At 39.1% G+C, this 72089-nt stretch overlaps 1 protein-coding gene and 1 non-coding gene across 2 annotated transcripts; one reads left to right on the top strand and one right to left on the bottom strand.

Annotated features, from left to right (window-relative positions):
* Positions 1–29257: 29257 nt before the first annotated feature.
* On the bottom strand, positions 29258–29363 carry LOC129488908 (U6 spliceosomal RNA). Its single transcript, XR_008659754.1, has one exon. It is a non-coding gene; the product is annotated as a U6 spliceosomal RNA (small nuclear RNA).
* A 6604-nt stretch (positions 29364–35967) lies between these two features.
* FRZB (frizzled related protein) lies at positions 35968–69705 on the top strand. The gene is made up of 6 exons (XM_055289936.2): positions 35968–37074; positions 44532–44579; positions 60809–60874; positions 64739–64943; positions 65642–65705; positions 68704–69705. Exons 1-6 carry the CDS (start codon positions 36597–36599, stop codon positions 68818–68820), a joined length of 978 nt encoding a protein of 325 aa, XP_055145911.1. The 5' UTR covers positions 35968–36596; the 3' UTR covers positions 68821–69705.
* Positions 69706–72089: the final 2384 nt, after the last annotated feature.

The raw sequence follows: 72089 nt of genomic DNA, 5'->3' as shown, positions 1-72089 counted from the left end.
TTATTTTTTTATTTTTTTTTTATTAATTTTTTTTGCATACAAAAACAATAAACATTTTCTAAAAATACATACAAACAAAAAGATGCGTATCAAACATATTAGGAAGGTTGCACATGGGAAGTCGGGGAATAGAAATGGGGGTGGGAGTTAAATGAGAGAGGGACTTTATATGGATCAGTGATAATAACTCAATCCTCTATTTGACAAAGAAGAGGGAGAAGGAAGAGGAAGAAAAAGAAAGTGGGATAAAGGATCAGAAAGGGAGGAAAATAGAAAAAAATAGAGTATGACTCCAGGGTAGACCTGTTTTGTTGTCACTGAGTTGGTTGGTTGGTTTGTCTGTTGTATTCTTCATGTTTCGCCAAGTTGGCCAGACTGGTCTCGAACTCCTAGCCCGAAGTGATCAACCCGCCTCGCCCCCCAGAGTGCCGGGACCACAGGCGTGAGCCACCACGTCCAGCCCCCACATTGCTTCTGGCCTCCGTGGTAGACCTCCCAGACGGAGCGGCCAGGCAGAGGCGCTCCTCACTTCTACCCAGACACGGGGCGGCCGGGCAGAGGCGCTCCTCACTTCCCAGACGGGGCGGCCAGGCAGAGACGCTCCTCACTTCCCAGACGATGGGTGGCCGGGCAGAGGCGCTCCTCACTTCCCAGACGGGGCGGCTGGGCAGAGGCGCTCCTCACTTCCCAGACGATGGGTGGCCGGGCAGAGGCGCTCCTCACTTCCCAGACGATGGGTGGCCGGGCAGAGGCGCTCCTCACTTCCCAGACGATGGGTGGCCGGGCAGAGGCGCTCCTCACTTCCCAGACGATGGGTGGCCGGGCAGAGGCGCTCCTCAATTCCCAGACGGTGGGTGGTCGGGCAGAGGCGCTCCTCACTTCCCAGACGGTGGGTGGCCGGGCAGAGGCGCTCCTCACCTCCCAGACGGGGCGGCCGGGCAGAGGCGCTCCTCACCTCCCAGACGGGGCGGCCGGGCAGAGGCGCTCCTCACTTCTTCACGGACGGGGCGGCCGGGCAGAGGCGCTCCTCACTTCTTCCCGGACGGGGCGGCCGGGCAGAGGCGCTCCTCACTTCTTCCCGGACGGGGCGGCCGGGCAGAGGCGCTCCTCACTTCTTCCCGGACGGGGCGGCCGGGCAGAGGCGCTCCTCACTTCTTCCCGGACGGGGCGGCCGGGCAGAGGCGCTCCTCACTTCTTCCCGGACGGGGCGGCCGGGCAGAGGCGCTCCTCACTTCTTCCCGGACGGGGCGGCCGGGCAGAGGCGCTCCTCACTTCTTCCCGGACGGGGCGCCCGGGCAGAGGCGCTCCTCACTTCCTCCCGGACGGGGCGGCCGGGCAGAGGCGCTCCTCACCTCCCAGACGATGGGTGGCCGGGCAGAGGCGCTCCTCACTTCCCAGACGATGGGTGGCCGGGCAGAGGCGCTCCTCACCTCCCAGACGGGGCGGCCGGGCAGAGGCGCTCCCCACTTCCCAGACGGGGTGGCCGGGCAGAGGCACTCCTCACTTCCCAGACGATGGGTGGCCGGGCAGAGGCGCTCCTCACTTCCCAGACGATGGGTGGCCGGGCAGAGGCGCTCCTCACTTCCCAGACGATGGGTGGCCGGGCAGAGGCGCTCCTCACTTCCTAGACGATGGGTGGCCGGGCAGAGGCGCTCCTCACCTCCCAGACGGGGCGGCCGGGCAGAGGCGCTCCCCACTTCCCAGACGGGGTGGCCGGGCAGAGGCGCTCCTCACTTCCCAGACGATGGGTGGCCGGGCAGAGGCGCTCCTCACTTCCCAGACGATGGGTGGCCGGGCAGAGGCGCTCCTCACTTCCCAGACGATAGGTGGCCGGGCAGAGACGCTCCCCACCTCCCAGATGGGGCGGCGGCTGGGCAGGGGCTGCAATCCCAGCACCCTGGTAGGCCAAGGCAGGCGGCTGGGGGGCGGAGGCTGCCGCGAGGCCAGACCACGCCACCGCACTCCAGCCTGGGCAACACCGAGCACTGGGTGAGCGAGACTCCGTCTGCAACCCCAGTACCTCGGGAGGCTGAGGCGGGCAGAGCACTCGGCGTCAGGAGCTGGCGACCAGCGTGGCCAAGATGGCGAACGCGTGCCTGCAGCGAAAGGAGAAAAGGCAGGCAGCGGTGTCGCGCGCCGGCAGTCCCAGGCAGTCCGCGGCGCGGGCAGCAGCAAGCCGAGTAGATTGCAGCCTGGGCCACAGAGGGAAAGAAAAAGAAAGGAAGGAAGGAAGGAAGGAAGGAAGGAAGGAAGGAAGGAAGGAAGGAAGCAAGCAAGCAAGCAAGCAAGCTAGCTAGCTCCAGGCAGCTTTTTAAATCTGAACAGCTCAAAGTGCCACACAGACATCCACTTAACAATGTTTTCTATATTAGGCAGGAGAGTGAAAAGGGTTGTTAGGCTTGGTGTATTGTAAAATACTAAATATTTGGCTGAAGTAAGAAACTAAGATTGGGTTGAGCAAAGACCAAGAATTGATTCCTGGTCAGCTGACTTTCCAGTTATTTTTATTTTAGCTATATTGCCAAAATTTCATTTAACTATATAATAAGATAACGGTCATTTTGGTTAACGGTGGCCTGGTTAATTTTGTCACGCTGTTCAGAAATTTCTTCAGTTCAGGGTTTCTAACAAATTCTAATCTACTAGAGTTCAGTGCTGCCCGGGCAATTTCCTGTCACCAGGAGAAAATAAGTTTTAAAAGAGACCTGTAAAAAGAAACTGAAATAAATTCCTCGATATCAAAATCTCCTTTGAAACGGAATTGGTGAGTAAAACATAAATTAATTTGTAAAATATAGATGAAATTTTCTGATAATACTCATTGACTTCAAGGAATTGTACTGTTTGCAAAAGCATTCTGGTAAACACAAAACATTGGAAAAAATAGCCTAAAGTTTCTGCCAAGTCTACAATATTCCAGAATTTACTCATCCCCAATTTTTGCTATATTATCATGTAATAATGTGGCATAATAAAATTACGTATTTGATATTTGACCCTGGTTCCTGACACAGAGCTCCTAAGTCACTTGGAAGTTCCTGGATGATGGGGAGCATCTTTTGTTCTAATGAGGCAAGACTTGACTTGGTGGACTTCTGCATATTTACCAGAAACACCAAGCCAAGATTAGACTCGGAACTTTCAGCCCCGGGCCTCTGGGGAAGGAAGAGGGACTCCAGATTGAGTTAATAATCAACCATGCCTACATAAGGAAGTCTTCATAAAAGTCCCTAGGCCAGGTATGGTGGCTCACGCCTATAATCCCAGCACTTTGGGAGGCCAAGGCGGGCGGATCACTTGAGGTCAGGAGTTCGAGACCAGCCTGGCCAACATGGTGAAACCCTATCTCTACTAAAAATACAAAAATTAGCCGGGTATGATGGCGGGTGCCTGTAATCCCAGCTACGCAGGAGGCTAAGGCAGAAGAATGACTTGAATCCAGGAGGCAGAAGTTGCAGTGAGCTGAGATCACACCACTGCACTCCAGCCTGGGTGACAGAGTGAGATGCTGTCTCAAAAAAAGAAAGAAAGAAAGACAACATTTATATACTCCTTAGCACTCAAAAACCAACCTTCACCATCTGCAAAACCTGTGGCTTCGACAACTTCTCTCCTATTCTCACACCTGTTCTGATTTTCTTGATGTTGTCTGACTACTAAAATATCCTTGTATTTTACCTTCCTTGAAAGGAAAAACAAAATGACAGGTATTTCTAAATCTAATAAGCTGTAACCTATCAGTATTTGTTGAAGACCAGCATTTCTACCATGTAGTAAGGACAGCTCCACCCCTGCCGCCTAAATCCTATGTTGGCAGAGCTCATCAGCTCGGTTGTTTATACTAGAGCTAAGAAAGACTGATTCACTTAGAACTTGTTAGAAAAAAAGTAGATTGAGGGGACAAATTATTAGGTGGTGTTAGTAAGACAGAAGTAGAGTAATAAACAGTACTGAGGAGGAAAGTCAAGGAGAGAAGGTGGAAGGGAAGAAAGGAAGGAAGGAGAAAAGAAGATAGGGAAAAGGGAAGAAGGGAGAGAGGTGTGCTGTGTGAGAGACTCTAGGGTGGGAAGAGATCCTTGCCAGGACAAATAGTAATAACAATAGCTAATACTTACTGGGCTTTACTATGTGCCAGGCACTGTTCTAAGCGTTTACATGTATTAACATATTTAATCTTCGCAACAACCTCATGGGGTCTAGTTGCTTTATCACTGTCATTTTATAGGGAAGAAAACTGAGACTGAGAAAGGATAAGACACTTGCTCAAGTCACACACGGAGCTGGTAGCCTTCTCTAATGATGGGGAAGGGAAATGGAACCAATTTAGTGAGCCCCAGCCTCAGGAAAAAAAAATGGAGGTCTAAAATCCTAGCAGGCATCTGCTTCCATTCCAAAAGGAGTCAGAAGCTCACCCCTGGGAGTGTGACTTTGAGCAGTTTGCCAACTTTGTTACCTCCCATGTTGTCTATCCTCATCATTCTTCTCAATTTCCCTGTAAAAATTCTCTTTACCACATTTTAAGTGAAAAGAGCTTGGGTGATTATTTCTGGGGATAGTGAAGTGAATAGAAGTTGGGACCAAGAAATAGGTCAGGGGTGATGGCTGTGTCCCTAGGGTCCCACGGAGCACAGGTTTGGGTGTACATGGAAGTCTTGCAGATAAGCAGATAATTCCGGGAAATGCAGACTATTTAAATTGTGGAACAGACCCTAGTCATTACTGAAGGAGGGTGTGGAACATTCTTTTCTGAAGATGTTCAGGCTTTGGAAGCTCCTAGGCTACATTTCCTAGATTTGTGTTTTTATGTTATCACTAAGAAGAAGGTGTGATTTCCTGTCTTGTGGCCACAGCACCTACAGGTCTCTGCCCACCCCTGCCGCCACTCCCAACCTGGGTAGTTTGGCCTAACAGAAGCAGCTGCTTCCCCTAGACTTGCTTCTGAAGTGTTGCCAAGACTGGGTTTAATGAAAGATAATATAATTTTTCTATGATTTTTATGGATAAGCATTAGTTGTGCAAAGCTATTGTCCTGAAAACTGACAGAAAATAATTACAAAGATCAAAACCCTGCATTTTCTCCTGAAAATTATGGGTGAATTAGAGTGAGATAATTATCAAATAAGTCTGGTATATGTAATTAACTTGATGTAAATGTATATCTTGGTCTGCCCAGGGCTATAAAAACATAATGATCTTTCATTATATTTTTACTAGTCTTATGATGGTTTGAACACAGTGTTGCTTCAAGGCAAGACAAAATAATATGTAAGATTACAGCCAGTTTGATATTCTATTTCCATTTATAGTTAATTAAATAATTATAACATAATTATGTAATATTATAATGTTAATTATATATTGCTGTGTATCTCAAGTCTAAGTCAGTTGGACCTGAGTTCTGCAAGCCGATATTTATGAGCCACCTTCACCACGGCTCACTTTTCTAGGGATCTATTTAATAAGTTCACTTGACAAAAATGTAACAATCAAATGTGTATGACAACCTATATAAAAGAGAAGTATAAAAATATATATCACAAAATTTGCCCTTCAGAAATTTTACTATTACTATAATAAGAATAAAGGCAATAATAAAAATCTCATTTTAATGGACAAGCTTGAAAAGTTGAAGGAGTAAACATAAATGAAATTAATGGAAACTTTTTAGACTATTATGTGATAAAATACTAAGTAAGTCAAACAGACAATAAGTTCAGTAAAGAAATTCAGGAATTGAGTTGACTTATCCCTGAAATTTTATTATTAAAATTACTTGTTTGACATTGTTAAGCCTAGAACTTACCTAAGGTTTGTACCATTTTCATCTTACCATTTATCTTATTTTACCCTCAAAACAGCCTTTTGATATAGAATGAGAAAGGACTATTATGTCTGTTTTACAGATGAGAACACCGAGGGTCAGAGAAGTTCAATGGTTTACCCAAGGTCAAGATGCTATATATTTGGTGGAGTTTTGAGTAACTTCTAATGTTGCTGTTCCTTTATGTTACAGTGAGTGAAGACTGTATTATGACTTAATTAAGACTCTATTATGACCTAATTAATGAATGACTCAGCCATTCATTAATTAATTCTTGCAACATATATTTTTTGAATGCCTATAAGGTGCCTGGGTCTTTCATAGGCACAAGAACAAAATGGATATATCACTGTCTTCATTTGAATTTACATTCTAGGGGAAGAAAGTAGACAACAAAATAAATACACGAATTATGTAGAAGGTGATGAGAGTTATGGAGAAAAATAAATCAGTGGAAGAGGAGGGATAAAGAGGGCCAAGGGATTGGGCGTTTACCTTTTCAAATAGGGTAGTCAGGGTAGGTTCCATTGAGAAGTTAACATCTAAGTGAAAACATTAAAGAGGTATAGGGATGAGTCACATGGACATCTGGAGAAAGAGTACTGCAGACTGAGGGATCAGCAAGGGAAAAATCAATGACTCAGGAGCATTCTCATTCCCAATGTGTTCAAAACACAGCCAGAAACATATGTGCTAAGGTGGAATGAATGAGGGGACGGGTAGTGGGGGCGAAGTCAGAGAACAGAGGGAAGAGGTAGATCATGTAGAGTCTTACGGGCCACTGTAGAATTTGATGTTTGCTTTAAGTGAAAGTAAAGGACATTGAAGGAGTCACATTGATCTAATTTATGTTTTTAAAGTATCAATTTGACTTCTGTGTTGAGATTAGTCTGTAAGGAGCTGAAAATGGAAGCAGGGAGACTAGTTAGAAGGCTACTGCAATAATCTAGACTTGAACCACTGGGCTAACATGGAGTAATGAGAGATGGAGAGATGGCCAGATGGCCAGAATTTTACATATTTTGAAGGTGGAGTTAAAAGGAAGAATGACTCCAAGGATTTCAGCCTGAACAACTGAAAGGAAGGAAGTACCATAACTGAGATTGGAAAGATTGTTAGTGGGCCAGTTTTTAAATTTTTCATTATTTTGTTTTGGGGTGGAAGTGCTGGTGAAAGATCAGGAGCACAGTTTAGGGCATGTTAAATTTAAGATGTTTATTAGATATCCAAGTGGAAATGTGGAGTAGAGTTCAGGGGCAAGATCTGGGCTAGAGACATAAATCTGGACGTTAACAGTTTTTAGATAGAATATAAAGCTGTGAGATTGGATGAAGTCACCAAGGGAGTGAGTATAGAGAAAAGAAGCGTATCAAAGACTGAACTCTGAGGCTTTCCAACATTAAGAAATTATGGAGATGAGGATTTTGAGGGTCATCTTCTAGGGTATCCAAATGGTCTGCCATCACCACCACCACCATCATCATCACCTCCATGACCACATGACTGTTATGTGATGTTGGTTATGTGAACTGAATTTGTTGTAATTGTGTTTTACAGAGAAAATTTACACTTGACCTCCTTCATATCTATGAGAGTGGTGAATTTTCTGGGTGGAGAAATTACTTAGCTGACTCTTCCGCATAACAGGGAGGCTACCTCTTGTTCTACAACTATCACATATTGTTTCAGAAAGTCTTTGAATTAACATGCCTCAAATAAAAAAGATACAGAAGGCAGTTCCAGAGGAAAAGAATATATTCTCACTTCGATTGCAAATACAAATAAGCTACTATGAGAACAAAACACTGCAAAGAATAGTGGGACATAAAGAGTTAGGGTATGGCCCTCAACCTTGAAGCACCAGAAATTAATATATGCATACACATTAAGGGTTAATATGATTAAGTAACATAGCTGTGATAAGTGCAATTACTGCAGGCTTCCAGGGTTGGGGAAGAGTTCATGAAGATCATGCTTATATATCAGCTTGGCCAGAGCAGACAGTGTGTGTTGTTAAAAGAAAATCTTTAGACAAATTAAATTTAGCAGAGTTTTTTTGAGCAATGATTCATGAATTGGACAGCATTCAGAACCAGGACTGAACCATGAGGCCCTTCAACATTAAGAAATCCTGGGCCGGGCACAGTGGCTCACACCTGTAATGCCAGCACTCTGGGAGGCCGAGGCAGGAGGATCACCTGAGATGGGGAGTTTGAGACCAGCCTGACCAACATGGAGAAACTCCGTTTCTACTAAAAATACAAAATTAGCTGGGCGTGGTGGTGCATGCCTGTAATCCCACCTACTTGGGAAGCTGAGGCAGGAGAATTGCTTGAACCCGGGAGACGGAGGTTGCGGTGAGCCGAGATCATTCCACTGCATTCCAGCCTGGGCAACAAGAGCAAAACTTCGTCCCCCCCCAAAAAAAAAATTAGAAATCATGGAGATGAGGATTTCCAGGAGATTCAGAGAGCTCTATCCAGCAATGTGGAACAACATGGCAGGCAATATTTATAGATAGAAAAAGGAAATAATGTACAGAAACAGCTTGATTGGTTACAGCTTGGCATTTGCCTTATTTGGGCATGGACTGATTAGTTGGCAGCCTGTAATTGGCTGAAGTTTGGCTACTATGATTTGCTGAGATTCAGCTACTTGCTACTCAAGTGTTAGCCTGCATTTTGTTTATGTGCTGTTAGGCTGCAGTTTGCTACAGAGAAACAAAGTAAGGAGGCAGAAACAAAGTAAAGAGGTGGCCTTGGCCAAATTTAGTTTAATTTAGCAGCATTGAGAAACAGCTGTGTGTTGGCTTGGAGAGAAGAATAGAATGGGTTCTATGGAAGGGGCATAGAATGGGTTCTATGGAAGAGCAGAAGGACCCTTGGTGTGGTGGTGGTGGCTGGGGAGCATGGATTAAACAGGGAGAGAATGTTAGGGGTCTGAGGATCCTGAGGCAACTCTCTACAGGGCTTTGATTAAAACTTCAAAAAATAAGTTTCAGCCCCAGCCCACTTCTTATGCCTCTTTGAAGAAGCATGAGTTTGGGGAAGGCTGGACACCAAGACTCTGGGTACCTCCTCATGCTGGAGATTGAGTCTGAGCAGCCCCTCTGACCTTCTGGGTCCTCTCTGAAGTGCTATGAAGGGCACAGATGGTGACTTCCAAGGGCTGCTTTATTTCTTCCCTTTACCTTGGATTTGACCTCACTAGGAAAATGTGTTGTGAAATTTAAACAAGCATTAGTTTGTATCTCAAAATATTCTGAAAGAACGAAAGTTGCTAAACTAAAAAAAAAAAAAAAGGCACATGTTCTATTTTTTCATTCACTCACTAATTCTCATTCACTCATTCTTAACAATCTACGCTTATTGAACATCCATGGTATTTAAGGTACCATACTGAAGAAACAAGATAAATGGAGTTCAGTCTCTCCTTTCTCTGAAGGTCCCTGACTTGGTGCTCACATCATGTTATGTTATGGTTGGAACACTTCCTGGTATTGCAGGATTCCTTCAGTGCCACTTCACCAGCCAGAAATCTCTGCAGCTGCTGTGACCTCTGCTCAGGGCCTCACTCGGCGCCTGGGGCTCACTCTACCCACTCGGCCTGCAGGCTGTGCTCAGCTTGTGCCCCTGCCCAGATCCCGCATCCAAACAGGGACTCTGCCTACAGCCCTCAGCTGGACTAGGTGTGCCATGGGTGGCTTTCACATTGGGTGCAAAAGTCTAGATGCAGGGAATGTGGTGGCACCTGAAAACTCAGAGATGCCAGCAACCACAGAGCCCCAGTGGGTGTCACACCTCTCGCTCAGGGAGTCCTGAGATCTGAGCCCCCAAGAAATGTGGATTTTGCAGTTTGGCAAGCCAGCCAGGAGGGAATGGCACCCAACTGCTTCACTTCTTCATGCCACAGCTAGGCAAACGGGGGTGTGTTACAGCTCTCTCTGATGCCCACAGCTTGGCCGATGGGGGTGTGTGACAGCTCGTTTGTTCCTGCCACCTACTGCTTGCTGAATGGGGACGCATGATGCCCAGTGGTTTTTCCATTTCCTAGCTTGGGGAACAGGAATGCATGTTACAGCTCTTTTTGCACCTGCCATTCGGCCGTTCCGAGTTCTTGTCCCACAAACAAGAGGAATGAGGTATGTGGACACCAGAGAGTGAGCAAGGCAGAGAAGAATTTTATTGAGCAACAGAAAAGCTCTTGACATGAGAGGGCACCTGAAGGGGGTAGCCCTCTGTGTGAGAGGAAACCTGAAAGCAGGTAGCCATCTGTGAGGCTGAGTCTAAGGTTTTTATGGGTTCAGAATGGGGGAGTGCGTGCTGATCGGTCCATAGGCAGGCCTGGAAAAAGCACCATTTCATTGGCTAAAATGCATGGAGGAAATTCTCACTCTGGTGGTGTATTCCACCCGAAACTGGCAGCTCGGTTTTCCGGCTTCAGGCTCTCTTTAACTTGAATGTTGGGTTTCACTGGGAACCTGTCCTTGCCTACCTAGGAATGTGTCTGTCTCCTGTCTCCTTCCTATCATTTGTAGGAAAATAAAAATTATTTGGGTATGTGTCCCGTCACATTTATTTTTCATAACCTCAAAGAGTGGGTTCAGTTTTATACAGCTACTCTCTGCTCCTGTGTGCCTCAAAGGAGAAAGTAATGACCAAACACTTTGTTAAATAAGCCAAATAGTTATTTATTTATTTATTTATTTTGAGACAGAGTCTTACTGTGTTGCCCAGGCCGGAGTGCAGTGGCGCGATCTCAGCACACTGCAACCTCCGCCCCCTGGGTTCAAGCAATTCTCTTGCCTCAGCCTCCCGAGTAGCTGGGATTACAGGCACCTGTCACTGTGCCAGGCTAGTTTTTGTATTTTTAGTACATACGGGGTTTCACCATCTTGGTCAGGCTGGTCTTAAACTCCTGACCTCATGATCCACCCACCTCGGCCTCCCAATGTGCTGGGATTACAGGCATGAGCCACCGCACCCGGCCCAAATTGTTCTTTTTATTGCAGTCAGTTACAGGGCTGAAATTGTCCATGGGCTTATCCTAAGGATAAAGATCTATAGAAGATCCTAGTGTTAAAGTTATTTAGTTATAATTTTATTCCAATAACAAGTGATGTGTTCCATTGAGCAGGAAAGGAGCATAAGGCATTTGGTGCAATAGGTCATTTTAAGACTATTCTATTCAAAGCATCTGATTTCATTATTAGCAGTGTTAGATTTTCTTCCAAAAGCCTTTTTTTGGAAAGATTAAGTTGAACATCAGAACATATCCGAAGTGTCATAATTGCTCTCACAAAAAAAAGATAAACCCTATGACTGTTTTCATAAATTTTAACATCCACTTCATGTCTTTGCCACCCAACAAAACTAAAAGGAAATGAATGAGCTCCAGAACTTCTGGTATAATTAATCTAAGTTTTCGTTTGTTTGCTTTCTGAATCTTTAGGGAGATAACCCCTACTTTATCCCTTTAGGACTAGGCAAATTCAGCAATACTGACTTTGGCAAAAAGCTTATTTTTTTAGAGGTTGTAAATTCTAGAACATTTTCAAAACATTACACTAAAGAACATTTAGTTGGTAGCAATCAGGTTTTACTTAAGTTTAGCCATTTGATATTTTATGTCTACGTGAAAAAAACTGCATAATATGCATCCACCAAAGAGCATTCATTCCATACACAAAAATATGGCATGTTAAACAAAACGGTAGTCTAGGAGAATTTTCAAGTCAACGTAATATTTAATGGGTTTTGGGGAAATACTTAATGTGAATAATTTATTACAGAATCTTAAATTAAGATTGGTAAATTAATCATACTGCAATGGTAAGTCTAAGTCTAAAGCTTTTCTAATTAATTTACTTTAAATCAATCAAATAGGTATAAAATTTGTTGCTGGATATTCACAGAGTTTGAAGAGTTTTATAAATTAAACATTAAAAATCTTTTTCTCTAGAATAGAACATCTGTCTAAAGAGTTGTTTTTGTTCATTTAATTCAATTTTAAAGCTCCTGTCTTCTCTTCCTATCAAACTGTGCTTCATAAATAAAGGCTACAGGCAGATATTAGCTATGGTTTATTGCATCATTCACAAGTATAGACTGTCTTGTCTTTCCTAGAGGCCATAGTAATGAGACATGGAATCTAATTCTAACCTTATGACGATTAATTTGTCAAATCAGGACCATCTAATGAGAATTAGAAAGAAGGAAGAAGGCAGTATTGATAAATAGCTGATGAAACTGGCTGAGAAGGCTTTTTCCTTCTCCCTGTTTCTGCTGCAAACTAATTCCCAATCCTGGACAGTTTCTCTATGTCTCCATGACCTGCCTTTTCTCTCCTTCCTCTTTTTACCCTAAATTATCACCAATGAAAAAATTAATATATACTTCTGATCAAATAGTGATTTAAGCTACAAAAATTTCATTGAGAGTTGGTTTACCATTGAAAATAAATTTTTAAAATCCTAACACCATGTGCAAACGACCAGGTAGGTCAAAATTCAGTTATATTCAGCTTAGCTTTTTGTTAACTAGTCAAATTTCTTTATTAGTATATAGATTCAATCATAGAAATGGGTAAATTGTTTCTGTCTTTTAAGAACTTAAAAGGTAGATATAGTATTGATCTAAAAATAAGTAGAGACCATAAAAACAACTGAGTATATAGATCTGTGTGTATATATATATGTATGCATAGTGAGATAAAAAGAAGAAAGAGGAGAGACAGAGACCTTGGGTTTGGTGAGCAAATGGGGTTCGAAGGTCACAAGGGTGGAGGGCTTTTGCAACCTCTGGAACATTTGCAACTGTAAATCATTTCCAGACCATGCCCACTCTCAAGAAAAAAGATTCATTTTGAAGTTTTTACTTTCAGTTTTTCTCTGCTCCTCGGGTATGTTCTCCTTTATTAGTTTAAGTTATGTCCACTATTGTAGTGGCTACTTGGGACACATTTTGAAGGACATATTTCACCTCACACAGTCTAATGTCAATAATTAGACAAGCAAATAATCCTTTCAAACAATGAAGGATTTTAGAATGCCTTAATGCTGATCACCACTCCCTTTGGGATTACATGTTATTGTTACCTAGTAAATACATATTTGTGTGTGGACACGGTCTTAAAAAAAAAAGAAATTGGGAGAAATCAGTTAGTGATTACCCAGATATAAATCTTCATAAATGTTGTATAATACTAATTAATAATGGAAGTATATAGACATTTTTACCCCAAAACATAACGATTTTGTAACCATTCCACATCACCAGGGAACATATTTATGACTTAAGTCTTGGTTCACAGGCTCATGTGAACACGCTTGGAATTCATTACTTTTATCAGTGGGGAGTTGCAAATAAAACAAGCAGGAGAGTCTTGGTGACAGTATTACAAACCTGGAAGGACATATGTTGAATTACAAGCAGATTCACTGAAACGCTCAGCCGTTTTCATGGACCTTGCCTCAGAATCTTAGAATATTTTATTGGCATTAACCACAGTACATATCAGGTTCCCAACAATACTCATATTATAAAAATGTGTAATACACCTTTGGCCTTATAAAAAACATACAGTATGTCAAAAGCAACTTTAGTCCTGGGTTTTCTGAGAGATGCAGGGAATGGGGGTTATTCAGTGCACCATCTGTTTTATCTTATATGTATGTAGTACTTAATCTCCAGGGCATTTTTGTCTATAGAAAAGCAAAGAACAGGTAATAAGAGAGGAAAATTGGTTGGGGAAGGGTCATGGCATACATGAGAGAAAAAAAATTGTAAGAGTTGATGCCCTAGTAAACAGTATTTTATATTCTATTATTCTGTGACTTATTTGTTCTTTGTGATACTATTTATAAAAATAACCACTAGGGATCCAGCCATTCCTCTTCTGGCCATATATCCAAAGGAACTGAAATCAGTATGTCATAGACATGTCTGAACTACCATGTTCATTGCAGCATTATTCAGAACAGCCGAGATATGGTAACAACCAAAGTGCTCATCAACAGATGAATGGATTAAAAATGTGATATATATATATACACACGATGAAATACTATTCAGCCTTTAAAAAAACTGGAAATTCTGTCATTGGCAACAACATGGATGGGCCTACAGGACATTACGTTAGGTGAAATAAGACAGGTAAAGAGAGACGAATGCCGCATGATCTCACTTACATGTGGAACCTGAAAACGTCCATCTCATCATAGTAGAGAGCACAATGGTGGTTACCAGAGACTGGGGAGGCGGGCGTAGATGGGAAAGGGGAGCACTTGGTCTAAGGGTACAAAGTTTAGTGAGACAAGAGAAATAGGTTTTTGTGATCTATTACACAGCATGTGGCTATTGTTAATAATAATGCATTGTATATTTTAAAATTGCTAAAAGAATGCATTTGAAATGTTCTCGCCACAAAGAAATGATAAGTATTTGAGGTGATGGATATGTTAATTAGCCTGATTTGATCATTCCACAATGTATATCCATATCAAAACATCACATTTTACCCTAAATATATACGATTACTATTTGTCAATTAAAAATAAGATTCAGAAAAAGTAACCAATATTATTGTAAAGAATAGTACTTTAGGATCACAGCATCTCTTTGGAATTGTATCCTTTTTGGTGCCGTCTCCCTAAGAGGGCCTGCATAGAGCCTCATTACCTGCACAGAGGTCTCATTACCATCCACACCATAAAGGAACTAGACTCTAGGGGTACGCAGCAGTCCCTGAGGGCAATGGGATGACATTAGACTCCTGGTAAATCTTGAAGGGGCCCAGTAAACAAACACCTCTTTTACCAATCCAGATTAAAAACTAATTGAAACAAAAATCACAGCAGATTAACTATTGATGTTATTACTAATATAAAGTTGGTTGGAGAATCTGGCTTTAGATATGTGACTAACGGGTCTTGCTAATTTTTGATCCCAGGATTCGTAAGAGTTAAGTACCTGGTCATGGGTGTGCTGGACCACTGCAGGGCTCCTCTGCAGGCTGAGCCACCCCTAGAAGTGACCACACAGGGCACCTGAAAAGTGTTGAAGAGTTCCAAAGGAGAGAAGAAAACCCAGATGTATTCTTCGCTCAGATGTACAGGTCTGAAAAAACCTCCATTCAGGTTCCTCCCATGCTGTTTTCAGTCCTGGGGAGAAGAGTGGACGTTTCCTCCTCTCTGTGGAAATACGTTCTTGTTTCCTCATTAACGTTAAGCTCATCCCTAGCATTCTTCAATCTTGTTTTGCTACACTTCTTTTCATTTCCTTTGTTCTTTCCACATCTGTCTTTCTCTGTCTTGGGGGTTCATACTATATTGATCATGGGAAGCCATCAAACATTTTTCTCTGCCCTTTTTCTTAATAATTTATTTCAATCATGTATAGTAACCATAGTGATATAATAGTAATATTCGTTACACCCACTTACCAGAGCAAAGAAAATATGTAATTTATATATTTTTAGATCTATATGTGAAATGAAACAAATCGTCATTCTCTGTATTCAGGAAAGAAAAAGTAAATTTGCATTTAGGTTGAAACATGGAATGTGTGACTACCTAAGGAACATTACATTTATTAAAAAGATAGAATAAATTCATTTATAAACAGAACCTAGAGCTAGTCATAGCTAGATAGTAGCAATTGATTGGCAGTCTATTTGCATATTTTTTTCTTTTCTACATGTGACCAAACCCTTTTCTATGTAAAGTCGTTTCTTGACTGATTTTAGTTCCTTTGTCATAGTCTTACTGTGAATTAAGTGTTATAATTTTCCAGCCTTCTGTTTGGTTCTTCTTAAATACTTTAGGGAAAATTTTAGCCTGTTGTTGGCTTTACCCCATTCTTCAGAGAAAAACAGGCTCGAAAACAAAATGCACAGCAGGTGTAAAGCACTGTAGAGTCCCCCACTGAACCTTCCGCCAGAAATGATATTTTTAACACTAGGCGGCACCAATTGTTGATGTGGCACCAAATGACAGAGAGTTCCTTGAAGCCCATGCAAACCTGGCAATAGTGGTTTACAGTTACTTGCAGTTAAAAATTGTTTCTACCTAGAAAAGGAAAATGCAATTTTCTGCAAAATGCATATTCATGGATAATGTGAGATGAGAAACAAAAATAAAATGAAAATATGGACCTATAACTTGGTGAAATGAAACATCAAATATGTCACCTGCAGGACAAATAATTATTTCAAATATACACATTTAGGCTCTTACTAAATGAAAAATGACTAAGTAAATATATGCCAACATTGACATACATTGGTGAAATGTAAGCAGTTTTTCAAAAGCAGTTTATAGGCACTATCAAAAATGCCCAATTAATTGTATTCCACCTGCCAGTTCTTTTAAAGCCCTGTCTCCCAACCTCCCTCCTTGCATATTAGGTTTATGGCCTTTCTGAAGAATACTGATTGATATATATGGCCTGGCTCGCAGGGTGGTGTCGTCTGAACCCTTTGAAGAGAAAAGTGTTCTCTCATTCTATGTAACTTAATTTTTAAAAAATCAAGTTCAGGAATTTACCAACCTCTACACTAGAACATTCTTCAAATCTGGTGTAAATCTTCTCCACTGTAACATAAACAACGTCGTAACTTAGTTTTCCCTCAGTTAAGATATAGGACCAACCTGTTTATAGTTCTTTCCATCTTGTAAAGTAAACTTATTAGAGTTTAAGTTTTATGATGGCCCAGACCCTGCTTTGTTTATTGCCTTATCTCAGCAACCTAAAATTGTCTGGTAATTAGAAGGTGAGCAATAAATGTTCAATGAATGAATTATCTTTTTCAGAATAACAATATTATTTTAAACCTTCCTCAGATAGTATATTCCACTTCCTTCCCCAAAGAGGCTTCACAGTTTCTTCTGTATCCTGTCCAGTTTGGTCCTACTAGACACAGTATTCTAGACCTTAATAGCTGTATTTTCATTGTGTTAATCACCATGATTATCATCATCAGAAACATTAAAATAAAACAGTATAAATGGACTCCAGTGGACATTCCACTCCAATGCCCTCTTGGGAGACCTTTGAATGTTTTCATTCAAAGCAGATTATTTTTACTTACAAATTAAATTTGTTCTAGTTTCAAAACTGGAAAAAAGGAAATCTAAAAAAAGAGATGCTATTTCTTACTCTTGCAAAATATTTAAAGAATTCAAATTGTTTTTGTTTGGCAATTACTAGTGATATGTCAACACTGGAACTTCTATCAAGTGAGATGAAGAATTTATAGAAATTGTGTACTGCAGGCTGGACGTGGTGGCTCATGCCTGTAATCCCAGCACTTTGGGAGGCGGAGGGGATGGATCACTTGAGGTCAAGAGTTTGAGATCAACCTAGCCAACATGGTGAAACTCCGTCTCTCCTAAAAATACAAAATCAGCTGAGCATGGTGGTGTGCACCTATAATCACAGTTATTCGGGAGGCTAGGGCAGGAGAATTACTTGAACCTAGGAAGCAGAGGTTGCAGTGAGCCAAGATTGTGCCACTGCACTCCAGCCTGGGTGACAAAGTGAAGACTCCATCTCAAAAAAAAAAAAAAAAAAAAAAATAGAAAAAGAAATTGTGTATGGCCTTCAAAGTGCAAAAGAAATGCAAATCAAAAGCACAATGAAATCCCACTTTACACCCACTAGGATGGCTATAATAAAAAAGACTATATAAATGTGGTATCTTTAAGTGTTGACAAGGATGTGGAGAAGTTGGAACTTTTGTATGTTGTTAGTAGGACTACAAAATGGCACAGTCACTTTGAAAGAATCTATATGGCCTTAACTTATCTTCATGTGGGTGTTATTTTCAAAGCTTTGCCAGGTTCTATCTTTAGCAGGCCAAGAGAAAGGATGGCTTATGTTCTGTCCCCATCTCTCTTTCCACCTCAGAGAGAATAATTGAGTGATGTCACTCCAGGTAACATTCTTTCCTGATTCTCTCTCTGGGAATCTCTCCTATTATGCTGTCTTTTACATGACATGTTACTGTGGGGGAAGGGGGAGGTTTCTCAGAAGACCTATGTGCAAAGTCCTATCAAATTCTAAGACTCATCAAGTCAGTTAAAGAATTGAGACTCTCACTTGTCCTTACTCTCTTTATTCTGTCAAACTCAACATTATAATAATCAGACTGACAGCCAAGATTGAGGATCAAAACAAATATTTATTATAAATTATAGTCATGGATATAATTTTCTAGAGAGCCTTGGAAACTATCTCTTAGGAAGGAAATAAGTAAAAGCAGATTTTTATTTAAAGACGGAAGATATAATCCTCCCCTAGACGTATTCCATAACATCATAATGTTGTAGTAATTAAACAATTTGACCAGATATTTTTCCTTTAGGCTCAAGAAATTATTTATTGTTACATTCAGTTAATAATATTGCATTGATCTCATATCAGTCATACGTTCAAGGTAGAATTTGGAAATTGCAATCTTCCTGTCTTTCCTTTCCTTTCCTGAGAGATTGCTCAAGGGTGACAGGCTTTGCAAGACACATTTCCTAAGATCAAACAAATCTTGGTGTTAAGGACTTTATTAATTATCGTCAGATTGAATTAAGATATCTAAGGAATTAATGGAATGGAATTGAAAGTCCAAAAATATGTTCAACTGATTTTTTTGTGAGACAGGGTTCCTCTCTGTCACCCAGGCTGGAGTGCAGTGGCATGACATCTGCTCATTGCAACCTCCACCTCCCGGGCTCAAGCAATCCTCCAACCTCAACCCCGTAAGTAGCTGGGACTATAGGCATGCATCACCATGCCTAGCTAATTTCTATATATTTTTGTAGAGACAGGGTTTCACCATGTTGCCTAGGCTGGTCTTGAACTCCTGGACTCAATCGATCAGCCTGCTTCAGCCTCCCAAAATGCATGGATTACAGGTGTGAGCCACCATTCCTGGCCTGTAAACTGATTTTTGACAATGGTGCCAAGACAATAAAATAAGGGAAACAATATTTGAACAAGTAAGTGCTGAGACAACTAGATAGTAGCATGTAAAAGAATGAAGTGGAATCACTTCCTTACATCATGCATAAAAACTCAGCCAAAATGGATTATAGACCTAAAGATAGAAGCTGAAACTATTAAAAATTCTTAGAAGAAAACAAAGGAGCCAATCTTTGTGACCTTGGCTTCTTAGATATGACACTAAAAGCACAAGAGACAAAAGAAAAAAAGATAAATTGGACTTCACCCATATTAAAAACTTTTGTGCTTCAAAAGTTACCATTAATAAAATGAAAAGACAACCCATAAAATGATAAAATATATTTTCTAATCATATATCTAATAAGGGACTTGTATGTGGGTTATATAAAGAACTCTTAAAACTCAAAAACAAGACAAGTAACTCAATTAAAAAGTGGCAAAGGTATTAGCAATAACACAGACCAAAAAGAAAAAAAGTGGCCAAGGATTTGAATAGCAATTTCCCCAAGGAAGTTGTACAAATAGCCAATGAGCATTTGAAAAGATATTCAACGTCATCAGTCATTAAGAAACTGCGAATCAAAGCACAATGAAATGCCACTTTACACCAAGATGGCTATAATAGAAAAAAAGATTATATAAATGTTGTATCTATAAGTGTTGACAAGGATGTGGAGAAATTGGAACTTTTATATTTTGCCAGTAGGACTACAAAATGGCACAATCACCTTGAAAACAGTTTGAGAGTTCCTAAAAATGTTAAAATAGAGTCAGCATGTGATCCAGCAATTTCACTCCTAGGTATATACCCAAGAGAAATGAAAGTATGTATTAATGCAAAAACTTGTACACAAGTGTTCATGCCAGCATTATTCATACTAGCCATGAAGTTAGAAAAAATCCAAATGTCTATCAATTGATAAATGGATAAGCAAAATGAGATATATCCATTCAGTAGAACTTATTTAGCAATAGAAAGAAATTAAGTGCTGATATACGCTACATCATAGATGAACCTAAAAGCACTATGTAAAGTGAAAGAAGCTATTTACAAAGACAACAAATTGTATGAGTCTCTTTATATAAATAGGCATATGTGTATGTCCAGAATAGGCAAGTCCATAGCGATAGATAAATGGCTGTCTAGGGCTGGAGGTACAGGGGAGAAATGGGAGTGACTGCTAATGGGTATGAGGTTTCATTTTGGGGATGATAAAAATGTTCTGAAATTGTTTGTGGTGATGATTACACAACTATGTGAATAAACAAAGAACCACTGAATCATATACTTTAAAAGGGTAAACTTTATGAAAATCAAATTGCGTCTCAATGCAGCTGTTACAAAAAAAGATATCTGAGGGATTGGCAGCAATTTAGTAGGTGAGGCATTTATATTAAAACATGCCAGACTTTTTCTAGTGGGCACTGGGTTAAGACTGAAGGAGTAAATTTCCATGCAGAGGAAATGCAGTGTTGTGACGGGGAGCACAGAATTTGCAGCCGGATTGTCTGGATTTTAATCCTGACGTGACCTCTTATTAAGTCATGGGATCTTGGGAAAATTATTCTGTGGCCTGATGTCCTCGTTCACAAAATGGGAATAATAATAATGATACTATGTTTTAGAGTTGTGGTGATTAAATATAAGCTTTAACAGGGCCTGGTACATAATAAATCATAGTAATGCTATTAGGTTGATGCAAAAGTAATCGCGTTTTTTTTCTCATTACTTTTACCACAATTACTTTTGCACCAACCTAAATATATAAGTATTTGCTGTTATTATACAGGCTACCAAATTCAAAGCATAACCCTCTGGAGCTGACTTAATTTCAACTCTTCTTTCTGTTTCCACATGAGTGAGCAATCACATGAAAAACAGGAGCCAAAATTTTAATAAGGAAAAATGTATTTCTAAGGAGTAGATTTCAGAGAGATAATAAAATACAGAGGAAGAATAAAATATTTGTATTTGCCTTCTCATACAGCTACATTTTAAGAATTATTATCTTGTATCTGTGAAATATGATTAAATATACCCCAAGAAAAAGGCAAGATGTCTGCATTCACCTTTTGAGACTTATAATTAGGAAATTCTCTAGCTACTAAATTAACTATTGAGTTACTAAGGATGTTAGCGTTGAGTGGATCCCACTTTTCTGGCCTGAGTTACATTATAATAATTCAGTTCCTTGTGATGGAAGAATGGACAGAAAGATTGAAAGAGTATTAGCCAGAGGTGAAGTTATTACCCAGTGATGGGAAGAGTGAGATAGATAGCTTAGAGCCACCTTGAGGATAAGGGCCTCAATTAGAAAATATCTTGGAGGAAAAATTGCACAGGATGGTTAATGTTCTTGGATTAGCAAGGGGAGCAGCAGGTCAGGATTCCAAGGTGGGGCCAATTTGTTGATTAGTGATACAGTGGTACTAAAGCTATTCCCAGGGAAGGTTCTGTGAGCACTAGGAGGATCCATCTTAAGATGTAGGTCCTTTACATTGTCTAATTTATTTTGAAATGTCTCACTTTACCCCTAAAAATCTTTCAATAGGCACTTCTGACATTCTGATTAGCATTTATACTTCAAGACTGAGGACAAAAGTTTAGATTTAAAAAAATGCATTGGATTTAATACTTTATGCGGTTGCCAAGTTGGCAGGTTAGTTTTATCATTATTTATATATCAATGAAAGAGACTGATTCGCCTTCCAGATTAAATGTAAGATGTATGACTCACATTTAACAAATCATAGATGAATGAGGATTAACCTGGTTATTGCTTTTTTTTTTTTTTTTTTTTTTTGAGATGGAGGCTTGGTCTGTTGCCCAGGCTAGAGTGCAATGGTGCAATCTCAGCTCACTGCAACCTCTGCCTCCTGGGTTCAAGTGATTCAAGTGATTCTCCTGCCTCAGTCTCCCAAGAAGCTGGGATTACAGGTGCATGCCACCACACCCAGCTAATTTTTGTATTTTTACGGGGATGGGGCTTCACCACTTTAGCCAGGCTGGTCTTGAACTCCTGACCTCAAGTAATCCGCCTGCCTTGGCCTCCTTAAGTGCTGAGATTACAGGCGTGAGCCACCATGCCCAGCCCTTTTGATTGTTCTGTTGGATTTATTGTCTTGTGAGGGATCATTTTAAGGCTAGTTTCTAATTAGGCCTTGGTCACAATGAGTTGTTTAGGTGTCTACATGATAACTGAGGCATAAAACTCAGTTGGAATGACCTGTATGCTACTTGGTTGCTCCTCTGTTACCATAAGGAGAAATGAGCAATAAAATAAAGCTTTAAAAGATACGATAATACAAAAGATGTGGCAAAACATGTAGGTCTATTCTAGAGTAAGATGATAGAAAGGGTGTTTTAGAAATTATCTGTAATTATATCTTGTCAAAGGGAGATTAGACAGAAATTCAGAATCATCGGGGTTTCAACTGACATGGGGAGAGCCTACAGTGTGGGTTCTTGGATGTGCCCCACACTTCTCCTTCCAGACCCTGAAACCTTTTGGACTGCTTGAAAAGTCTAGATTATTTTAAGGTGTTACATAAACTGAATACCATTATGTTAATTATCAGATATATTTCTATAGGCATTTTGTTTCCAGGTATATAAGAAAAACACACACTACCAATAGAGAAGGAGAATTGTGTAAATAGATCAAACTGGCAAACACACTTAACTACTGTATTAGTTCATTCTCACACTGCTATGAAGAAATACCCAAAGCTGGGTAATTTTTGTTTTTATTTTCTTTTTCTTTTTTTTGTTTTATATGGACTTCATTTTTTTTAGTAAAGAATTAAATAAAATGTAAGTTTTTTTTATTATACTTTAAGTTCTGGGATACATGTGCAGAACGTGCAGGTTTGTTACATAGATATACACGTGTCATGGTGGTTTGCTGCACCCATCAACCTGTCATCTACATTAGGTATTTCTCCTAATGCTATCCCTCCTCTAGCTCTCCATCCTGCTCAAAAGGCCCCAGTGTGTGATGTTCCCCTCCCTGTGTCCATGTGTTCTCATTGTTCAACTCCCACTTATGAGTGAGAACATGTGGTGTTTGGTTTTCTGTTCCTGTGTTAGTTTGCTGAGAATAATGGTTTCCAGCTTCATCTATGTTCCTGCAAAGGACATGAAGTCATCCTTTTTTATGGCTGCATAGTATTCCATGGTGTGTATGTGCCACATTTTCTTTATCCAGTCTATCATTGATTGGCATTTGGGTTGATTCCAAGTCTTTGTTATTGTGAATAGTGCTGCAATAAACATACATGTGCTTGTGTCTTCATAGTAGAATGATTTATAATCCTTTGGGTATATACCCAGTAATGAGACTGCTGGGTCACATGGTATTTCTGGTTTTAGATCCTTGAGGAATTGACGCACTGTCTTCAACAATGGTTGAACTAATTTACGCTCCCACCAACAGTGTAAAAGCATTCCTATTTCTCCACATCCTCTCCAACATCTGTTGTTTCCTGACTTTTTAATAATCGCCATTCTAACTGGCGTGAGATGGTACCTCATTGTGATTGTGAGTTGCATTTCTATAATGACCAGTGATGATGAGCTTTTCTTCATATGTTTGCTGGCCACATAAATGTCTTCTTTTGAGAAGTGTCTGTTCATATCCTTCGCCCACTTTTTGATGGAGTTTTTTTTGTTGTAAATTTGTTTGAGTTCTTTGTAGATTCTGGATATTAGCCCTTTGTCAGATGAGTAGATTGCAAAAATTTTCTCCCATTCTGTATGTTGCTTGTTCATTCTGATGATAGTTTCTTTTGCTCTGCAGAAGCTCTTTAGTTTAATCAGATCCCATTTGTCAATTTTGGCTTCTGTTGCCATTGCTTTTGGTGTTTTAGTCATGAAGTCTTTGCCCATGCCTATGTCCTGAATGGTATTGCCTAGGTTTTCTTCTAGGGTTTTTATGGTTTTAGGTCTTTGGTTTAAGTCTTTAAGCCATCTTGAGTTAATTTTTGTGTAAGGTGTAAGGAAGGGGTCCAGTTCCAGTTTTCTGCATATAGCTAGCCAGTTTTCCCAACACCATTTATTAAATAGGGAATCCTTTCCCCATTCCTTGTTTTAGTCAGGTTTGTCAAAGATCAGCTGATTGTAGATGTGTGGCGTTATTTCTGAGGCCTCTTTCCTGTTCCATTAGTCTATATATCTGTTTTGGTACCAGTACCATGCTGTTTTGGTTACTGGAGCCTTATAGTATAGTTTGAAGTCAGGTAGCGTGATGCCTGCAGCTTTGTTCTTTTTGCTTAGGATTGTCTTGGCTATATGGGCTCTTTTTTGGTTCCATATGAAATTTAAAGTAGTTTTTCTAATTCTGTGAAGAAAGTCAATGGTAGCTTGATGGTGATAGCATTGAATCTATAAATTCGTTTGGGCAGTATGGCCATTTTCAAGATATTGATTCTTCCTATCCATGAGCATGGAATGTTTTTCCATTTGTTTGTGTCCTCTCTTATTTCCTTGAGCAGTGATTTGTAGTTCTCCTTAAAGAGATCCTTCACATCCATTGTAAGTTGTATTCCTAGGTATTTTATTCTCTTTGTAGCAATTGTGAATGGGAGCTCACTCATGATTTGGCTCTCTGTCTATTATTGGTGTATAGGAATGTTTGTTGTTTTGGCACATTGATTTTGTATCCTGAGATTTTGCTGAAGTTGCTTATAGCTTAAGGAGTTTTTGGGCTGAGATGATGGCATTTTCTAAATATACAATCATGTCATCTGCAAATAGAGACAATTTGACTACCTCTTTTCCTATTTGAATACTCTTTATTTCTTTCTCTTGCCTGATTGCCTTGGCCAGAACTTCCAATACTATGCTGAATAGGAGTGGTGAGAGGGGGCATCCTTGTCTTGTGTGGGTTTTCAAAGGGAATGCTTCCAACTTTTGCTCATTCAGTATGATATCATAAATAGTTCTTATTATTTTGAGATATGTTCCATCAATACCTAGTTTATTGAGAGTGTTTAGCATGAAGGGGTGTTGAATTTTATTGAAGGCCTTTTCTGCATCTATTGAGATAATCATCTGCTTTTTTGTCATTGGTTCTGTTTATGTGATGGATTGCATTTATTGATTTGTGTATGTTGAACCAGCCTTGCATCCCAGGGATGAATCTGACTTGATCGTGGTGGATAAGCTTTTTGATGTGCTGCTGGATTGTTTGCCAGTATTTTATTGAGGATTTTTGCATCAATGTTCATCAGGCTTATTGGCCTGAAATTTTCTTTTTTTGGATATGTCCCTGCCAGGTTTTGGTATCAGGATGATGATGGCCTCATAAAATGAGCTAGGGAAGGAGTTCCTCTTTTTCCGTTGTTTGGAATAGTTTCAGAAGGAATGGTACCAGCTCCTCTTTGTACCACTGGTAGAATTTGGCTGGGAATCCATCTGGTCCTGGGCTTTTTTTGGTTGGTAGGCTATTAATTACTGCCTCAATTTCAGAACTTGTTATTGGTCTTTTCAGGGATTCGACTTCTTCCTGGTTTAGTCTTGGGAGGGTGTATGTGTCCAGAAATTTATCTATTTCTTCTAGATTTTCTAGTTTATTTGCGTAGAGGTATATATAGTATTCTCTGATCGTAGTTTGTATTTCTGTGGGATCAGTGGTGATATCCCTTTTATCATTTTTTATTGTGTCTATTCGATTCTTCTCTCTTTTCTTCTTTATTAGTCTGGCTAGTGGTCTATCTATTTTGTTAGTCTTTTCAAAAAACCAGCTCCTGGATTGACTAATTTTTTGAAGGTTTTTTTGTGTCTCTATCTCCTTCAGTTCTTCTCTGATCTTAGTTATTTCTTGTCTTCTGCTAGCTTTTGAATTTGTTTGCTCTTGCTTCTCTAGTTCTTTTAATTGTGATGTTACGATGTCAATTTTAGATCTTTCCCACTTTCTCCTGTGGGCATTTAGTGCTATACATTTCCCTCTAAACACTGCTTTAGCTGTGTCCCAGAAATTCTGGTACATTGTGTCTTTGCTCTCATTGGTTTCAAAGAACTTCTTTATTTCTGCCTTCATTTCGTTATTTACCCAGTAGTCATTTGGGAGCAGGTTGTTCAGTTTCCATGTAGTCGTGCGGTTTTGAGTGAGTTTCTTAATCCTGAGTTCTAATTTGGTTGCACTGTGCTCTGAGAGACTGTTTGTTATGATTTCTGTTCTTTTGCATTTGCTGAGGAGTGTTTTGCTTCCAATTATGTTGTCAATTTTAAAATAAGTGCAGTATGGCTCTGAGAAAAATGTATATTCTGTTGATTTGGGGTGGAGAGTTCTGTAGATGTCTATTAGGTCCATTTGGTCCAGAGCTGAGTTCAAGTCCTGAATATCCCTGTTAATTTTCTGTCTCATTTATCTGTCTAATATTGACAGTGGGGTGTTAATTTCTCCCACTATTATTGTGTGGGAGTCTAAGTCTCTTTGTAGGTCTGCAAGAACTTGCTTTATGAATCTGGGTGCACCTGTATTGGGTGCATATATATTTAGGATAGTTAGCTCTTCTGGTTGCACTGATCCCTTTACCATTGTGCAATGCCCTTATTTGTCTTTTCTGATCTTGGTTGGTTTAAAGTCTGTTTTATCAGAGACTAGGATTGCAACCCCAGCTTTTTTTTTTTTTTTTTTTTTTTTTTTGCTTTCCATTTGCTTGGTAAATATTCCTCCATCCCTTTATCTTGAGCCTATGTGTGTCTTTGCATGTGAGATGGATCTCCTGAATACAGCACACCGATGGGTCTTGATACTTTATCCAACTTGCCAGTCTGTGTCTTTTAATTGGGGGATTTAGCCAATTTACATTTAAAGTTAATATTGTTATGTATGAATTTGATCCTGTCCTTATGATACTAGCTGGTTATTTTGCTCGTTAGTTGATCCAGCTTCTTCATAGTGTGATGATCTTTACAATTTGTTATGTTTTTGCAGTGGCTGGTACCAGTTTTTGCTTTCCATGTTTAGTGCTTCCTTCAGGAGCTCTTGTAAGGCAGGCCTGGTGGTGACAAAATCTCTGAGTATTTGCTTGTCTGTAAAGGATTTTATTTCTCCTTCACTTATGAAGCTTAGTTTGGCTGGATATGAAATTCTAGGTTGAAAATTCTTTCCTTTAAGAATGTTGGCTATTGGCCCCTACTCTCTTCTGGCTTGTAGGGTTTCTGCAGAGAGATCCACTGTTAGTCTGATAGGCTTCCCTTTGTGTTTAACCCCATCTTTCTCTCTGGCTGCCCTTAACATTTTTTCCTTCATTTCAACCTGGTGAATCTGACAATTATGGGTCTTGGAGTTGCTCTTCTCAAGGAGTATCTTTGTGGGGTTCTCTATATTTCCTGAATTTGAATGTTGGCCTGTCTTGCTAGGTTGGGGAAGTTCTCCTGGAAAATATTCTGAAGAGTGATTTCCAACTTGGCTGCATTCTCCCTGTCACTTTCAGGTACACCAATCAAACGTAGGTTTGGTCTTTTCACATAGTCCCATATTTCTTGAAGGTTTTGTTTGTTCCTTTTCATTCTTTTTTCTCTAGTCTTGTCTTCAAGCTTTACTTAATTAATTTGATCTTCAATCTCTGATATCCTTTCTTCTGCTTGATCCATTTGGCTGTTGATACTTGTGTACGCTTCATGAAGTTCTCCTGCTGTGTTTTTCAGCTCCATCAGGTCATTTATTTTCTTCTCTAAACTATTTATTCTAGTTAGCAATTCCTCTAACCTTTTTTCAAGGTTCTTAGCTTCCTTGCATTGGGTTAGAACATGCTACTTTAGCTTGGAGGAGTTTTTTTTTTTTATATATACTTTAAGTTTTAGGGTACATGTGCACAATGTGCAGGTTTGTTACATATATATACATGTGCCATGTTGGTGTGCCGAACCCATTAACTTGTCATTTAGCATTACGTATATCTCCTAATGCTATCCTCCCCCCTTCTCCCACCCCACAACAGTCCCCGGTGTGTGATGTTCCCCTTCCTGTGTCCATGTGTTCTCATTGTTCAATTCCCACCTATGAGTGAGAACATGCGGTGTTTGGTTTTTTTGTCCTTGCGATAGGTTGCTGAGAATGATGGTTTCCAGCTTCATCCATGTCCCTCATTTTTTATGGCTGCATAGTATTCCACGGTGTATATGTGCCACATTTTCTTAATCCAGTCTATCATTGTTGGACATTTGGGTTGGTTCCAAGTCTTTGCTATTGTGAATAGTGCCGCAATAAACATATGTGTGCGTGTGTCTTTATAGCAGCATGATTTATAATCCTTTGGATATATACCCAGTAATGGGATGTCTGGGTCAAATGGTATTTCTAGTTCTAGATCCCTGAGGAATCGCCACACTGACTTCCACAATGGTTGAACTAGTTTACAGTCCCACCAACAGTGTAAAAGTGTTCCTATTTCTCCACATCCTCTCCAGCACCTGTCGTTTCCTGACTTTTTAATGATCGCCATTCTAACTGGTGTGAGATGGTAGCTCATTGTGGTTTTGATTTGCATTTCTCTGATGGTCAGTGATGATGAGCATTTTTTCATGTGTTTTTTGGCTGCATAAATGTCTTCTTTTGAGAAGTGTCTGTTCATATCCTTCGCCCACTAGTTGATGGGGTTGTTTGTTTTTTTCTTGTAAATTTGTTTGAGTTCATTGTAGATTCTGGATATTAGCCCTTTGTCAGATGAGTAGATTGCAAAAATTTTCTCCCATTCTGTAGGTTGCCTGTTCACTCTGATGGTGGTTTCTTTTGCTGTGCAGAAGCTCTTTAGTTTAATTAGATCCCATTCATCAATTTTGGCTTTTGTTGCCATTGCTTTTGGTGTTTTAGACATGAAGTCCTTGCCCATGCCTATGTCCTGAACAGTATTGCCTAAGTTTTCTTCTAGGGTTTTTATGGTTTTAGGTCTAACATGTAAGTCTTTAATCCATCTTGAATTAATTTTTGTATAAGGTGAAAGGAAGGGATCCAGTTTCAGCTGTCTACATATGGCTAGCCAGTTTTCCCAGCACCATTTGTTAAATAGGGAATCCTTTCCCCATTGCTTGTTTTTGTCAGGTTTGTCAAAGATCAGATAGTTGTAGATACGCCATTATTTCTGAGGACTCTGTTCTGTTCCATTGGTCTATATCTCTGTTTTGGTACCAGTACCATGCTGTTTTGGTTACTGTAGCCTTGTAGTATAGTTTGAAGTCAGGTAGCATGATGCCTTGGAGGAGTTTTTTTATTACCCACCTTCTGAAGCCTACTTCTGTTAATTCATCAAACTCAGTCTGCATCCTGTTTTTTTGTCCCTTGCTGGCAAGGAGTTGTGATACTTTGGAGGAGAAGAGGCATTCTGGTTTTTGGAATTTTCAGCCTTTTTACGCTGGTTTTTTCTCATCTTTGTGGATTTATCTACCTTTGGTCTTTGATGCTGGTGACCTTCAGATGGGGTTTTTGTGTGGACATCCTTTTTGTTAATGTTGATTCTATTCCTTTCTGTTCATAAAAATATGGAAGGCTTCTCAATTTGCGTGTCATCCTTGCCCAGGGGCCATGCCCATCTTCTCAGCATTGTTCCAATTTTAGTATATGTGCTGGTGAAGCGAGCACAAAGCTGGGTAATTTTTTTTTTTTTTTTTTTGAGCTGGAGTTTTGCTCTTGTTGCCCAGGCTGGAGTGCAATGGCACAATCTCAGCTCACCGCAACCTCCGCCTCCCGGGTTCAAGCAATTCTTCTGCCTCAGCCCTACTGAGTAGCTGGGATTACAGGCATGAACCACCACGCCCAGCTAATTTTTGTATTTTTTAGTAGAGACAGGTTTTTTCCATGTTGATCAGGCTGGTCTTGAACTCCCAACCTCATGTGATCTGCCCACCTCGGCCTCCCAAAGTGCTGGGATTACAGGCATGAGCCACCGCGCCTGGCCAGACTAGTTTTACATAGCACACATCATGTAGAAAGCTGCCTAAAATGCCTCTTGACATTTCTCCCTCGTCCCAAATTGTCACACTTATGGCGTTGTTAGGTTTACTTCATGAGTCTTTTAAGGACCTTGTTGGTTACGTTGGGCCTATCTGGATAATCTAGGATAATCTTATTTTTAATTAGTCACCAAAATTTTATTTAATCTCATGTCAGATTAGCTATGGTACCATTGAGTGGTCTCTAGTTATGGTGGGGGCAATATTTATGTTTTAGTTAAAATAATAAATGCAGATATTTTTAGAAAATTAAATAGAATTTACTGTAATCCCAGCACTTGACTCACAGTTCTGCATTGCTGGGGAGGCCTCAGAAAACTTACAATCTTGGCAGAAAGCAAAGGAGAAGCAGGCACCTTCTTCACAGGGCGGCAGGATGGAATGAGGGCAAGCAGGGGAAATGCCATCAGATCTCACGAGACTCACTCACTATCATAAGAACAGCATGGGGGAAACTGCCCCCATGATCCAATTACCTCCACCTGGTCCTGCCCTTGACACGTAGGGGTTATGGGGATTACAATTCATGATGAGATTTGCTGGGGACAGAGGGGACACAGCCAAACCATATGAGTTGCCATGTCATGCCAGGCCCCTATTGACTTCAGTAAGGATGGTACCATGTTCAAGAAGCTGAAGAAGGGACCCAGAGCCAGCAAATGAGACATGGAGTTTATTGAGGGAACTTACATACAGGGTAGTCCAGTGGTAGTAGGTTGGACAGCAGAACCACTACTATTTGTAGAAAGCACGCTGTTTATACAGAATTTTCACTTGGCACCCTCTCCTTAGGAACACCTACCTAACAACCTTCATTTAACCTAAAACAAACAGCCTCAATCCCCTGTATGGCCTGCATTCCATGGGATAGACTGAGGGTTCATATGTTCCTCATAAATAATGAATTAATCTCTGGATTGGTCACTTTTGAATTCCTTACCTTGCAGCTCTGAACACACCTTGTTTTTAGACCGTAGGGTCATTCTCAGGGTATGCTTAAGTTGAGTTATTGCTGCTGGTAGGTACGTCTGCCATACGTGCCATTAACTTCATGATTGTGGGTAAGTGATTTTATCTCGAGTCTTCTCTTCAAATTACGGTATGCAGGGGAGGGCTAGGAGGTTGCAGAGGTGAAAGAGGTGGGTGGATTAGATTGTTGAGGTTCATTCCACCACTAAGATATTAAGATTCCTTCTGGAACTTCTTTGAAGTTGGATCTATCGTTCTTCTTCTACAACGGAGGTAGAGTGATGCTGTGACCCTTAGGACGGTACATAAAGGTCAGAGGGCCAGCTGATTGTGAGACCGAGTCTCACTGGGGCTATTATTATGACCTTTGAGTGGTAGAGTTATCTAGACAAACTTTAGAGAGTCATTTAGCTATTAGGTTGCTTTATTAAAAATTTGTTTCCAATTTTCCTATGAGAAAAGATAAAAGGAGATAAAATCATGAAATCTTTACAGCATGAGAAGCATTTACTCGGGGTAAATCAGAGCTTAATATCTAGTTCAAAAGAGTGATTTTAAAGTGCTGTTCTTGGACAGCAGTATTAGGGTCACCTGATAACTTATTTGAAATGCAAATTCTCAGACCTACCTTATCAGAAATTCTGGATGAAGCCCAGCAACCTGTGTTTTCAGGAGCCTTCCAGGGGATTCTGCTGCATGATTCAGTTTGAGAATCATTGCCCTAATGTTGCTGCATTGAACAGTTGGGAAGCTTTTATTGGTTTGTGTGGAGATGGGAAAGGGTAAGATCTTCTTCCTAAGGCAGAACTCAAGGAATTACTAGGTCTGCAGGATACCTCAGGGAGAGGCTATGAGCAAGGAGGTCTCCCCATCTGAAAACCAAAGCTTCTCATTGGGCTTGACATCTTTTTATTCTTTTTTTTTTTTTTTGAGACGAGGTCTCCCTCTGTCACCCAGGCTGGAGTGCAGTGGCTCGATCTCATCCCACTACAACGTCCGCCTCTCAGGTTCAAGCAATTCTCCTGCCTCACCCTCCTGAGTAGCTGGGATTACAGGCATGTGCCACCACGCCAGGCTAATTTTTTTTTTTTTTTTTTTTTTTAGTAGAGACGGGGTTTCAGCATGTTGGTCAGGCTGGTCTCGAACTCCTGACCTCATGATCCACCCGCCTCGCCCTCCCAAAGTGCTGTGATTACAGGCATGAGCCAGCGCACCCGGCCGACATCTTTCTATTCTTAAGAAGATAGAACCAATATCTGACAGTTGGTGTGGTCAGGGTGCAGTCTGAGACCCAAGCTCACAGAGATCCCTGGTATTTCCCTTTCCCTGGCTCTTTTCTGCCTATGAAGCAGATGATTGGAATTGTTAAAAGAGCATGGATTCAAATCCCGCTCTGCCAGGCCCTTATCTATCTGTGAGAACTTTGGGAAACTTCATCTTATGGAGCCTTATTTTCTTCATCTTTGGAACTAATACCTTGAGCAGTTTATGTGCTTAAAAAGTGGTTTATGTACCTCACATAAAGTACTCGCACGTACTCAATAAACACTAATTCCTTGCTCCTTGATACCCTGATAGTACAGAATGGGCCTGGCCACAGCCATTCTGACTCACTGGTGTTCAACTGTACCAGTTTTTAACTATTCTACATATCAGCTCCTCTTGTGAAAATGTAAGAATATTTTCTTATTTTTTGCAAACACATTTTCTTACAGGAAAGATGTGGGCAGACTTATTAACACAAACCTAGGATAGGTTTACAGTTTATTTAAACAGATGAAAAAATAATGTGAATATTTAAATTACTGACAAAATAAGACATTGCAAAATTGGGGCAGAGAGGGGGAAATTGGCCAAATTTGAATTTTGGTAATATGGCTATCTCAAAGTAATATACTCTAGCATGATCTTTTTCTTGACATTGCCACAGGAACACCTACCTGTCAGGAAGTTAAACCAAATGTCAATGGTCATGGTATCATTACTCATCCTAAGAAGCTTGACTGGCCATCACTGGATCTGGGTGCACTTCCTAAGCCGTGGTTGAGCCTAGAATTAACCCGTAGTCAGTCCCAGCTAGGTGCTAGGGGGCGCTATGCTGCAGCTCTCAGACAGCCAGGTGTCCTCACCTGGATATGCATTGTGTGGAGCCCTTTGAAGTCCTTGAATCTGGTGTCCATAGATTTTTTGTTTCCAGCAGAGTATTAGTATATTAATAATTTGGTAGGGGCTCACACCTGTAAGTGGGCAGATCATTTGAGCCCAGGAGTTTGAGACCAGCCTAGGAAACGTGGCAAAACTTGGCTGAGCTCAGTGGCTCACACCTGTAATTCCGGCGCTTTGAGATGCCAAGGTGGGTGGATCACCTGAGTGAGGTCAGGGGTTCGAGAACAGCCTGGCCAACATAGTGAGCCTTGTCTCTACTAAAAATACAAAAATTACCTGGGCATGGTGGTGCGTGCCTGTGGTCTCAGCTACTTGGGAGGCTGAGGCAGGAGAATCACTTGAACCCAGGAGGTGGAGGTTGCAGTGAGCTGAGATCACGTCACTGCACTCCAGGCTGGGTGACACAGCAAGATTCCGTTTCAGCAAAACAAAAACAGTAGATGTTGGTGTGGATGTGGTGAAAGGGAATGCTTATACACTGCTGGTGTAAATGTAAATTAGTACCTAACCTTTATGAAAAACAGTATGAAGATTTCTCAAAGAACTAAACTGGATCTACAGTTTGATCCAGCAATCCCATTACTGGGTATCTACCCAAGTGAAAAGACATCAATTTGTCAAAAGGACAACTGCATGCATATGTTTATTGCAACACAATTCATAATTGCAAAGATATAGAACCAAACTAAGTGCCCATCAACCAAAGATAGAGAACTAAACTAAGTGTCCATGTCCATCAAATGATGAGTGGATAAAGAAAATGTGGTATATATACACCATGGAATACCACCCAGCCATAAGAAAGAATGAAGTAATGTATTTTGCAGCAGTTTGGATGGAGCTGGAGGCCATTATACTAGGTGATGTAACTCAGGAATGGAAAACGAAATACTGTATGTTCTCACTTACAAATGAGAACAAAGCTATGGGTACAAGAAGGCATATCTTTGAGTGGTATAATAGACTTTGGAGACTCACAAGTGGGGAGCTTGTGAGTCTACTAGGGAGGCTGAGGCAGGAGAATCTCTTGAACCCGGGAGGTGGAGGTTGCAGTGAGCCAAGATAGTGCCACTGTACTCCAGCCTGGGCAACAAGAGCAAAACTCCATCTCAAAATAAATAAATAAATAAATAAAAGAATAATTTGTAAAAACAAACACTGTTCAAGGGTAACCAACCAGAAAAATGAACACAACTAGACAAGGTACTCAAAAGGGCTTCCTCAAGACAGTGACATTTATTTTGGGCTTTTATAAAAACAAATTTGGATTAAAGTTGTAAGGGGACCTATTAGACAAAGAAGATAGCTGACTTTTGTGCAGGGGAAGGAAAACAGACTTTGTTTCAAATAGTTGTAGAACCTTTAAAACTATTGGCACATTTCTTCTTACACTGTAAGACTTAAGATGAATAGAAAAATGTATTTAGCAAACAATCTGCTACATCTACTTCTGATGTTTTTTCTTCTAATTTATTGAAAATCTCAGCTATATTTTTCTTATACAAAATAGCCCCAAAATGTTCTAATGTTGACTGTCTTTTAAAGTTGTTTTTCCACTAAATTTTACTTGATAAATCATTTTAAATTCATTTGTACAATTTTTGAATTTGTTCTCTTACATGACACTAGATAATTGTAGACCAGGCAAAGTTGGTATACTAACTGACTCCCTGTCTACCATCTGGTGTTCCCCACCCCCGCCACCATAAGTGGAACAAACTTCCTTCCAAAAAAATTTACTGCAATCACAAACTGCTGTTTATGGTCATTTTAGAGATAAAATTCCATAACTCAAGTTAGCGTTGACATTTTATAAGTGCTGTCAAGTCACTCTAGGGAATGGAAATGAGCATCTCACTATGTGCTCTGAAGTGGGGACATATTTCTCTGCTTGTTATGGACGGTGAGAGATGGCTAAATTAAAGCAGAGAAATATTTCAGTGATGCAGAGCAAAGGTGACTTCCTGTTTTGTTTCAGGTTTTGTTTCCTTCTCCTCTCAATGAAGGCTGTGTTTTCTGACATTCCGCAATCCTTTTGCTCAGTGATTTCCCATTGAGAGGGCATAGTGTGAAGGCCTCTGCAGGTCATTCCATTTACAATATAAGCTGAAAGGGTAGGGCGGGGCGGGGGTGGGGGGAAGAGGGAGCTCATTAGTGGAAGGAGCAGACCAGGAGGGGATCTGTTTTCCATTTTCTCCTCCAGATTGAACTCATCTGGATGGAAAGGGTTTGATTGTTGTTGTAATCATCATTATTACCTGCGTCATGTCGTTTTCCTACACTTTTTTTAAGTGTCGGGCAAAATTGTTGCTGAGAATAACAAATAATATCTGCCATGTTATTCGTGAGCAAAATCAGAAAAAAAAAGTCCAAGTGTATTAGAGCTGTTAGTTTCCACGTTAACCCTTAAGGAGCAAAGCTCAAAAGTTCTAATTCCACTGGGCGGCGGGGGGTGGGGGGGGAATAGAAGGAAAAAAACCCTGTTCGTTGCTTCTGGTGGCCTATTTGTAATCATGCGCAGCGTTTCTTTCTTTCTCTCTATCTTTTTTTTTTTTTTGAAAGGCAATCCTCCCCCCCACCTCCTCCCCCGCAGTTATTGAACATGGAGACCTCTGTAGTCACTAGCTCTGGGTTGATATGGCTCCACCGCTGCTCGCAGGGGTCTGTGTTTTCCGCTACTTGGACAAAGTAACATTGCTTAAGCCATTCCCCCCACCAGGTCTGACTTTCTGCAGAGCCAGTAATTGCAGAGGAAAAGCTGTAGTTTGCTTAAGGGAAATACCTCCAGGAAGGAGGTCTCCGGTGGGTTCCCAAGTGGGAAACTAGGGGGACTTTTCCGTAGGGAATTGGGGTGGGCTCTTCAGTAAGGGGCTAGGGGCTCGTCTCTGGGGCCAAAGACGGGTTCCCTAGTGTGAGGGCGCGGGTCGACTCGGCGCTGTCTTGGGGTCTCGCACTCTCATGGCCTCGCTCCCCACCGCCTGCGACCCCCAGGCCTTCTCTTCCCCGGGCGCCCACTCCATTCTCGGGAAGAGCAGCCGGCACTGGAGGGCAGAGACTGCCCCAGGGGCGGAGCTCCCTCTCGGGCCGGAGGTAGGAAAGTGCAGAGCCGCCCGGGCCGAGGCACAGACCTCCCGGCGAGGCTCCTCCCGAGCGTCCCTCCTGCCAGCCAGGGTCGCAGCCGCAGCGGCTTCCGCAGCTATTAGCCCACAGGACTTGCAAACTCTTACTGCACCCTTCTCTCCCATTAGGAGCTTTTCCTTCCTCCTTCCCCCAACCCCTCTGTCCTCCTCACTTTGGGGAATTTAATGCTTTCTTTAGCATCTTTTTGTGTGCGTGATCTGGGGGACGTGACTCCCCAGAGCTCCAACTATCTCAGCTGAATTCTACTTTTGTTTTTATGTCTGCCTCGCCTCCTCTCGTGTCCCTCTTATCTGACTGATCTGCGAAGTCTGATACTTCTGCCAGAGGGAGAGGAATAAATAGATGTTGCTGCCTCCGAAGGCTTAGACGTTGGGAAAGAGCAGCCTGGGCGGCAGGGGCGGTGGCTGGAGCTCGGTAAAGCTCGTGGGACCCCATTGGGGGAATTTGATCCAAGGAAGCGGTGATTGCCGGGGGAGGAGAAGCTCCCAGATCCTTGTGTCCACTTGCACTGGGGGAGGCGGAGACGGCGGAGCGGGCCTCTCGGCGTCCACTGCGCGGCTGCACCCTGCCCCATCCTGCCGGGATCATGGTCTGCGGCAGCCCGGGAGGGATGCTGCTGCTGCGGGCCGGGCTGCTTGCCCTGGCTGCTCTCTGCCTGCTCCGGGTGCCCGGGGCTCGGGCTGCAGCCTGTGAGCCCGTCCGCATCCCCCTGTGCAAGTCCCTGCCCTGGAACATGACCAAGATGCCCAACCACCTGCACCACAGCACTCAGGCCAACGCCATCCTGGCCATCGAGCAGTTCGAAGGTCTGCTGGGCACCCACTGCAGCCCCGATCTGCTTTTCTTCCTCTGTGCCATGTACGCGCCCATCTGCACCATTGACTTCCAGCACGAGCCCATCAAGCCCTGCAAGTCTGTGTGCGAGCGGGCCCGGCAGGGCTGCGAGCCCATACTCATCAAGTACCGCCACTCGTGGCCGGAAAGCCTGGCCTGCGAGGAGCTGCCAGTGTACGACCGGGGCGTGTGCATCTCCCCCGAGGCCATCGTTACTGCGGACGGAGCTGGTGAGTTTTGACACGGCCCACTCTTCCCTTACCCTACAGCCTCCTCACTTCTTGGAGTCCTTGTTACTAGCCTTTACTCTCTAATTTTTTTCCCTTCGGATTACTTATCTTAATCTCTCCCATAACTGCTCCTCTGTCAAAGACCCTTCTTCTTTCTTCTTCTTTTTTCAAAAACAAAAACAAAAAAACCCTCACCTTATCACCTTCCAAACTGATGCACTCTGGCACTCTGTTCCAATAGGCGATCTTTCTAAAACAATTCATGCATTCCAAACCCATCACACTTCTACTCCACAGGAATCCTTCACTTCAACTCTTTACATGTGGAAGTAGCCACATTTTGTAAAGTGATGCTCTTTTTCTTTTAAAGTTTGTTTATAATCATTGGGTTTTCTTTGCTGATTCTCAGGCAATCTCAGTCACCAGGTTTCTGTATCTTTAGTGTCTTAGATGCTTGTTAAGATTGTATGGAGGAAACAGAAAACTGAAGCCCCATTTTCTTCTAATTAAAAATGCCAGGATAATTTCAATAACCTTACTCTAACCGACAGATGTTAGGGGTATGTGTTTGCTCAAGATCCAATTTGAGCAATTACCTTCACCTTAAATTTCCCCCTCCTTTCAATGAGATAAATTGTTCTTCCACTCAGGAATGAAACAACTGTGAAACATTGCTATGCACTGTTAATTAGCTTCTGTGGCTTGCCATAGAGCTGGCAGACTGAAATTACTGAGCTCTTTTCACATGCCCACATGCCTTCAAGTCATTTTATAAGTGGCATACAGATGAAAGGAGTTATATTTAAGGCATGTTATCATACACTCACGTAATGTTATTTTAAATCTCACCCCTTATTCCACTCTCATATTTTGCAAAAAAGAAATTGTCTTTAATACCTTATTTCATGCTCCTTTTCCGTGTGTGCACCAGCCACAGTCATTTCAATCTTTCCCTACCATAAAACTTTATTGCAGCTCTAAATTTAATGGAGTCAATCACAAGTTGTTTTCTCACTAGTGTTTAGTATGACATTTGTAACTTTAAGACCCCAACTAAACCTACTTCATTATGGTCCATTTAATTCTAACTTAGTATTACTTCTACCAACTAACCCAAACCTCAAATTTTACCCTTCATATATTTTATAAAGAAGGCAATTTTTTTCATGAGTGGTCCTCTTTCATACCACACCCCCACCCCCCAACAATTCTGTTCTTAGATGTGTTGACTTGGTTGCCTCCATCTGTTTATTTCTTGGGCATCAACTTTCCTTCCTCTTTCAACTTGCACAGTCTAGGCACATGTCCCCAATCCATTTCCAGGTAGTAATTCTTAGTTATCAGGAAATTGATTTGGAAAAATTACTTTCTGTGCACGTTGACTCATTTAACAAAGCGAGAAAAGGAGAAGTAATTGTAAAAATAGCTGAAGGAAAAAAAATAAACAGAAAAATTTCAAGAACTTTTTAATGGTGACCTCACTTAGTTTATCACTTTTTGAATATACCTATTGTTTTCTTGATTTTAATCAAGAACCAAAAGCTAATTGTGTAAAATCATCACAGAAATGTATTCCTTATTAATCTTTGCTAAAACAGCATGCTTGAGGCTTCGTGCTCACCAAAGTCACAGACTGCAGAGTCTGGAAGTGCTCAGTGCTGTTGCCACTCTGGCTTGCCAGGCACTTAGAATCAGTTAAATGCAGGTGCTCCTCTCAGACCAAGGGCTAGGAATGAGGTGGCAGTGGTTCAGGCTGAAATGCATTCCACCCCGTAAAGCACAAAACTTGCTCTTAAACCTCCCTTAGAGGTGGACCTAGAGTGAGTGAGGTTTGGCAAGGTTAATGGCTCTCAAAAAGCCATAGTCAATATGGATGGGAAGCAGTTTCATTAAGTGTCCCTGAGTTACCAATCACTGTGGAACAAACATGGACACAGTTGCCTCACTGAAGCACTCAAATAGGACATGCATGGAAACAATTTGTCAGTTCATGGGACCTGATTTCTAAGCTTCTTTAAAATGCCAGAATATTTGCTTTACTGACAGCATCCTTGCTAGAAAAATAGGTAGTAGTTGGAATCATAGTTAGTGATGGCGTCCCTGCTCCCTTCCATAAGCTTCAGTGTGAACCAGAGGCTGTGATGGTAAGGGGAGCTGAAAGGTGGGGGGAAGTGGAAATTGGGAATGAAGTGGGTAGATTGTAGCCTGAAGGGTCTCCTGGCTTCCAGGGCCAGCTTGTTGAAAATTACATTCCCTGTGCTGGGTCAAACTGTCAGACACCTGGAATTACTTAGGAACAACCACATGTGGCCAGTGTGATTTACCATGCAATATCCAATATACTCTTTGGTTCAGTGGGAGGTGATAGTTCACAAAGCAAGGATTTTTTCTTGTTCAATTGGGTATAAACAGAATCCCTGTGTCTTTTGACTAGTATCTGTCCAACTAGATATAAAAATGAGGTCTCCCTGAATAAAATAGGACAATCTTTCACATTCTTTTGATGCCAAGAGGATTTTCAAATCCTACCCATTCATGGGGTTCTGTTCTCTCATAGTATATCATGACTCCACAAACAAGCTTAGGACCTTTTACAAGGCAGTCTTATTGAAGTGGAGAAATGCTTGAAACTTCTTTTTGCTTTCAGAATACTAAGGGTAAACATTTTTGAAAAGAATGGGTTCCATCCTGGCCATTATTATTCATCTTACACATTTTATATTTGCTATAGTGTGACTACATGTACAACTGATTATTTGAAAACTCAGCTCAATTTAGTCATTCAGCAAGTTAGTGATGACATTCAGGCAAATCTTTAATATTGTGTGGTGAGTAAAGAGGATCGGCTTGGAGTGGGGCACACCAGGTGTTGAATGATTCTGCCCCCACATCAACTATTGTTATAGGAAAATTATATGACCTCTGTAATTCAAAGTTTTCTTATCTGTAAAATCAGGACAAAACTATCTACATCCCAAGGGCATGATATAGATGAAATTAAAGCTGGTGCAGTGGCTCACTCCTGTAATCTCAGCACTTTGGGAGGCCGAGGCGGGTGGATCAGTTGAGGTCAGAAGTTGGAGACCAGCCTGGCCAACATGGTGAAAACCTATCTCTACTAAAAATACAAAAATTAGCCTGGGATGGTGGTGCATGCCTGTAGTCCCAGCTACTCCAGGAAACTGAGGCAAGAGACTCACTTGAACTCTGGAGGCGGAGGTTGCAGTGACCTGAGATGGCGCCACTACACTCCAGACTGAGCGACAGAGTGAGATTCTGTTTCAAAAAAAAAGAAAAGAAATTAAACATCACATAAAGCATTGGTTTAGGACCCAGTAAGCACTGAAAAAAGTGCTGCTGCTGTTTTACTATTATCACTGTTATAACGAATTGACTAACATTTTCTATTTTGTTTTTGAAATGGTTATGTTGGTAAATACAGATGCAGCCTAGAACTTTTATTAGTTCATCTCTGGGGAAAAACAAAACAAAAAAGCTTTACAACTGGGACCTAACTGGAAAAACAAATCTTATTTCTTCTAAACATATAAAGTTAGTATTTCATTTTACACAAATTGACCTAGACCTCACGCTCAAGAGCAGATCCCTTTGGGAGTGACAGAAAAAAGAATGAGTCTGGTGGAGGAGTTAATTACAAATAATTTATCTCAGAAACCCAGGAATCAAGCAGTTAAGAAAATTTATGATATGATATTTCACAGCTATTTCCACAACACCTACAGTTTGCCGTGCCAAGGGCTTTATAATCATTCCTCAGTCGGTGCTGGCTTCTGTGGCAGTGTTAACTTTTCTCCCCAGCTCTTGCTCAACACGTTTCTGCAGGCCTTCTCTCTCCTGGCAGAGCCGTGCCAACTTTCATATGCAGGAGCTGCCATTTAATCATTTCTCCACTCTCAGAGAAACAGGCAGTCTTTTCTTTAGCCCTGGTCTACAAATATTTGAGGGGCCAAGTACCAAGAAGGAAGAATTATTTAGTGTGATATGAGGAGGAAAATGGAAAGGAGAAATGGAAATTTTAGATTAGAATTAAAGGGAGAACATGCTTCTGAGGATCCTTCATTGTGTAAAATACTGAAAGGCACTCTGGATGGGTTAGGGAAGAGTATCTCAGTGTTATGTTAGTAGTATTTAACTTTATTTAGAGCAACCCCCATTATCAGGAGTAATGTAATCTTAGGTAGTCTCCAAATCTTATTTTAATAATTTACTTTTTATCTCATTCCCACTAAACCTTAAAATAGTTGTTGCTACAAATTGCAAAACTGACTAGGTTATATTTAGCTCTTCTAGTTCTACTTGGTGTCTAGAATGAGGAGACCAAGAGCCAACAGATAGACATAGTTTTGAATAATTAAGAATTGGCTACATCTCCTCAATTTAGAGAAAACCACAGTTTTAGAGTTACAGGCCCTTAGTTGGAATTCTAGATTTGCCATTAATTTTGTACAGTGAACTAGTCACTTTACATTGACATTCATTAGGGATTGTGAAGAACAAAAGAAATAGTAATATGAAGTTACTGATAAACGGTAAAGCACAATATAAATGTTTAACAACAGTGTCATTGGGGAGAGGACGTGTCATCCTCAGGACAGGAACCATCAGCAACACAATAAAAGCAACCAACACTGATGTTCTAGGTGCTGTCCTGAGTGCATTTTGCACATTCATTATTATTCCCATTTTGGAGAAAAGGAAGCCAAGGCATATAGAGAAGCTAAGTGACTGTCCAAGTTAGCAGAGCTAGCAAGAGAAAGAGAATTCAAAGCAGAGCCTGTTCTACACTACACTTCCTCCCTTAAGAAATGTAATTCCTAACTTTCTAGAGAATCTGTTATTCTTTGCCTAGCAGATTGCAGTTAAAGGAGCAAAGGTTTTCTCATTGTATTTTGAAGCACACTTATCTATGGCTTAAGAGAATAAAAGGTGGTTTCTAGACAATGGATTCAAAGAGATAAGAGATTCTGACTTCACTGCAATTTTGAGATAGTAGAGATTATGCATTCCAGATTCTCATGTCCCTAGTCTCTTGGTCTCGGCATGCTCCAGCGTGAACTCATCATTTCCCCATCGTCATACACTTGTTTCTTTCTGGTATTTTCTATATTGTTGAAAGGTACCACCATACCTTAGTATTCCAGGCCTGGGAGGCAGTCTTTTTTTTTTTTTTTTTTTTTTTTTGAGACAGTCTTGCTCTGTGACCCAGGCTGGAGTGCAGTGGCACGATCTCTGCTCACTACAACCTCTGCCTCCCAGGTTCAAGCAATTCTCTTGCCTCAGCCTCCTGAGTAGCTGGGACTACAGATGCATGCCACCACGCCCAGCTAATTTTTGTATTTCTGTTAGAGACGGGTTTTCGCCATGTTGGCCAGGCTGGTCTCGAACTCCTGACCTCAGATGATCTGCCTGCCTTGGCCTCGCAGTGCTGAGATTACAGGTGTGAGCCACCACACCTGGCTGTGGGAAGCAGTCTTGATTCTACCTTTTTCCCTCATTCCCCTCACTCAATAGGTATCACATGCTGTTGAGTCTACTCTGACTCAAATTCCCTTCCCTCCCGCTCTAATGCTACTTTCTTAGTTTGGACCTCACCATTTCTCACTGGGTTACGGTCATAGGATGACAATGGTCTCTCTTATCTCCAGTATTTCCCCTCCATATTCCAATAGATATTTTTTCTGAAATGCAAATCTTTTGCTTAAAATCCTTGGGTATCTGCCTCTGGCCTGCGTGATCTCACCCTTCTGACTTCTCTAGCTTGTTTCTCTCTGCTTACACTGCTCTCGTTTCGGCCACGTTTGCAGGCATCTCACCCCAGTACCTTTGCAATGCTACTCTCTATCTGGAAAACTCTCCCTACATTTCCTAACTCCTTAGGGCTCCTCTGGAAATCTCTGTGACCTCCACTAGAAATCCTGGGGCATAAAACTTACTAATAATATCTATTTTCATTTAGGGTAATTTGTTGTTAGAATTCCTAAGTTTAACTTTCTGACAATAATTTTTTGATCAATTATTAGAAAATTTTTGTTTTCTGTCTTACAGTTCTAACAATTGACTTCTAAGCATTTGTAAAAGTGTAGAAACATTTTCCTTTGAGTAAGAATGAAAGAAGTAAAACAGTCTCCTTGGCTTAGCTATTTTGAAGTGATTCCCTTTTACCAAGCAAAATTTTATTTTTCACTCTTATTTCTACCTTTGAACAATAAACATTTCAAATGTGGGCCAACATAATTTCTTCCTTTATGAAGACATTATTTTTGTATGTAGTTTATCACATGATTATTCAGAAATAGAAAAACCACTGGCACATTACTGTAATACTTGGGTACATTTATCATGAATAAATGTTTGAATATAATGAAAGTATTAGTAATTAATAGTTTATGCCCAAGTTGAGCCAAATGTTTTAGAATTAGTGTTTGTTACCTGCTTATCTGTTTGTTTACTGACTGCTATCTTTTCCTGAATATTGCTTTTTAAATACTTGCTGATGATTACTAAACCTGGGAAAGTAATTCATTAATTGTAATTGTGGGTGTTACTGTCCTAAAATAGTATTAACCCCTCGTTTAATTTATTCCTGATAGGACCTATAAACAAAAAGGACAAAGGATGAATACTATTTTCTCTTAGAATAAATAGAGGCATTAAAGTTTAGCATAAAGTGTTACTACAAATGTAAAACTCTTATATAAAAGTTCTAAATTGGAGTGTCGATAAGGATATATTGCTAGGTACAGCATCTCTCAGCATGGTGTTCTGCTGCTGCACTAAGTGTTATTCATTAGAGGCTGCTTTCTTAATTAGAACACAGAAAACCTTTATCATTACTATTTTCTGGGATTATGGCATCCTAAAAACAATCAATAGCAATTTCTAATTATTGTCACATCTATTAATTGCACTGGCTTGAATAGTCCCTGAATAGTAGGTTTCTTTTCTGTTGAAGAACTATTTAGCCTGCAGTTAAAGGACATGAGAATGATTTCTGAGTGTTCATTTAGGAACTAAGGATTTAAATATATACTAGTTCAGTGTGATATGTCTATTTATTGAAGATGCATTTGTTGTTTTTTTTTGTCATCAAGTCGTAAGTGTTGGATGAGTGCCTGATACTTGCGTAGGCTTCATTATGATAGGATGCTTATATTTACAAATTTTGTGAAATTCAAATAAATTATTAAATTCTAAAATTTTATGCCCAGTTGAGTATTCAGAAGAGTATTTCCTTATAACCACATGAAAAAATAGGTCTCATCCATACTCAACCCACGAATGATAAGAATGCCGACCTCATGACATTAATAAAAATCTACTTCCTTCAGACAACTGGATTCTTACCCAAATCAAACTTGTGACTGAGTTAGATTTTTATCTTTAGGAATTCTTGAAATAAATATGTTATGGTTCTTTTTTCTGTCACCTTCTTTCAGATTTTCCTATGGATTCTAGTAATGGAAACTGTAGAGGGACAAGCAGTGGTGAGTATATCATTATCTTCCTGGTTTTCATTTGTGGTCAGATTAGTCATTGATGTAATTTAGATACTCAAGTCATTCTTGGGGAAGCTCATGCCCTACATTTTACAAATAAACTTTTTAAAATTCTCTCATTTATATTAATTTTATTTTTAAAATTAGCATGTAGTAAAATTGGCCTTTTATTTTGACATATAGTTTGGTACACATGAATTTTAATATTATGTATAGATTTATGTAACCACCACCACATCAGGATACAGAACAATTCCATCACCTCCCAAAACTCCTTCAAGCTGTATCCCTTTATAATTACAAGTTTCCCCTATCTTCATCCATGGCAATCACTCATCTTTTCTTTATCACTGTAGTTTTATCTATTTGAGATTGGATTGTCCATATAGACAGGCTGACAGTATGCTTTTGAGACTTATCCAATTGTTGCATATATCAATGGTGCATTCCTTTTTATTACAGAATATTTTATTACTTGGATGTATGACCATTTGTTCACCCATTCACTCCTTCAAGGAAATTTGGGTTGTCTCCACTTTGGAGTAATTGCGAATAGAGCTACTATAAACATTCCAGTACAGGTTTTTGTGGGAATGTAAGTTTTCATTTCTCTAGGCTAAATATGTAGGAATAGGATCGCTGGGTTATATGGTAAGTATATGTTTAACTTTGTAAAAACGTGCCAAACTGTTTCCAAGATGGCTGTTCAATTTTGTGCTAGTAATGTATAAGAGTTCCAGTTGTTCCATATCCTTTTGAGCCCTTGGTATTATCAATATATTTTATTGTTAGCCATTTTAATAGGTATGTGATAATAGCTCCTCATGGTTTTAATTTGCATTTCCCTGATGGCTAATGACGCTGAATACATTTTCATGTGTTTATTTGCTATCCACATATATCCTTTTTGGTAAAATGTTCAATTCTTTTGCCCATTTTAAATTGGGTTGTTTTCTTAATGAGTTCTGAGGGTTCTTTACATATTCTGGATACAAAAAACATCTTTTGGTTTTATTCATTTTCTCTATTGTTTTACTGTTTTCAATTTTATTGATTCTTTCCTTCTGCTTGCTTGCTTTAGAGGTTTATTTTGCTTTTTCTTTTGTTTCTTAGAGTAGAAGCTTATATTGTGTTTCGAGACCTTTTTTTTTTTTTTTTTTTGAGATGGAGTCTTGCTCTGTTGCCCAGGCTGGAGTGCCGTGATGCAATCTCAGCTCACTGCAACCTCCACCTCCTGGGTTCAAGCAATTCTTCTGCCTCAGCCTCCCAACTAGCTAGGATTACAGGTATGCACCAGCACACCCAGCTAATTTTTATATTATTAGTAGAGACAAGGTTTCACCATGTTGGCCAGCTGGTCTCTAACTCCTGATCTCAGGTGATCCACCGACCTCGGCCTTACAGAGTGCTGGGATTACACATGTGAGCCACCATGCCCGGCCGAGACCTTTCTTCTGACATAATGTAATGCTATAAATACCCATCTAAGAATGACTTTAGTTGCATCTCACAAATTTTGATAGTTTCATTTTTCTTCAGTTCAAAATACTTTATATTTTTCCTTGATATTTCCTTTGACTTGTGCATCATTTGGGATTATGCTGTTTAATTTGCTGCTTTTTGAGGATTTTCCTATTATCTTTGCTATTTTTCTAATTCTACTGTTGAAGAATATACTTTGTGTGATTTCAATTCTTTTAGATTTATTAAGGTTTATTCTGTGATCCAGGATATAATCTGTCTTGGTGAATGTTCCATGTACACTTAGAAATAAGTATTTTGCTGTTGGGTGGAATGTCCTTTAAATGTCAATTCAATTTAGTTGATTAATACTGTTATTTAGTTCTTTTATATTCTTGCTGATTTTCTGCCTACTAGATCTATTGATTACTGAGAGAAGGGTGATTAGGTCTCAAATATTGTGGATTTTTCTATTTCTTTTTTCTGTCTGTCAATTTTGCTTCATGTATTTTGAAGCTCTGTTTGGTACATACTTGTTTAATATTTTTTATGTCTTATTGGTGAATTGATGTTTTCATTATGTAGTGTCCTTTTATCCTTGGTAATTTTCTCTGCTCTAAATTCTATTTTTTCTAATATTGCTATAACTATTTCAGCTGTCATTTGATTAGTGTTTGCAGGGCATATCTTTTTCTATCCTACTTTTAACATACTTAAGCCATTATGTTTTAAATACATTTCTTGTAGACATCATATAATTGAGTCTTTTAAAAAAAATCCATACTGTTGATCTTGTCTTTTGATTGTATGTTTTGACCATTTGCAGCTAATGTAATTATTAATATTTATATTTAGATCTACTGTTTTATTTTCTGTTTGTGCCGTCTCCTTTTTATTCACATTCCCTTCTTTCTTTTAGACTAAATCTCTCTCTCTCTCTCACACACACACACACACACACACGCATGTATATGAGATATATATATATCCTCATGAGATAATTTTATATTTTTTCTTTCAACAATTACATATCTTTTAAACAACTTGAGGAGAATAGTAGCCTACTGTATTTATACAGATGTTTTAATTTCTATTATTCTTCCTTCTTTTCCAACATTCCACGCTTCCTTCTGGTATTCTTTCTCTTGTGTTCTTCAGACAGAACTTCTGTCTGAAGAACTTTCTTAAGTATTTTTGGTACTTGTTTTAAAGCAGTTCTGCTGGCAAAAACTTCTTTTTTCCTTTACCTGAAAATATCCTTATTTCACCTTCATTCCTAAAGGATATTTTCACTGCATACAGAATTCTAGGTTTGCAGTACATTTAGCATATAAAAAATATTCCACTTCCTTCTGGCTTCAATGTTTCTCATGGGAAATTGGCAGTCTTGCAAGTAATAGTTTCCCTGTAAGTAATACATCAGTTTCCTTTGGTTGCATTTGATTTTTTTTTTCTGTGTCTTTAGTTTTTAGCATTTTAATTATTACATATCTGGGCATTGATTCCTTTGAGTTTACCCTGTTTAGGGTTAACTGAGCTTCTTGAATCTATAAATTTATAATATTAGCCAAATTTGAGAAGTGCTTAGGAATTATTTCTTCAAATACTTGCTTCTTACACAATAGTCTCTTCCATGATGATATGATTGTTAGATCTTCTGATATTGTTCCACAGGCCCCAGAGGCTCTGTTAATTTTTTCTCCTAATCTTTTTTCTCTCTTGTTTAGGTTAGGTAATTTCTGTTGGCCCAGCTACATGTTCATTGACTCTTTCGTTGGTCTTGTTCAATCTCCTACTCTCTGAAGCACACCCAGATAGTTTTTATTTGTTAGTATATTTTTCAAAGTTAAAAGTTCCATTTGATTCTTCATTATATTTTGTATTTCTTTGGTAAGACTTTCTATCTTTCCATTTATTTCAAGGATATTCACCCTTAATTTGTGAGGCATTTTAATGATTGCTACCGTAAAGTCATCTGTGTCATCTAATTGTCTTGTCCCACTCAAGTTAACATTTTTTTCCCTAATTCTTCATGTGTAGAGTAATTTTGGGTTGAATCCGGGACATTTTGAATATCCTGCAATAAAGCTTTGGGTCTTGTTTACTTAAAGTTATATGGAAAATGTTGATTTTCTTTTTTTAATTTTAGCAACAGTTAACCTAGTTAGGATTAGGCTACAAATTCTGACTAGTCTTCTGTGGTTGTGATTTCAATGTCAGTTCGATTTCCAAAGCCTTTGAAGTACCTTCCATATCTATCCCACGTGTACACCACTCAGTGGCCAGTATGAGGTCAGAGCAATACTTGATCCTACAGTGCAGTTTTTGAAATCTGTGATACACTGTTTTATGTCAGAGTCACACATGACCAGGGGTGAGTTCAGTAGTTCATAAACAACTTTACAAAATCCTTTCCCAGGATCCTTTATCTCTCTGATTTCCCTAGCACTTTTCAGTTCCTTGGAATTCCCCCGTTTTGGTCCTTTGGCTAGAACGCTGGAGCTTTATCCCACTCTGTGATTTGCTTCTTGTGACTGCTCCTTCCTATGGGGCCAAGCAGTGGGAGGACAGAGAGAGAGAGAGAGAGAGAGAAAGTAATGGGGATTTGCCCCAGTCTTTTGGAACTACAAGTCTTCCAATCAGAGAGTAAGTTTCTCTCCTTCATCAAAGTTTGGGTTCCTGAGGGTCTCCCTTGTTGCAGCTGTTGCTGTTACCACAATCCCAGGATGCCTTGAGGAATGGAATGCAAGAGGCTGATATGTTAGAGATCCTTTCCACTTCTTGACTTAGAACTAGAGGGCTTCTCCTGGAGTGTACTCTGTCTGCAAAATGTTTACCTCTAGGATACAGGTTGTGTTGACACCAGACTGGTGGATACCAGAGGGAAAAAATGATGAGCCCACTATCAGTTTTATGGCATTATTTTCTCCCTCCAGTCTTCCTGTTATGCTTGTATTACCTTTTAGAGTTCTTACGTTGCTGCTTCATGCACTCTGTTCAGGTTTCAGATATGCTTTCAGTGGGAGAAACAAGATGGAATCTACTTATTCCATCTTACCATAAAATAAACCATTAAAGTATAACATGCATGCAGAAAAGTGCACAAATCATAAATGTGCATTTTCACAAAGTAACCACTCTCTGCAACCAAGATATGTAACATTACCAGCACTCCAGAAGCCTCCAAGTCACTACCCCCACCCTTCTTTTCAAAGGTAACTGCTCCCAGGAATTCTAGTACCATAGATTCATTTTGCCTGATCTTGAACTTTATATAAATGGAATTCTACAGTATGTATTTTTGTGTATGCATGTGACTTCCTTTGCTTTTCCTTAGGCTGTGTATAGCAGTAGTTTTTCACTTTAATTGCTATATTGTATTCTATCATTGAATGTGGTACACTTTATTCATTCTAATGTTCCTGGATATTTGGATCGTTTTCAGTTTTTGTTACTATGACTAATGCTGCATTTGTTTCTGCAATATGATAGCTGTGATGAGTACCACATATTCCACTTCACTTTCCTCTAGTATTTTGCACTGATTTTGGTGAGTATGTCTTGCCTTATAAGGTGTCTTATTTGTGGAAATGAAACATTTATTAAGTTGTAAATGAGTTTGAAATATCAACTTTCATTACATTGGGACAGTTTTCTCTGTTGACTTCTACTGAATCTTATCATGGTGATATGTTTGATCTGAGGGAATGTCTACCAAAGGTGTCCCAACAAATATTTATCCCATTAAAAACCTAGGTAAATTAAAATTATTTTAGAATTGTTTTGTTACTTTATGTAATTGATAATATTTTTCAATATCATAAAATCAGTTGGAAATCATTGCTGTCCAGTAATGTTGCTATCTGAAGAGTCACTCCTTCTATTATGTTTTCTCAACCCGAACTGAAAAGCTCATTTGTATAAAACTGCAATTGGTGAGTCAAAATTTCTGGCCAAGGACATGTATATGTTACCAATTTGTTCCAAAGTTATGGTTAGAGTAACATGGCACTTCAATGTACGCAAGAAAGAAAACACTTCAACAACACTATCAACAATATACAAAAAACAGTTCAACATGTAAAACTACCTAGAACGAATGTGGTGTTCTCGGAGTCAGTGTTTACTGTTCCTCTTTTAAAAATGTTTTCCAGTTCTCTGGTATAATGAGAGTGATGAAAACAAATAGGCAAAACCAAAGCTCATTCTGTTTGTGAAAAAAACACTAACATATTCACATGTTCTGAAAAGAAAATATAATTTGTTCACACTCAAAAATTTATGCTTTGGAGAAATATAACAGCTGAGGTTGATCATGATAAAACAGGAAATGAGGAAGGCATGAAAACACTATAACCCACATAAGGACCTCTTTCCAAAGTGTCAAGCTGTTTCTGTCTGGAATTTGGAAAAGAAATTCTTTCACTCTACTTAATTTATTCTTTGCCTCAAAGCTTAACAATTTTTTCTTTTTCTTTTTTTGAGATAATGACTCTGAACAGCATCCAACTGTATGTTTTACTGTTGCAAATCCACTATTGTAATAAGGAATAGATGTTCTTTATTTCCATAGCGTGTAACATGGAGGAAAACAATTTTTGTTTTATTTCACCTAGTCACTTGATCTATCAAATCAGCACACAGAAAATTAAGGCAGATATTCAAGTGGTCCGATATAAAGGTTTTTTTTTTATTAAAATAATTCAAAAAAGTAATTCTTCCAATTTTCTGCTTTGTGATGGTGACCAATTTATGAACTTTTACATTTGAAAAACACAAATTACTCCAGAGTGGAGATAGAGTTGGTAAATTCTGACACTAAATATATAAGTGTGACCAAATTATTTCTTGGGGCCTGTTTCCTAATATAAAATCAGAATGTATCGATCAGAGTTCCCTTCTGGTTTATCTTAAATTAGGGAACATCAGTGTAAGTCAGATGCTCTCCCAGAGTTTTCACTAACCTCTTCTTGGCCCTTTTCCAAAGGTGCTCCAGAGAAGCTCCTCTGGGTAGCTGCCCGGTGGCCACTGAGCAACTGGAGATTCCTGGTGACTGCAGCTGCCAGGCCTGCCCAGCCACTCCCTCTTTTGCTGACATGATTTATGCTTAGCTTGGGTAGTATAGACCCATTCCCTCTCTTTCTTTCTCTTACACTTCTTTGCTCCCTCTTGGCTTACTACCAATTTTGGGAAGGAATTCAGTTTTTTTCTTCAGTACAAATGTTTACTGACTGTAGAGCCAACTTCCACACCTTATTGGAAAAAAAAGGATAGACAAATAGTATTTTTGTGATTATACAGTAGCTTAAAACTATAGGATTTTTTTTCCCCATTACTTTGCAACAACTGATACTTTTGACCAGTTCTCTTTCCTAAGCATTTCTCTCGTCGAGCTATTACCCAAATTGTCCTAGTTCTTCTCCGCCTGTCCCTCAGCTATAGACAGTCACTGAGGCTCTGTGCTTGGCTTCTGTTCCTCTCTCCTCATAGGGATTCATCTTGTTGGAGTTCATCAAGCTACATAGGCTGAATTATCACTTTTATGACTCTAGTTGTGATTACTCTCTAGGACCACGTTTCCCTCCTGTAACACTTCTACCTGAGTACTCTTTGGGTACTTCAAAAATAATGTATTTAATTACTGAAGTTGTTTTTTTTTTTGTTTTTTTTTTTTGAGACGGAGTCTCACTCTGTTGCTCAGGCTGGAGTGCAGTAGCACGATCTCAGCTCACTGCAACCTCCACGTCCTGGGTGCAAGCAATTCTCCTGTCTTAGCCTCCCTAGTAGCTGTGATTACAGGCACCCACCACCACGCCTGGCTAATTTTTGTATTTTTAATAGAGACGAGGTTTTGCCATGTTGGCCAGGCTGGTCTCTAACTCCTGATCTCAGGTGATCCAACCACCTCAGCCTCCCAGGGTGCTGGGATTACAGGCGTGAGCCACCGCGCCCAGCCCTGACGTAATCGTTTAATTAAAACTTTCTCTTTTGTAACTTTCTCATTTAAGTATGTGACACATTGCTTTTCTAAGTCCGTAGTACTGAAACTTTGTTTGGTTTTAGTCCATCGATCTCACCATTCATTAGAAATGTAATGACTAGTCCTGCCGAAAAGCTGCTGCACATCAAAGGGAACAATCAACAAAGTGAAGAGACAATCCATAGAATGAGGGAAAATATTTGCAAACTATCTGGCAAGAGCTTAATAACCAGAATATATAAGCAACTCAGACAATCCAATAGCAAAAACAAAACAGAAAACAACAACTAATCTGAAAATGGGCAAAAGATCTGAGTAGACATTTCTCAAAAGAAGACTTACAAATGGCCAACAGGTATACGAAAAGATTTTCAACATCACGACTTAGATAAATGCAAATCAAAACCACGGTGAGATATCTCACCCCAGTTTGAATGGCTTTTATCAAAAAGATGGAACAATGGATGGTAGCGAGGATGTGGAAAAGGGGAACTCTAGTACAGTGTTGGTGGGAATGTAAATTAGTATAGCCACTATGGAAAACAATAGGGAGTTCTTCAAAAAACTACAAATAGAACTACCATATGATCCAGCAATTTCATTACTGGGTATATATCCAAAAGAAAGGGAATTAATACATTGAAGAATATCTGTATTCCAATGTTTACTGCAGCACTATTCACCATAGCCAAAATGTAGAATCAACCTAAGTGCTTATTAGTGGATGAATGAATAAAGAAAATGTGGTATATATACACAATGACATATTGTTCAGGTACAAAAAAAAGTGAAATCTTGTCATTCGAAGGAACATGGAACTGGAGGTCATTATGTTAAGTGAAATAAGCCAAGCCCAGAAAGACAAATATCACACGTTCTCATTCATATGCGGGAGCTGAAAACAAAAAAAAGTGAATCTCATGGAGCTGGAGAGTAGATTTGTGGTTACCAGAGGCAGGGAAGGATAGTGTGAAGGAGGGAATGAAGAGAGGATGATTAATGAGGACAAATATACAGTTAGTTAGGAGGAAGACCTAGTGTTTGATAGCTAGTGTTTGAAGACCTAGTGTTTGATAGATCAGTATGGAGACTATAGTTAACAATAATCTATTTGTACATTTCAATATGTACAATAATTCACATGTTCATAGCATAAAGAAGAGTGTTTAATGTGGTGGATATTCCCCTAACTTGATATTTACGCATTATCTGAATGTATGAAAATATCAATGTACCCTGAAAATATGTCCATCTATTATGTATTACTTACTTGTATCAGGCACAATATGTGCAATGACATGGAGTGAAAGAGCAAATAGGTGACTGGCACTCCCTTTTCTTTCACTTCTTTTCAATACTTGGCATTGAGTGGACACATGATCTTCTAAAGGCTCTGAAGCCCCCTTTTCTTTTTGTTAATTGATTTCTTTAGAGTCTGTCTCAAAACAACACTTCAGAAGTCATGAGGGAAAACAAGCATAATTGTATTGACTCTTTCTATATTTTGGATATTCTGAATAACTCTTGGATGCAGAAAACTTGTGAAAGGCAGTTTATTTGAAATTTTCCAAAGACAAAAAGGAATAAACTGAATTTCCTTTTCTTATTAATATAGCGTTAGTTCTGTCAGTCTTAAGCAATTTCTTTTACAAAGTGCAAATTACTATGAATTGAGTCCTTTATTACAATATTTGAGGTTTGTTTTTACAGCTAAGTTGAGCAAATGTTACTTTTACTTTGTAAAGCCTTATTATATCGCCTAGGTTCACCAGTCAACTTCATCACATTTTCCACATACTGGTGTAATCCAAAATAAAATTTAATATGATATTCTTTGTCCTGTGTATAGGTTTAGGAAATAAATATTGTTTTACATATGTAATGAGTGGTTACTAAGTCAAGACACACTTTATTTTATAAAAAATGAAAGAAATGTCTTATTTTTTATGTTAATAGGACTTTATTAAGGTATAATTTACAGTAAAATACTACAAATCTTAAGTGTATGCTGCATTTAAATTTTGACAAATGTATATACTTATGTAACCATCATCCAGATCAATGTAAAGAACATTTATTTATTTATTTATTTATTTATTTAGAGACGGAATCTGGCTCTGTCGCCCAGGCTGGAGTGCAGTGGCGCAATCTCAGCCCACTGCAAGCTCCACCTCCCGGGTTCACACCATTCTCCTGCCTCAGCCTCTCGAGTAGCTGGGACTACAGGCATCCGCCACCACGCCCGGCTAATTTGTTGTATTTTTAGTAGAGACGGGGTTTCACTGTGTTAGCCAGGATGGTCTCGATCTCCTGACCTCGTGATCCATCTGCCTCAGCCTCCCAAAGTGCTGGGATTACAGGCGTGAGCCACCGTACCCCGGCCTAAAGAACATTTCTTTAAATTGTTTGGTGTCCTATCACCCATTCTGCCCTGAGGCAAGCACAGTTCTGATTTTCATTGCCATAGATTGGTGTCGTTATTCAGCTTCAAGTAAATGGAAGCATACTGTACACACTTGGGACTGGTTGCTTTGGCATACCATGGCATTTTTGAGACTTTGAGTTCTGTGCATCATTTTATTTTGTGTAAAAGTACACCCTTGTATGAGCGTAATACCCATATGACTTCTATATGGTTCCTAGTTTAATATAGTTGATTTCTGAATCTGCAGGAGTTGTGTTGTTGTTGTTGTTGTTCGTTTTTTTCCCTTTCATCATTGACATCAGGACTCTAGGGTTCTGGTGTTTTGTTTGTTTGTTAATGCCCTAGGAACAATAAGACCCTGTCGGCTTTCCATTAAGTGTCCATTTGATGGCTTGCAATTTTGGGAAGATGGAATGTGTTCCATGGGGTGGAGTCTAGGGATGTTTTACCATTGCCTTGTTTCTAGAAGGATAGTGGAATTGACCTCCTGAATGGCCAAGTGGTATATTGCCCATCTTCTGTTTAACGGCTGTCTGAACAAGTTCCACAATGGCATCCATTCCTGCTGCTGTTTTGATAGCTACGATGATAAGGTAGATGATCCATCTAGTGCCTTGATTTCTTCACTTTACTAACCTGCTTTTCTATTCTACCCCAGCCACTCACTTCCATGGGCAGTTCTGGGCCTTTCAGTGGTGCTAGCAGTGGTGCTAGCAGTGGTGCTAGCATTGTAATATTAACTCTAAGAATCCCACTCTTTGCCTGCTGCCTCTTTTCATTCCAGATGATTTGTTGCAGTATCATCACTGCTGCCTTTTTTTTTTTTTTTTTTACCATGTTGAGATTACCCATCCATCAGCTACCGCTTACTATCTGCTAAGCCTCTGGCCTTCTTGTCTATGTGAGATATCATGGTCTACTGCAATACTGATACCCTTGAAAATACTCTTAATTTCTTTGCTTTCTCTTCCTCTTCCATACTTATCTGGCAAATTCCAACTCCAGTTATTTGAGAAAATTACTCAACTGAGGTGACTAGTTTCACTTTAAATTCAAGATAGAAAATTCAAATAGACAATCAAGATTGCCAAGCATTCTTACCCACTATAAGGTTTGCCTTTCTATTTGATGCTTTATACTTTCTTTACTTACATGCCCACATCCTGCTTTTCATAGCCCCTCATTCACCATAGCTGATGACTTCACTTCATTCTTCAGTGAGAAGGTAAAAGCCATTGGAAAGAACACCCTCATTATTCCACCAACCAATTTATAAACTTGTCAATATCAGTACCTTTCTCTCCTTTTCCTTCTTGTGTAGTGGATAAAGTCTTCTAGCTTTCAAAGTCCGATTCTCTCTTTTGCTCAGGGTCCAGTCATCACGTTGCCAGTTGAATTTAGTGGACCCTTTTCTCTCTGAACTCATTTTAGCTCTGAGGGTCATTTGACACTGAGGACTACCCTGCTTTTATGTTGGAAGACCCTTTTTCAATTCCACACTCTCCTATATTTCCTTCCACATCACAGGATGCTCCTTCTCGGTCTCCTTTATGGACTCCATATTCTCTGTCTTATATATAAAGATGTAGTTCCTGCCTAGAGAACTATAACTCACTTTTCAGGTTTCAAGCTTTAAATATCATTTTCTCACAGTATATTGGAGGCCAGACTAGTTTAGGTCATTAAGTTATATGTTCTTATTACATGTATACATTGTGTTTTAATTTCATATCATGTATCACATATGACAAATTATTTTGTGTGTAATTTCTTTGTTCAACGTCTTTATCCTCTTCTGGATTGTCTGTAGTGCCCATCATGTGTCCTACATGCCTATTACAGAGCCTGGAATATAGCAGATGCCTAATATTTGCAGAATGAATGAATTCATATGTAAGTGACTGAAAGGGCTCAACAAATGTTAGTTCTCTTTCCCTTTCTCACCTCATATTTACAGAAGCATGGATACACCAGAGTTGTGGAGTCAGAGGATACTACTATCAGTTCTATAGAAGAAAGACAAATTCATGGTGTGATGGATGTTACCAGATGTTAAAAATTATGGAACTGTTAAAAATTTTAAAACTGCTCATAGACACCTCGTACAGGCAGTTGGAAATATAGATCTAGAGCTCAGTAAAAAAGTCATAGTTAAGGACCTGGATCTTCAAATTATAAAATTTTATTTTTTATATCTTTTAAAATGTGTTGTGTTTTGCTCCTGTGTGTTTTAAAATGGAGGAAAAGAGGACAGTTGGGTTTCAGAGGTCAAATGCCAGGATATAAGACATATAGTGCATCTGGTAAAAATTAAAATGATTTAAACTCTGATCTGATTAGAAAGGGTCAGTCTTGAAAAAGTTATAAAGGAAATTGTAACACAAATACAATTGTATATTCTTCTCTCCTTCCCCATAGTTTTTGACAATAAATCCTGAGCACAGATCTAAGGGTTTTTTTCCTAGAACAAAACAGAAAAATATCCACTCAAACATAGTAGTCCTCCAAAGTCATAGTACATGAAAGGTTATGAGAGTTCGGGGATCTGATGAAGTTAATTATAGTCTTACAGCTCTGGATAAGACCCAAAGGCATTCAATTTCAAACAAAGGTCAGGGATAGAAAGTTTTATCACACTTAAGCTTGAACTCAAACAAGGTTGCATTAAATAGTGACGGTCCAGTGAGTATCATATTTCATAGCTGTATCAGGGACTTAGACTTCTTTAGATCGTCTAAGATAATATCAAAAATACTAGTATCCTTATGTTTTTTAAAAATAAATGAGCATATTTGTATGAGCAAAACTGAATAAAGAAGGCTAAGATTCTTGTCTCCTCTGAACTATTTTGATTTTTATAAGAAGCTACTCTGAGGCAGCAAGGCTGTTCACTGCTCGGGCACTGCATGTATCATGGGGCATTTCCCCTGAGCTGCAGACCAACTTCTGCGAAGTACTAGGCATGTTAACTTTTCAAACTCAGATTTCTACTAGAGTGATAAACTCATGTTGCTATGAAATAAAGAGTCTCCAGTTTCATTAGCAGATATGTAGGAGATCATTAGTATTAGGAGAGTCACTAGAAAGATCAAGCAAGAGGAGTGGAGGGAATGTGAGGAAGAACTAAGCTGAAAATAGTTTTCTGTCCTTTCCATGGCTGCTCATAAATGTAGCACTGCACTCTGTCCCACAATTGAAGGTATTGTATTAATTCCAGGCTTTGAGGTAAATGAATTGCTAATGTTAAAACTGCCCGTGTTTGAAGATCTCTTTGTCACTTCTTAGCCTATTTTGTCAAAACCAACTCCTTTAACTTTTAAAATATTTTTTTCCTTACGTAAAGCACCAAGGCAGACGCTAATTCATTTATAAGCTTTTCTTCTCAACAGCGAAATACAGAAAAATCAGTATCTAATTGTTTTTGTGCAGAGCTCAGTAAATAATAGATTTCATTTTCCATTCTAAAAAGCTTGTGCCATTAGGAAATTGGGAGAGGAGGATCACTAGCAATTAAACAAGAAATGATGGTAATGCTACAGGCCCCCCAAAAAGAGTATCAAGAAATCAACTATTGGTAATAAAAATAAACTGTTACATCTGATTTAGGGTAGCAGGTACAAAAAAGGTGACAGCTAATGCATGCAACATACCTCTCTATTGATTCTTCACAATTTCACAGTTCTTGGGCTTGTGGGGATGTATATGTTGATGTGTGTAAACATAATTTAGATGAGGATTATGTTTCAGATCTATTGATCTAAGATACCCTTTTCATGAATAACCTAAGATATGAATTTTTAGGTTGAATAAGCATAAATGAGAGGAGGTTCTTTCGTATTTGAGCTTTGTGGATATAAACTCAGCTTCTCCTTATTACTGTTATTTTATCAAGCTACTTGAACTAGACAGATAATTTGCTTATGGCAATAGCTAGGGATTGGGACATATTGTCCCATATAAATATTTAAAATATATATTTAGTATGGCATTGTTACCTTGGAGACCAGCAGAAATAAGAAGTATATGGCAGATGAGCAAAATTTAGTCCCAAGAATATTTGCTTAGCTCATTAGCTGTTAGGTAATAGTCTAGCTACGTATATGTAGTTGTATGCATAGCTTTGTAAATGCCTACTTGAAATATTCTAAATCATTTTATAATATAATTTTTAAAAATCCCTGCCTGGAAAGTTTTATGGAATCCATTTGTTTATGCTCCAGGCAAAGATATGTAAGTAACAACATCAAATTAGACTCAATTCAGTGACAGTTGCTATAGTTCTTGCCAAAATTTTTTATTTGAGCACATGAAAATTTCTGAAGAATTACAAATGTGTAATTTATTTACATGACTTATTTTTGGTAGATATTTATTTTTAAGTAGAAAAATCACAAGTCTACATATGGATGAAGAGAATTTATAAACCTAATACCACAAAATTTACGTCTTCAGAAATATTCTCATCTCAAGAATATCTCTTTAAAAATACATACAACATTTTAATACAGAATAAAATATAGAACACCAAAAACTAGGTAACTTTTTGTTCTCTTTTAAATGATAATACAATCATTTTGATAATAAAGTTATTTTTGGAATAGTTTTTGTCAAAATAGCAACTAGCACTAATGTTACTCATTGTTTATTGGCTGAGATCTTCACAGAAATTATGTGCTAAAAATTATCAGGAGAACAAGGGAAGGAGCTGTGTGTGGTATTGAGGAATTCTCATTTCTGTCTTGGGCAAGAGCAACAGTTGCTGCTGCTACCTATCCCCAGTAGAGATACTTATTTCTCTGGCAGGAAGGGTGATACTCTTTTTGGGACTGCTATTTTAAAGCATATTATCGACAAGTTCAACTGGAAATAAAATTTATTTTCATTAGAAAATACAAGTGGTCAACAAAAGCTTCTGCCTTTTATTGCTCCCCATGTTAACATAAAACAACTTTTTTTTTTTTTGAGACGGGGTCTTACCTGTCACCCAGTCTGGAGTGCAGCAGCGTGATCTTGGCTCACTGCAGCTTTGACTTCCAGGGCTCAAGTGATCCTCCCAACTCAGTCTCCTGAATAACTGAAACTACAGGGACACGCCACCACACCAGCTGATTTTTGCATTTTTTGTAGAGATGGGGTTTTGCCACGTTGCCCAGACTGGTCTTGAACTCCTGGGCTAAAGCAATTTTTTTTCCCCCACCTACCGCCCCACCATGTTGGCCTCCCAAAATGAGTGCTGGGATTACAGGTGTGAGCCCTTGTGCCCAGCCATAAAATGCCTTTTAAGTGAAACTTTTTTTCTTGATGTCCTTTCTCTAATTTATGTGTTCTTATTTCCTTTCTGTGTCAAAAGTGAAGCACATACCATTTAATTTTTCATAAAGCTTTCTCAGGGGCATTATTTAAAGAAATCTTTACATATAATTAAATATTTTAATATAATTGTGTATTATTTTCTACTTTTATATTGACATTAATTCCTGACAATTTGCCATGCTTATGATGTATATTTCTTAGCTAAGTAATATTAGCTTTGTAGCTCTTCTATAAAAGGTATAACAATCTACTCTTCAAGATGTCCAATGAATCTACCTTATAGATGAAACATTTTGAGATAATTAGAATTATTATTATGATGGCCAAAACCACAACTACTTTTGTACCAACCTAATATATACATAAAATATGCATTCTGGTCACCACTCACCAGATATTTTTAAAACATGAAATTTCTCTCTTCAAAATGCATGCATAATTTCCTCCAACAAGCACAAAAATACCATTGAGTTGAATGGTAGCTATTTTACCTGTAGAAGGGGCTCACTGCCCCCTCTTAAGAACTTCACCAAGTTCACTGGGTTGTAATAACACTTGCTTATCTCTTTGAGTTGCTTTCAGATCTAGGAACTAACAGTAGGAGGAGTACTGTGTCATCTGTTTAAAGTATATGAGCATTAGGTGATAGTCCACAGGGTAAACCAGCTACCTGAGCACAGGCGGAAAATTGCCTCCCAGTTGGCATTCATAATATTAATACTTCCATAAGCATGAAGTGTACCTCTTTCAGGATTAAGGGGTCATGCTCTTCTCATGCATGGAGGTGAACAGCATTTCCTCAGGATTTGGGTGGTTTGTTGAGAATGGAAACTCGTTCTCATGAGCATACTGACATTGAATAAGAGGACATGTAGATAGAATAAACATGAACGTAGTTCCAGGAGGAAAAGATCGGACACACAGAATTGACAAGAGCCTTCTCACCACCAAATTGAGATCTAGTCTGAGCAAAAAATGTGAGGAAACAAAAGAAAGCTAATATTGGAAATGTGCTTATAACTAAAATGTGTTTTTCAGAACGCTGTAAATGTAAGCCTATTAGAGCTACACAGAAGACCTATTTCCGGAACAATTACAACTATGGTAAGGAAAACTTCATGGTTGATGTATAAACTGCTGTGTTAAGAAAGGTGTGTGGGTGCACCTATGAGGATGTGCACATGTAAATGAATGGAGCCATTTAAGAATAAGGCTTAAAAACAGAAGGACAATTTTTAGGAGCATAGTCTCTCTGCCCCAACCAATTAAAATGTCTCACATGGGCAAAATGCTTAACACTTGGTTGATGTTGAAGCACATCAAGCAGTATTGTCATCCTAGAGCCATGCACTTAAGTACACAGATATAAGTATCACAGAGATAAGTATGGGACTCTTCCCTACCTGGAGGCTGAGGGAGGATTTGAGCTCAAGTTGGGTTGCATAGGCCATCAGTTGTGCTTCACTGGGTGAACAGCAGAGCACTTTGATGCATAAGGAACTGTTAAAAGACTCAAACTTGACTTCTTCAGTCAGCCTATCCCATGAAAAACACTGACAGATTTGGAAAGTAACACTTGTAGAAGTTGTTGATATTCAGCTATGGAAATGTGTTGTTATCTAGCTTGACTTAAAATCCGACATTCTAATAAACTCAATATTAATTGAAGAGCCACCAATCCAAATGTAGCTGACAAACTTAACTGAAGGATTAAAAACCTGCCATTTTTGCGCCAGGGACTGTGCTAAGTGATTTCCATACATTATCTTTAATTTTCTCAGCTGCCCCATGAGATATATTGTCAATGATTTTATCAGTGATTATTGAACCTAAGTTGTCCCTTCTTTGATTGTTCACAATGTACTTTGGATGCTGGTGTATATTTTAGAGTCATAAATTCATTTATACAGTCATTATATTTAGAAAGGGCAATTAACAGAGCTTTCCCATTGATATATAAGGGACTGATATTTACTGTATTCCATAGGCATTTTGATTTTTTCTAATATCTATGGTATTAATAAAAGGTATGTTACTATCTCTGCAGAAGACTATTGATGTTGAGTCAATGAGTAAACATGGAGATTAAACAGACTTTTACAGTGAACCTTATTAAAATAAGAGTTTTATTATTGCATTTATATACACTATTTTAAAGTATATAGGATATATACAGCAGATTTATTTCTTCTATACTTTTGGGAATTGAAAGGAGAGAAATGAATAAGACTGTAAAAGTTATCTTCAATATCTTTCAAAATGCAGTATATTAAAAATATAAAGTTGAAAATTTTTGGTTTAGTTAAATCTCTTTAAAACAAATCCACCTTGTTTCCCAAATTTTTCTTCAATGGAATTAATTCCTATGTTTTGCCTGCTACTCCTCTTAAGAGGAATGTAGCTTTTCTTAGTCAGTGATGGATGTTCTTTCTAAGTTTGTAAGGTTATGTTTATGTAAGAAGTCAAATGCCTGGCTGCTTATCTAAGAACCCACTTCTTTACAGATTGATGTGAAGAACCCTAGGGAAACGGGAGGCCTTAATTTCTAGGAGATTAGCTTGTTAAGATTGAAAAATGCTATATGAACTTTTATATACTGTAACACTAAGAATAAAAACATATCAATTTTATATCAGGGAAATGTAATTATTTATATTTATTTTATGTATCCTATTATCAAGTTTTATCTAGCTTCTTTAGTGCTGCAATGGTTGTTGCTGTTATTTTTGTTAAAAGTTGAATGACAAGTCATGGAAAGTGAAGGTCTTAGAGAAGGTAGCTGGATGAATATCATAAAATAAAATGGGATATGGATTATAATTCATGGAAAGGAGCAGATAATTTCTTTTTTGTAGCCAAGTAATAGCTAAGTTGATCATAGTTTCAGGATTGCCATTTGTCTGGGATTTCTTACAGTTTCTTTGGGGAAGGGAGGCACTCAAATGATTAAATAGAAGGAAGAACTCTGAAAAGGAAGTATATTTTACTTCCAAAATATTTTTATCTTCTATATCTGCATGTCAAGGTGGGAGCAGTTGGAAATTCAGACAAAACCTCTACTTCATTTAGATTAATTCTGGGAAAAACTCTAAGTGTTAACAAAATTACTTGAGTGAAAAAGTAGGTCTTGTAGAAAGATATTTATTTTGGAGTGGGTACATGTGCTAAAAATTTCTAATGAAAATAGTAGACACTGGGTAAATAAATCATTAGTTTGAGAACATTTGCACAGTTCACTAATCTCTAATAGTTGATGGATGCTATGAAGCACGTTCACTTAAGCCAGGACACACAAAAATGCCTGCTAGCTGGGGTTGTGAATTTCTCATCTGATTCTCCCAAATGGCATTTCAAAATGTGCAATCTTATCTTTTGTTAAATACAGAATAGGGAGAACATGAATAGAAAGGGGCTCCACTTGCCAGTCAAACCAAGCGAGGACAGTTGGGTAGTTACAGTTTGTTTGCTACACGTTCTCATACTTGAGGCAACTAATTCTCCGAAGACTGAAATGTGAAGCTTTTAGAATTCATTAGTAACTAATTTCTGTCATGTGTGTTGTACTGGTAGAATAAGTTTATGTAATGAAATTGGAGCATTAATGGGGGGAATGGTTGATTAGCTGGTTTTATATTTTTCAAGGATTACTTTCTTCTAATCCTTTATAGTCCAAAACCTCTAAAATATGTGGGAAGGTACTCAGATTAAAGTGGTTTGCAATTATGTGCCTAAGAAGTTTTTGAAATGTTGACTCATTTGGATAGACGGTGTTTTCCTCTATCTAATGTCCATGGATAGTGAACTGGAGCAATGAGGGTACTGGGAGAAATGCCACTGGCTTTTTACTAACTGATATTTTTACTTATTTCTTGGTGTTTTAAAACTTCTCTTTTTAAAAGCTCATTTACTAGAAGCAGGAATCTAAACAACTTGACTCTTTTAAAGGGGAGAGATACAGAAAAGCAGATCTGTATTTTCTAGATTCTGAGTCACATACTTTAACTTTGCAACTGAAGGCAATTTGTTGTTACGTTCATAAGTAAAGCAACTCTTGTGAGATAAATTGGGTGCCAATATATCCATCGAGAGAGGTAGAATAATGCCATTGACGTGTGAGAATATATTCCATAGCACGTGAGGGGAAGGAATGTTGGAGTGTCTGACTTCAAAGCAGATGGAGGAAATAAGATCTGGTGGTGACAATTTTTATTCAAGAAGTAAATATAGCCCACTTAGAGGAGAATATAAAAGATAATCTGTACTAAACACAAAGGAAAAAAGGACCTAATATCTGAACAAAGAAGAAAATGTAGCCCACCTAAAGGAGAATATAAAAGATAATCTGTACTGACCACAAAGAAAGAAAGGAGCTAATATGTGAACAGCGAGCCAAGATGAGGAAGGTGAAAAGATTGCAGAGCCAGTCTGGGAACGCTATTGAGCAGGACAATTTTATAACACTAAAGAGGCCCACCACTTGAGAAAACCTGTTAATAGACCCGATAAAAGAATGTCGACAAGGAATAAAGCATATTTAAGTATTAGGTCTTTTCATATAGTAAAATTAACATAGTTTAAATTCCTGTTGGCAGCAATTGGAACTGCACATGCATATATACACATCCAAAATGGAATTTTAGAGAAAAATTGTATCGGATTGTTGACTCAATCTTTGATTCTCTAAATGGATTTCTCAAAAGCACATGCACACGCATGCATAAATACATGTGAATATATGCATAGCCACAAATTGGAAAGGGAGCAGGGCTGAGCACGAGGAGGTCGGGTGTGTTGTTTTGTGTCACACACTACAATCTAAGGCGAAAATATCTGGCTGACTTTTCTGTTCCGTTCATTGAATATCAAGTGGATAAGAATTAACTAAAGAGAAGCCTACTTTGGCTTTTTTTGAATGGGGCACCTATTTTGTGTCATATTATTATCAGCTTTTCTGGTCTTTTATCCCAGTCATTCGGGCTAAAGTTAAAGAGATAAAGACTAAGTGCCATGATGTGACTGCAGTAGTGGAGGTGAAGGAGATTCTAAAGTCTTCTCTGGTGAACATTCCACGGGATACTGTCAACCTCTATACCAGCTCTGGCTGCCTCTGCCCTCCACTTAATGTTAATGAGGAATATATCATCATGGGCTATGAAGATGAGGAACGTTCCAGGTAATTCACTCTTTAAGGATACAGAATAACTACTTTGCTTATCCTACTCTCACTGCATTTGTCTCTAGAGATGTTACCCTCGCATTTTTACATTGGGATCTGTCTACCTTCTTGGGGATTACAGATAAGTTTTAGTTGGGTTTCTTGATTTCATATATGGAATGGGTGTATGTGTGTAGTTTATAGGTTTACATTTTTTTTTTTTTTTTTTTTTGAGACGGAGTCTTGCTCTGTCGCCCAGGCTGGAGTGGCGTGGTCTCGGCTCACTGCAAGCTCCACCTCCCGGATTCACGCCATTCTCTTGCCCCAGCTTCCCGAGTAGCTGGAACTACAGGCGCCCGCCACTACGCCTGGCTAATTTTTTGTATTTTTAGTAGAGATGGGGTTTCACCTTGTTAGCCAGGATGGTCTTGATCTCCTGACCTCGTGATCCGCCCGCCTCGGCCTCCCAAAGTGCTGGGATTACAGGCGTGAGCCACCGCGCCCGACCAGGTTTACATTTTTCTTGGGAGAGGGACCATAACTTCATTTGTTTCTTAAAGGGGTCTGTGACTCACAAATGGTTGATAGTTACTGTTCTAAATCTTAGCTGTCCTATTCAAGAATAAACATATAAGTCTTTCTTGGCACTGTTTCCTTGTATTTTTCAGTAACAGGTTTTAATTTTTCAAAAATGGTTGCTCCTTTTAAAAATACAGATTACTCTTGGTGGAAGGCTCTATAGCTGAGAAATGGAAGGATCGACTTGGTAAAAAAGTTAAGGTAAGCCTGTATTTTATGTTTGAAGTAATACACTGAAAACAAAACAAAAGTAGAAAATCAGCCATCTGTCACTGAAATGAAATAGCTGCCTTCAACAATATGAGAAATATTAAAATCTAGTATTCATATATTTATATATTCCAAGAGCTGAATTTGTCTTTAATGTCTATTTTATTTAAGGCATGAGTTCCCTGCGTGTGTATCAAAGATCTAACTACAGTTGCCCTAATGTCTCTTCACAAGGAGTCTAGCTGTAGTCCAGTCCTGGTGGGGTGGTTTCATGTTGTCTGGCTCCTTCTAGCTTATCACTCTGCCATTTTTAAAGGCATCACTTTCATACTCATGTTCACCTGGAGGTCACAAGATGGCTACTCTGCCTCTAATATCACGTCTACATTTCAGGCAGGAAAAAGAGGAGGTAAAAGGGATTTCCAAGAGCCTCATCAAGCAACTTTTACTTAGCTGCAAAACAGCCTAGAAAATGTAGTCTTTTTAAACCTGTGGATATTGCTTCTTTGAACAAACTGCAGTTTGTGAGAAGGGGAGAATAAATGATGGGAAGGAAAATAAACAATGATGTCCAATGAATAAACACCAATTCCTATGTACAAAGTGTAGCTACATTCATCTGTATATAAGAGATCTGAACAAATTAGGTCCTTAGAGCAGTAATGTAGCCTTATTTTTAAGCCAAATAACTCTTAGATTGTGGAATTGATACATTTTTTAAAATCACGTAGTACATTACTCTATTATAGAAGGTTTTGTTTCTTCTTACTGCACTAAGAAAATCTGTTTTAAAGAAAAGAATGGGGTGGGGGAATGCATAGGGGGACAAAAAAATCTCAAAGGATGTGTGGGTGGGTGCGGGGGAGTGGGAACTGTACCAAACATAATACATCCTCTTCCTTCTGCAAGTTTGAAGGCTTGGGAAACATTTACATGGTAAGTTAAACACCCCTGGGCGGTTTATCTTATACATCTGGCACTTGACACGGCAGACACGTTTGGGTTTAAGTGACCTACAAAAATGTAGAGGGCATTATTTTGTAAGGAGAAACTACCCTCCAGTAAGTTCTTCTCCCCTTCAGTAGATTTGTCAAAAGGGAGATACATTTCAAGTTCAGACTTGTGGGCATTCTCTCTGCATCTCTCTTCAATTAGTTTGGTGTTTATTAAAGAAAAAAGTGGCTCTTGTTCAGTATGTTGGAATCTCTTACTGTCTTTTTAATTTGGTTTTCTGCTTGCTAATGCAGAACAGGAATTTGTCCTAAATTCCTGTACCAGTTGGAAGAGCTTTCAATATCCCTGCTGCAAAGCATGTAACAAGGCTTACTGCTCCTCTTTTGGTACCAAAACAATATCATTGTGTTGTTGACAGGACACATGGCTTGTTTGTCCTGTTTCCCATTGCTTTCTGCAATATTTCCCATTGTTTTCTGCAGGGGACTTGCAGAGTTATTATTGTAAAGTCATTTATATTCTCAGTCTGGATTTAAATATTCTAAAGGAAAGAAACCAATAATTTGAACAATTTTAAATTCATATGCAGATATTGAGGGCTAAAGAGTTTGGGTAGAAAACTCTTTGGCCAGAATTATTGAGATTCCTATTTTAGTTTTCCAGTCAATTTGAAGATGTGTAAAAAGAGTTTTATGGAGGATGTTATTTTTTCAATCAGATTTGCTCTTAGCTGAGTTTTGCTCTCAGTGGATAAATCAATAATTTTATAAGAAACATTATTATGGTTTTTTCATGCAAATGGTTGTTTACCTAAGTCTCTTATAGCAGATGATTCAAGATGTTTGGACTTCCTTGGGAAGTTGAGAATCAGACTGTTTTTGAAATATAAAGACAAGATTGTGGAGTAAAGTATACTAAAATGAAGAATTACTTTCAGTAACAGAAAAACAATAACAAATTTACCATGTGCTAAGCACTTTATATTTTTATTAATCTTCAGATGTATCTACTTCTTATAAGTAGATTCTATTATCAGTTCCAACATATACATGATGAAAATGAGGTCTAGTAAGTTCAAGAAACTTCACACAGTAAGTGGTGGAGTTAGAATTTGAACTTGGGCCATCTGACCCAAGGATCTGATGGTCCTTGCTCTTTAAAGTGTGGTCCCTGGACCAGCAACATAGGTGTCACCTGGGAGCTTGTTAGTAATGAAAATCTTGGGCCCTGTCTCAGACCTACTGAATGAAAATTTGCAATTATAACAAATTCCCCATATGATATCCCCGTGTCTGAAGTTTGGGAAGTACAGCTGTAGTTCGTATTCCTTACCTATCCTCATGTAATATAACTTCCATTTAACTTAAATTACATGAAAATATTATTGACATTGTTAATATGAAATATTACTAAACTTGATTGTGTTTATTAAAAACATTGCTAATGCCTGCTGCTTTGTAACACTTAGAACGAGGGTAGGACCTTGTCTGTTTTATTCATTGTACTTAGTGGATATTACTTAGAAAAATATTTTTGAGACCCCCCCATCCCTCAAAAAAATTTCCATTTTTTTTTCAGTGCTCAAATCACATAGACTTTAAAAGGCTATATTCTTATGTGTATTAAGAGAGGATGTTGAAAAATAGCCTTCCCTTCAAATTCTGTGTATAAATCTTCCATTCGTTGAGTATCTATGAAGCACTAGCCTCCTGTATGTTACCTCAGGAAATACCCAGAGATATAGGGAGATATTTCTGTCATCGTTTACAGACATGGACATTTTAAGTTTAAGGTTTGATAAGAAAGCATTACTAAATATATTATAGATGGGCAACTTTGCGCTTGTTAAAATTAGAGAATAATGTTCATATTGCATCAGTTTTCTTGTTACCCTGGGAAATAGATTTATACTTTTGGAAAAGTAGCAAAATGCTTCAGAGATCTGACCTTGCAGTCTGACCCAGTTGTTAGAATCATGGAAATAATGACCCTGGTGATATGTGCTTGTGACTATTTTCTATTTTAAATTTCACAGCGCTGGGATATGAAGCTTCATCATCTTGGACTCAGTAAAAGTGATTCTAGCAATAGTGATTCCACTCAGAGTCAGAAGTCTGGCAGGAACTCGAACCCCCGGCAAGCACGCAACTAAATCCCGAAATACAAAAAGTAACATCAGTGGACTTCGTATTAAGACTTACTTGCATTGCTGGACTAGCAAAGGAAAATTGCACTATTGCACATCATATTCTATTGTTTACTATAAAAACCATGTGATAACTGATTATTACTTCTGTTTCTCTTTTGGTTTCTGCTTTTCTCTTCTCTCAACCCCTTTGTAATGGTTTGGGGGCAGACTCTTAAATATATTGTGAGTTTTCTATTTCACTAATCATAAGAAAAACTGTTCTTTTGCAATAATAATAAATTAAACATGCTGTTACCAGAGCCTCTTTGCTGGAGTCCCCAGATGTTAATTTACTTTCTGCACCCCAATTGGGAATGCAATATTGGATGAAAAGAGAGGTTTCTGGTATTCACAGAAAGCTAGATATGCCTTAAAACATACTCTGCTGATCTAATTACAGCCTTATTTTTGTATGCCTTTTGGGCATTCTCCTCATGCTTAGAAAGTTCCAAATGTTTATAAAGGTAAAATGGCAGTTTGAAATCAAATGTCACATAGGCAAAGCAATCAAGCATCAGGAAGCGTTTATGAAGAAACAACACACAAGATGAATTATTTTTGAGATTGTCAGGAAGTAAAATAAATAGGAGCTTAAGAAAGAACATTTTGCCTGATTGAGAAGCACAACTGAAACCAGTAGCCGCTAGGGTGTTAATGGTAGCATTCTTCTTTTGGCAATACATTTGATTTGTTCATGAATATATTAATCAGCATTAGAGGAACGAATTATAACTAGACATCTGCTGTTATCACCATAGTTTTGTTTAATTTGCTTCCTTTTAAATAAACCCATTGGTGAAAGTCTTTTTTTTTCTCTTCTTTTAAAATAAATCAGAATTGCCGTATTGACCAGGAAAAGATTATGTATGCACGTGCACCAGGGTGTTAGTTTTTAAAAGTACATGGCTCTATAAAAATGCTGTAGATTACAGAATGATGAAATGTGCAGGTTTTTTTTTTTTTTCTGGTGTGTGTGTATCTGTATTTGTGTACATGTGTGTCCTTGCACTCACACCTAAGGTGGATTAAAATACAGGCCTGCAAACTGGCCTGCACTGTATCATTTGGATTTGTGCTGCTTAATGCTCAGTGAAAAATGTCTAGTAAAATGAATTATGGTTGTCAAGAGAGAGGTTATGTCGACTTTTGAACCAATTGCACATTTCTCGTTACCCAAGCTGTGGTGAGATCCCAGGGGCTGTGGTGAACAAATGATGCTTTTATAGATGGTCCCTAGCTTACAATGATTCAATTTGCAATGCTTCAATTTAACAATTTTTTGACTTACAATGGGTTTATCAGGATGTAACCCAATGCATTTCAACTTACGATATTTTCAATTTAGAATGGGTTTATCCAGATGTAACCCCATCGTAAATGGAGGAGCATCTGTACTTCCTTCCTCTGGCAGAGTTCCTTAGAGCCTCTGCCAATTACTTCAAAGTTTCATTCTCTGCCATTTACATGTGTGCTATTAGTAGAACCAAATTTCTAAGCTGTGGCGTGCTGAAAATAAAATGCTTATGAAGCAAAAATCGTGCTATGCTTCCTTCTACAAGGATAATCAAGCAAGGATGAAATTCATTCCTAAACAAAAGTTTCCTAAAATGGTAAATAATCATCTATCCAAATGTTCTATTTTAAAAGTGTGAGCTGGGTGTGGTGGGTGCACCTGTAATCCCCACTACTTGGGAGGCTGAGGAAGGAAGACGGCGAGAGCCCATGAGGTTGAAGCTGCAGTAAGCTATGATTGTGGCCACTGCACTCCAGCATAGGCGATAGAGCATGACCCTGTCTCTGTAACAACAACAAAAGTGTAAAAGTTGATTCTACAAATTGGAGTCACTCATATCATACCCAACTAAAATAGAGTCGGGAGGCCATGGAGAAAGGCACCCAGGTCCCTGTTCAAGGAACCGTTTTTGCAGTTCAACAGAAAAATCACGAAGACCTAACTCTAACCTTAAGATAAAGTTACCTAGTAGCTGCTGCCACTCACCAATCAGAACTTGCTAGATCCTACAAGACACGCCTGGCTCCAGTGAACTTTCGTTCAAAACCATTTAGATCACCTTCCTCTCTTCCCCAGTAAAACCCCAGCCTTTCTCTTTGTTCTTTGAACACACCTAGAGGCTACACTGGTTTGTGTGCCCAGAATTAGAATTCTAATTCTTGTATTCCCAAATAAACGCTTTACTTGGAGATTTATCTCTCTATATTTAAAGGTGACAGAGTGAGGGAACATTCCTGCCTTGTGATTGACTTTCCAAAGCCAACAATTTCCCCAGCCCCAGAAGAAAACATTCCCACCTTTGCCTATAGGACTGCATAGTCTTTTGAGCTTCCAAAAGACCACTTCCAAAGGGCTTGCCATCTGCCCGTTGTTGCTATATTCTCAGATGGCAAGGACATCTCTTTTGAGGTGCTGATGTCTTAGCCTTAAAAGGTGAGTTGGGTGTCACTGGGGATTAATGAAGCGCCACCGTGGAGGGACTGCCCCTGAGAATCTCTTCCTGGTATGTATGCCTCAACTTGAGCCTGAGGACAGAGGGGTGGAAAGTAGTGCTGGTGCCTCAGCCTGTTTTCCTCAGGCTTTCTCATGTTAACTCTGTAAAGAAGGACAAGAATTGACTACAGGAGTGGTTTAAAGGAACTGTTATCTCAAATCCACAAACGTCAAGTCTCTAAAAGCACAGTAAGCAATGTTAAGTAAGGAAATCTTTTGATGTATAAAAGCTGCAGATGTTTCCAGCTTCTGCAGTTTTTTTGGGGGGGTGGGGGTTGGGTAAAGGGGGTATGATCAGTTTCTGTGTAGGAATTTGACACACTTTATGCTTAATATAAACAAAACATGGCCAGATTCTTAGATTCAGCAGTTTTTTTTTAAACCACCTTCCATTTGGTGCCATTTTACAACCTACTGTTTTACAACCACCATCTATAGTGGCCATGTTTGATTTTGCTCATCTATACGAGGCTTCTGTCAGCTGTTTAAACATTTCTAATGGAATAAAGCCCATGAATAAAGTACATTTGGTTTTTCAGTTTGATAGCTACAATATCTTCGTTAATAAACTGTGCAGACCTCTTTTGGGAGGATGGCATGATTTATCATGATAGTCACGTTTCTCATCAGACTGCAAAACCATTTCTACTCTAGTTGCCATAGTACAAAGATATCTCGTTAATGCCTTTCTATAGGGTTTTCTTGCAGATAGTAACTTTTAAAGCCA

Source organism: Symphalangus syndactylus, chromosome 8, assembly GCF_028878055.3.
Source record: "Symphalangus syndactylus isolate Jambi chromosome 8, NHGRI_mSymSyn1-v2.1_pri, whole genome shotgun sequence".
In the NCBI taxonomy this organism is placed as follows: domain Eukaryota; kingdom Metazoa; phylum Chordata; class Mammalia; order Primates; family Hylobatidae; genus Symphalangus; species Symphalangus syndactylus.
This window is presented reverse-complemented; position numbering and strand designations above follow the sequence as displayed.

Coding starts and splice junctions, on each gene's coding strand:
- FRZB (XM_055289936.2), top strand. CDS start 36,597: ATGGTCTGCGGCAGCCCGGGAGGGATGCTGCTGCTGCGGGCCGGGCTG. Junction 44,580..60,808: donor CTGTAGAGGGACAAGCAGTG/GTGAGTATATCA, acceptor TGTGTTTTTCAG/AACGCTGTAAATGTAAGCCT. Junction 60,875..64,738: donor CCGGAACAATTACAACTATG/GTAAGGAAAACT, acceptor CTTTTATCCCAG/TCATTCGGGCTAAAGTTAAA.